Source organism: Triticum urartu, chromosome 2, assembly GCF_003073215.2.
Source record: "Triticum urartu cultivar G1812 chromosome 2, Tu2.1, whole genome shotgun sequence".
Taxonomy (NCBI): domain Eukaryota; kingdom Viridiplantae; phylum Streptophyta; class Magnoliopsida; order Poales; family Poaceae; genus Triticum; species Triticum urartu.
The window spans coordinates 529,562,708-529,634,796 of NC_053023.1; the positions used below are offsets into that span (position 1 = coordinate 529,562,708).

Genomic DNA, 72,089 nt, shown 5'->3' on the forward strand with positions numbered 1-72,089 from the left:
GCGGCGGGGCTCCAGGGACTTGGCGCGGCGGCCCTCGCGGGAGACGGGAAGGAGGCGAGATGGCGTGGCGGCGGCCTCACCGGAGTGGAGAAGGCGGCGGCACTGGCTCGCGCATGCTGGGATCGGGATCGGGATCCCGACCTCTGTTGCGAGCGTGTGAGGAGGAGGGAAACAAGGAGAGAAGTGGGATCGGGGGAGCTGGCTTCTGGCGGCGGTGATGGGAACGAGAGGGAGAAGCGATCGGGCTCAGCTGGCGGCTAGGGTTAGCTAGGCAGGGGCCGGCTGGGCCTTGGGCCATTGGTGCGGCTGCTGGACGTTGGGAGGCCCAAGTGGGCAGTGGTGCAGGCCACCACTCCCTCCAAATATCTCTCTCCCTTCCTTCTCTTATAATTTTCTTTATTAGAAAAACAAGAGAAGACAAAGAAATAAAGTGGGGGGGGGGGTTAGGACACGAAGTTGGACTCGTGGATAATTATCACGGACTCGTTAAAAAAATGTGCACGGTCCACGAAAATAGGAGAGGCAAGATTGCAAGGATTTAATTCAAAGTCATTTGAATTTAATTCAAATGGTTTGAATAAGGGCTAGGAAAAAGATGTGTCCAAAAATGTTCGGATTTTTGGTAGAGCTCCGAATATGATGAAAGAAATATATGGCCATGTTGGAGACCGAGAATTAAGATAACAAAGGCATTGGGATATTTTGCAAATGTGTTTGCGTTAACTCCAAGCGAATGGAATATTTTTATTTAGCTCCCTAATATTGGGAGGATATGTTATAAAGAGAATCACCATGTGAATTCCCTCGATTTAAATGGACCGAAGATCCATGCAATTTATTTAGTTGAGTTGCAAAAGATTTATGAGATGAAGGCATGATGACATGATAAGATGCAACACGCAAGCAAATGACATGGCAACGACGGCGAAAAACTGGAGGACACCTGGCACATCGGTCTCGGGGCGTCACAACACTCCACCACTACGAGAGGATCTCGTCCCGAGATCTAGAATGGCACCGGAGGGAAAGCGGAAGAGATAAGAGAAGAGGTAAAACAAATTGCTTCTTTGACAAACAAGTGAAAACAAAGAACCCTGAAAAGGTTGAACAAATTTGAATGAAAGAATACAATGAAGATGAACGAAGTTGAAAGCACTCCGGTAGAAAAGAGATGCAAGACTTGATAGGATGAAAAAGGACTTGAGCACAGGACACAACAGTACGGTTAAATGGATAAACCAAGAAAAGAACATGATCCTGACAAAACAAGAAGATGGGTTGAAGAGAGCAATATCACAATGCCTCCAGAACAAAAGTAAGAATGGAATGGAATGAACGAAGTGAAACAAGATCTTGAGAGAGCACGATAACAACAAATGCTAGAATGGAGTTGTTGGAAAAACCAACAACGAAAAGAATAATCTTGATATGGTCTTATGGGATACCTCAAATTATGAGGTGACAACCTGCCACTCACAAAAAACAAGATTGGATTGATATGAACAAGAAGACGAGAAACTTATCTCACCGGGAGAATAAATGAAGACTAGGGTCGTTTATAAACACCATAGATAGCAACGATCCTTAGGGAAGGCTTTAGGTGAAATATAACCCAAGGTAACTCCAATGAAGAGATTGATGGGTTACCAAGGAACTCATGAACGAATTGAAAATGATGGGTTTAAAATATGTCATTCCGGACAACTTGTGAACCATGAAACATGAACTCAAATTATCAAGAATGACATAATACCTCCTCCAAAGATACGGAAGAAAGATTGAACTCCGGATTGCAAGATGAGAATGCTTGAGCTCCTTAGAAAAGAATCTCGATGAACACTTCGAGAAGGAGTATAAAACCTTGATGAACCATCATGTAGAACCTTGATGAAGTACTCCGGTAACAAAAGAATGATCCGAAATAATTGAATGATGAAAAGAATAAGATTGAAGCCTCGCAATGATTTATATAGAGATCTCCGTGATAATATAAGTGAAAGAGGTTGGAACTCCGGGAAAAGAAAAGATGAAACAAATGAAACTGAGAATTTGAAGGGCCTCCGGAATAAAGAATTAATCACTTGGATGAACAAGAATAAGAATTATGTTATGCTTGTCCTTCATCAATTAAATTGATGACAAACAATGGATTTGGCACACTACTTATTCTCGTAGAAAGGATTAAGAGAGATATAGCGCAAACTTGAGAAAGTCTTCAACGAACCACCGGTAGGATCGAAACAACGAATGAATTGGTATGATAAAGAAGGAAGAGAAATCTTAAACAGACCACCGTAAGGATTGAAAAAGAATGAATAAAAGATAACGAATCACCGGGAAGAATTATCAAATGCACGAAGATGCTTGATAGGGTTAAGATATAAGAGAACGAAGAGATCAAGAAATGATTAGAGATCACTTGAATGATGCACCGGTAAGATTGGAGAAAACGAACTGAGAGTTGCAATGAATAATATTTGAAAAGATGGCCTCTGGAAAATCAAACTGAAAAGAGTCCTGAATTGCACCGGATGGGTAAAAGAATTCTCACGATCAAAACAATTATGAGAGGATGGCAACAAGCTAGAATCACGAGTCTCTGAGAGAACCGATAAGATATGGAGGAAAAAAACTCTTCTTCGGTCTTCAAATGCAGAGAATGACGATGAGAAACACTACCAAGAATTATTTAGACACTCTGGAAGAATCAAAGCGAATAGATTTAGCCAACGATGAAAATAATTGTGAAAGATCTAGGAGAAAACATTTGACTGATGATAAATCATTCTTACGTCAAACTTTGACAAGAACTTTAAGGATATCTCTGGGAAATAAAAAGAGTCAGGTAAGATCCTGGGAAAAGACCTGTGGGTTAGGGCCCACTGAAAAGAAACACCGTAGAACGATTTAAAAGAGAGAATGCACCGGTAAGATTAAATGACTAGAATGAGATAACAACCTCGAAAGATCTTGAACGAATGCAGAGTGGAAAACATGAATCTTCGAGATATCTTGAGCACTCCGGAATAATAGAATAGAGAGAGGTGAACGATTAAGAATTGCACCGGCATGAGAAAACATTGAAATACGGAAAAGAAGATGATCAACACCGAAAGCTTGAATTGGTTCCATCGCAGAAGAAAAGAATGACGAATGACGAACTTGAGGCTCCGTTAGAATCTTCGTGAGAATCACCGGATAAGAACATTGATTGAAAAGAAAGAAGAGAATTCACATGAATAAAAGGATACTTGATCAAGAAATCTGAGTCCTTGAAAAAAAACAAGGGAGGGAGGATGGGAAAAACAAAGACAATTTGGAATAGATGAAACGAACACCGTTGAGAAACTTAGAATTGATCTTGCGGATGTTGAAATGATCGGATCCACTTGAAGAGAAGCACACCGGTTAAAAAGGATTGACAAAACAATCTTGATGATCAAGAAGGATTAGTATTCACATCGGAGTATGAGAACACCATTTAGACAAGGGATGGAATCAACATTTGACTTTGAAGCAACTCGAATACCACAACTCAAAAACAAAAACAAAGGATTGGCTCGCAGAATAAGCCGGAACAAACATATGATAGAGATTTCGTCCGAAGTTTTCGTGGTGGGGCCTACACGGGCTCGATCATACAGCACCATCATGTACAAGGCAGTGCACATGACATACGAAGCGTCCCTGAGTTGGCATAGCCAAGGACTCTTTAAGACACAACGAGACCACTGTAAAACCAACCGTGAATAGGCGGACCACTAGACGTCGAACCCCAATTTCATATCATACATCTGTCGAAAAGAAATCCTAAGAGCTACTTGAATTCCCACTTATAAACTCCCGAACCTTTCCGGTTATGCAATCAGGTGTTGGGGATACAGGGGAAGCATAATATCTCACCCAAACTAACAAATCCTACATCCAGCTGTATCCATCCTTCAACACATAACCAAGAAACCTTCGGAAATCATCTACCTCAACCTTCGAAAAGCATCCGTTATACAAGTTATGGCAATACTCCCGAACTCCCGCCCCAGTACTGGGTGGCGTCGAGGTTATCTCACCAACGAACTGCATAAAAGAGATTTTCGATGTCGGCGTACTAAACTCAGGTATTCCAGAATTGCAACGATAAAATTATGATGACAACACCTCAGAGCTCAAATCCCCGGGACACTTCCACTAAACCCCTGACAGGAGGCACCAAGACAATGTTCTCGTCACAAAACCATCGGAACGATTCCAAGATACCCGCATGATCCTAAATTTTTTTTAGTGAAATTTGAGAAGAGAAGAGTCAAAACTCTACGTCAGGATGCCTTACCAGAGCGATGAGGAGGCTGGGAAGTAAAAAGAATTCCTCAACTCTCCGATATATAATTCCTAAATGACTCAAAACATTTTTCTAGACTCGACAGCGGCTGCTAAAAATGATCAAGCAATGGGGCTCCTAAGGTCGACGAAGGCTCTGATTACCAACTTGTAACGCCCTCGATGCGGCTATATCTCCCACGTGTCGAAGCACGACTTAGAGGCATAACCGCATTGAAAGCAATGTCGCAAGTGAGGTAATCTTCACACAACCCATGTAATACATAAGGGAAAGAGATACATAGTTAGCTTACAATCGCCACTTCACACAATACATGAATAAAGCATTACAACATCCAAATACAATCAAGGTCCGACTACGGAACCAAAATAAAAGAAGAACCCCAAGTGCGACAAAGGTCCCCGATCGACCCCAACTGGGCTCCACTACTGATCAACTAGAACGAAACAACACAAAGGACAAGATCTTCAACGAGCTCCTCCTTGAGCTTGGTTGCGTCACCTGCTCGGTAACATCGGCACCTGCAAACTGGTTTTGGAAGTATCTGTGAGTCACAAGGACTCAGCAATCTCGCACCCTCGCGATCAATACTATTTAAGCTTATGGGTAAGGTAAAAGGTATGAGGTGGAGCTGCAGCAAGCGACTAGCATATATGGTGGCTAACATACGCAAATGAGAGCAAGAAGAGAAGGCAAAGCACGGTCAATAAAAGTATGATCAAGAAGTGATCCTAAAACAACCTACGTCAAGCATAACTCCAACACCGTGTTCACTTCCCGGACTCCGCCGGAAAGAGACCATCACGGTTACACACGCGGTTGATTCATTTTAATTAAGGTCAACTTCAGGTTTTCTACAACCGGACGTTAACAAATTCCCATCTGCCCATAACCGCGGGCATGGCTTTCAAAAGTTCAAATCCCTGCAGGGGTGTCCCAACTTAGCCCATCACAAGCTCTCACGGTCAACGAAGGAATAGACCTCCTCCCGAGACATTCCGATCAGACTCGGTATCCCGGTACAACAAGACATTTCGACAGGGTAAAACTAAACCAGCAACACCGCCCGAATGTGCCGACAAATCCCGATAGGAGCTGCACATATCTCTTTCTCAGGGCACACTCAGATTGTCCAAACTTCCGGTAGGCCAGCCCAGAGTTGCCCCTGGTGGCCACCGGCGGCTGACAGTTTGGACCAACACTCAGAGGAGCACTGGCCCGGGGGGGTTAAAATAATGATGACCCTTGAGTCTGCAGAACCCAAGGGAATGAAAAGGCTAGGTGGCAAATGGTAAAACCAATGTTGGGCATTGCTGGAAGAGCTTTACTTAAGACGAACTGTCAAGGGGTTCCCATAATAGCCCAACCGCGTAAGGAACGCAAAATCTGGGAACATAACAACGATATGACGGAAACTAGGGCGGCAAGAGTGGAACAAAACACCAGGCATAAGGCCGAGCCTTCCACCCTTTACCAAGTATATAGATGCATTAATTAAATAAGATATATAGTGATATCCCAACAAGTAAACATGTTCCAATAAGGAACGATATCTCCATGTTCCAACAAGGAACAAACTTCAATGTTCACCTGCAACTAACAACGCTATAAGAGGGGCTGAGCAAAGCGGTAACATAGCCAAACAATGGTTTGCTAGGACAAGGTGGGTTAGAGGCTTGGTTCAACAATATGGGAGGCATGATAAGCAAATGGAAGGTATCGCAGCATGGGCATAGCAAAAGAGCGAGCAACTAGCAAGCAAAGATAGAAGTGATTTCGAGGGTGTGATCATCTTGCCTGAAATCCCGCAAGGAAGAAGAACGAGTCCATGAAGAAGACAAACGGACGTAGTCGAACGGATCCTCACAAACATGACGTTGTCGGAAACAACCCGAAGAAGCACACCGGAAAGAAACAAACAACATAGTAAACAACCACCACATAGACATGGCATGATGCACAAACAAGTATGATGCATGTCCGGTTTAATGAAGCATGGCATGGCAAAGTGCACAAGCAATCCTACAAATTAAGTGGAGCTCAATATGCAACGAGTTGCATATTGACGAAACACCACATCACTTATTTAGTTCACTCTCGGTTAGGTACCCCACAATATTAAATGTTGGTTAACATGGCAAGAGGTGAAGCATAACAAAACTATATCATCTAAACAATTTAAATGGGGCCGGATATAACAAATAACAAATACGGTAAGTCCCCATATGCATAAGCAAATTAAAGCAACAACAAATTTTAACCATCTTAAAGTTGTTAACATGATGCGGATGACATATTCAAGTTTATGCAATATTTATGAAAATGTTGACATGATAAGATATGAGGCATTTGTCATCGTGGCGAAAACTAAAGGGGTGCCACGGCAACAACAACGGAAATGGTGCCACGGCAACATTCCGGTTCCGGTAACTCGATTGAGATACCGATGCAAAGGAGAAGTGTGCGGATGCGTGCAAAAGATGGTGGGGCGCTCCCGGATTCCGGGCGTCCCACGAGTTGGCGACAAGGAAACGGGTGACAATTTGGACACGGTGCAAACCCGAGCATCTCAAACATCACAAGCATTCATTCACTGACGTCGCCTCGAGGTTATACCTTCACAGCGTGCAAGTGGGGCAGTTCTTGTTCGGTGCAAAGTAGAGGAAGTAGTCGTTCTCGCGACGGCGGTAGAGGTTCTCGCGATCTCGGTGACGGTAGTGGTACATGTTTATCGTTGCCCGAGTTTTCGTAGATGTTCATGTCACCGTAGTGGCACTTGGTGAATCCCGAAATGGTCTTGGCGCCTTCGCGCGTAGGGGTACTTGGCGTTTTACTCCACGGTCTTGGCGGATCCACGCGATGGTAGTGGTACTCGCGAAGAGGTACTTAACGAATCCAACGTCCTCGGGGCGACAGTAGTGGTACACACGACGTCGGGGTACTTGTCGGTCCGGTCTTGGCGGTGTAGATGTACACGTTGTCGGGGTACCTGTTGCATCACCGGGTGTAGTCGTACACGTTCGAAGCGGGACTTAGCGTATCCATGTACTTGGCAGTCCAGGACGTAGAGGTACACTTGTCCAAGTGGAACTTGACGATGACGGGGTCTTCAGGGTACTTGATGCTTGAGGTTCCAATCTAGTTTCGAATGCACGCAACACATCGCAGGAGCAAGAGGCAACAACTTGGTGGGGTTCTGCCCATACATGGTGAACTCGAAGTCGAGGCGAACAGCACTGCTTGAGAAGGCAAACGACGGCTATGACGGGGCAAGTGGAGCAACATGTGGCAGGGGCGTCCATGAAGGTGAGCAGGGAAGGCATGGCAAGGAGGCATGGGAGGATCCCGTGGCCGTGGAGGGCCAGCGGCGGCCTGGACAACGGCGGAGACGGGGCTGGAGATGGACGGCGAGGAGGAGAGCTTGGGGTCGAGCGTGGTGAGGGCTCCGGGTGGCTCGGCGCGGTGCAGCTCGCACACGAGGAGAAGAAGATGAGGCCCGACGAGGAAGGGGCTCGCCGACTGGGAGGCTCTGGTGGCTGGCGTCCACGCCAGAGTGGGGAAGGCGGCGGCACTGTGACGAAGGCGGCGGCGGGCGCGCAAGACGCAGCAGTGGGGCGACGAACGGGCGGCGGGGCTCCAGGGACTTGGCGCGGCGGCCCTCGCGGGAGACGGGAAGGAGGCGAGATGGCGTGGCGGCGGCCTCACCGGAGTGGAGAAGGCGGCGGCACTGGCTCGCGCATGCTGGGATCGGGATCGGGATCCCGACCTCTGTTGCGAGCGTGTGAGGAGGAGGGAAACAAGGAGAGAAGTGGGATCGGGGGAGCTGGCTTCTGGCGGCGGTGATGGGAACGAGAGGGAGAAGCGATCGGGCTCAGCTGGCGGCTAGGGTTAGCTAGGCAGGGGCCGGCTGGGCCTTGGGCCATTGGTGCGGCTGCTGGACGTTGGGAGGCCCAAGTGGGCAGTGGTGCAGGCCACCACTCCCTCCAAATATCTCTCTCCCTTCCTTCTCTTATAATTTTCTTTATTAGAAAAACAAGAGAAGACAAAGAAATAAAGTGGGGGGGGGGGTTAGGACACGAAGTTGGACTCGTGGATAATTATCACGGACTCGTTAAAAAAATGTGCACGGTCCACGAAAATAGGAGAGGCAAGATTGCAAGGATTTAATTCAAAGTCATTTGAATTTAATTCAAATGGTTTGAATAAGGGCTAGGAAAAAGATGTGTCCAAAAATGTTCGGATTTTTGGTAGAGCTCCGAAATATGATGAAAGAAATATATGGCCATGTTGGAGACCAAGAATTAAGATAACAAAGGCATTGGGATATTTTGCAAGTGTGTTTGCGTTAACTCCAAGCGAATGGAATATTTTTATTTAGCTCCCTAATATTGGGAGGATATGTTATAAAGAGAATCACCATGTGAATTCCCTCGATTTAAATGGACCGAAGATCCATGCAATTTATTAAGTTGAGTTGCAAAAGATTTATGAGATGAAGGCATGATGACATGATAAGATGCAACACGCAAGCAAATGACATGGCAACGACGGCGAAAAACTGGAGGACACCTGGCACATCGGTCTCGGGGCGATCACATGCGTGGATATATATAGGATGAAGAAGTACGTCGGTGGAGCTTCGAGGGGCCCACGAGGCAGGGGGCGTGCCCTAGGGGGTGAAGGAAATATGCCCACGAGGCAGGGGGCGCGCCCGTTGACTAAGCCTCTTCCACGAGCAAAACATGATCAGCACCAAGGCTCCATGGGTGTAGAATCATTACTGTGTAATCTAGATTATTGACTCTAGTGCAAGTGGGAGACTGAAGGAAATATGCCCTAGAGGCAATAATAAAGTTATTATTTATTTCCTTATATATCAGATTATGTCATGCTAGAATTGTACTTCCGGAAACAGATACTTTGCTGGATCGGAGTCCAACGATCGTCATCGGGCTGAACGTGTGCTAGAACTCGGAGGTGCCGTAGTTTCGGTGCTTGATCGGTCGGGCCGTGAAGACGTACGACTACATCAACCACGTTGTGCTAACGCTTCCGTTGTCGATCTACAAGGGTATGTAGATCACACTCTCCCCTGTCGTTGCTATGCATCACCATGATCTTGCGTGTGCGTAGGAATTTTTTTGAAATTACTACGTTCCCCAACAGTGGCATCCGAGCCTAGGTTTTATATGTTGAATGTTATATGCACAAGTAGAACACAAGTGAGTTGTGGGCGATATAAGTCATACTGCTTACCAGCATGTCATACTTTGGTTCGGCGGCATTGTTGGACGAAGCGGCTCGGACCGACATTACGCGTACGCTTACGCGAGACCGGTTCTCCGGACGTGCTTTGCACATAGGTGGCTTGCGGGTGACAGTTTCTCCAACTTTAGTTGAACCGAGTGTTAAAACGGCACCAACTTGACAAACTATCGTTGTGGTTTTGATGCGTAGGTAAGATTGGTTCTTGCTTAAGCCCGTAGCAGCCACGTAAAACTTGCAACAACAAAGTAGAGGACGTCTAACTTGTTTTTGCAGGGCATGTTGTGATGTGATATGGTCAAGACATGATGCTAAATTTTATTGTATGAGATGATCATGTTTTGTAACCGAGTTATCGGCAACTGGCAGGAGCCATATGGTTGTCGCTTTATTGTATGCAATGCAATCGCGCTGTAATGCTTTACTTTATCACTAAGCGGTAGCGATAGTCTTGGAAGCATAAGATTGGCGAGACGACAACGATGCTACGATGGAGATCAAGGTGTCGGGCCGGTGACGATGGTGATCATGACGGTGCTTCGGAGATGGAGATCACAGGAACAAGATGATGATGGCCATATCATATCAATTATATTGATTGCATGTGATGTTTATCTTTTATGCATCTTATCTTGCTTTGATTGATGGTAGCATTATAAGATGATCTCTCACTAAATTATCAAGAAGTGTTCTCCCTGAGTATGCACCGTAGCAAAAGTTCTTCGTGCTGAGACACCACGTGATGATCGGGTGTGATAGGCTCTACGTTCAAATACAACGGGTGCAAAACAGTTGCACACGCGGAATACTCTGGTTATACTTGACGAGCGAAGCATATACAGATATGGCCTCGGAACACAGAGACCGAAAGGTCGAGCGTGAATCATATAGTAGATATGATCAACATAGTGATGTTCACCAATGAGACTACTCCATCTCACGTGATGATCGGACATGGTTTAGTTGATTTGGATCACGTAATCACTTAGAGGATTAGAGGGATGTCTATCTAAGTGGGAGTTCTTAAGTAATATGATTAATTGAACCTAAATTTATCATGAACTTAGTACCTAATAGTATCTTGCTTATGTATGTTTGATTGTAGATAGATGGCCCGTGTTGTTGTTCCGTTGAATTTTAATGTGTTCCTTGAGAAAGCAAAGTTGAAAGATGATGGTAGCAATTACACAGACTGGGTCCGTAACTTGAGGATTATCCTCATTGCTGCATAGAAGAATTACGTCCTGGAAGCACCGCTGGGTGCCAGGCCTGCTGCTGGAGCAACACCAGATGTTATGAACGTCTGGCAGAGCAATGCTGATGACTACTCGATAGTTCAGTGTGCCATGCTTTACGGCTTAGAATCGGGACTTCAACGACGTTTTGAACGTCATGGAGCATATGAGATGTTCCAGGAGTTGAAGTTAATATTTCAAGCAAATGCCCGGATTGAGAGATATGAAGTCTCCAATAAGTTCTATAGCTGCAAGATGGAGGAGAACAGTTCTGTCAGTGAGCATATACTCAAAATGTCTGGGTATAATAATCACTTGATTTAAATGGGAGTTAATCTTCCAGATGATTGTGTCATTGACAGAATTCTCCAATCACTGCCACCAAGCTACAAGAGCTTTGTGATGAACTATAATATGCAAGGAATGAATAAGACTATTCCCGAGCTCTTCGCAATGTTGAAAGCTGCGGAAGTAGAAAGCAAGAAGGAGCATCAAGTGTTGATGGTCAACAAGATCGCTAGTTTCAAGAAAAAGGGCAAAGGGAAGAAGAAGGGGAACTTCAAGAATAACAGCAAGCAAGTTGCTGCTCAGGAGAAGAAACCCAAGTCTGGACCTAAGCCTGAAACTGAGTGCTTCTACTGCAAGCAGACTGGTCACTGGAAGCGGAACTGCCCCAAGTATTTGGCGGATAAGAAGGATGGCAAGGTGAACAAAGGTATATGTGATATACATGTTATTGATGTGTACCTTACTAGTGCTCGCAGTAGCACCTGGGTCTTTGATACTGGTTCTGTTGCTAATATTTGCAACTCGAAATAGGGACTACGGATTAAGCGAAGATTGGCTAAGGATGAGGTGATGATGCGCGTGGGAAATGGTTCCAAAGTCGATGTGATCGCAGTCGGCACGCTACCTCTACATCTACCTTCGGGATTAATATTAGACCTAAATAATTGTTATTTGGTGCCAGCGTTGAGCATGAACATTATATTTGAATCTTGTTTGATGCGAGACGGTTATTCATTTAAATCAGAGAATAATGGTTGTTCTATTTATATGAGTAATATCTTTTATGGTCATGCACCCTTGAAGAGTGGTCTATTCTTATTGAATCTCGATAGTAGTGACACACATATTCATAATGTTGAAGCCAAAAGACGCAGAGTTGATAATGATGGTGCAACTTATTTGTGGCACTGCCGTTTAGGTCATATCGGTGTAAAGCGCATGAAGAAACTCCATACTGATGGACTTTTGGAATCACTTGATTATGAATCACTTGGTACTTGCGAACCGTGCCTCATGGGCAAGATGACTAAAACGCCATTCTCCAGTACTATGGAGAGAGCAACAGATTTGTTGGAAATCATACATACAGATGTATGTGGTCTGATGAATATTGAGGCTCGTGGCGGATATCGTTATTTTCTCACCTTCACAGATGACTTAAGCAGATATGGGTATATCTACTTAATGAAACATAAGTCTGAAACATTTGAAAAGTTCAAAGAATTTCAGAGTGAAGTTGAAAATCATCGTAACAAGAAAATAAAGTTTCTACGATCTGATCGTGGAGGAGAATATTTGAGTTACGAGTTTGGTGTACATTTGAAACAATGCGGAATAGTTTCGCAACTCACACCACCCAGAACACCACAGTGTAATGGTGTGTCCGAATGTCGTAATCGTACTTTACTAGATATGGTGCGATCCATGATGTCTCTTACTGATTTACCGCTATTGTTTTCGGGTTATGCTTTAGAGACGGCCGCATTCACGTTAAATAGGGCACCATCAAAATCCGTTGAGACGACGCCTTATGAACTATGGTTTGGCAAGAAACCAAAGTTGTCGTTTCTTAAAGTTTGGGGCTGCGATGCTTATGTGAAAAAGCTTCAACCTGATAAGCTCGAACCCAAATCGGAGAAATGTGTCTTCATAGGATACCCAAAGGAGAATGTTGGGTACACCTTCTATCACAGATCCGAAGGCAAGATATTCTTTGCTAAGAATGGATCCTTTCTAGAGAAGGAGTTTCTCTCGAAAGAAGTGAGTGGGAGGAAAGTTGAACTTGATGAGGTAACTGTACCTGCTCCCTTATTGGAAAGTAGTACATCACAGAAACCTGTTTCTGCGACACCTACACCAATTAGTGAGGAAGCTAATGATAATGATCATGAAACTTCAGAACAAGATACTACTAAACCTCGTAGATCAACCAGAGTAAGATCCGCGCCAGAGTGGTACGGTAATCCTGTTCTGGAAATCATGCTACTAGATCATGATGAACCTACGAACTATGAAGAAGCGATGGTGAGCCCAGATTCCGCAAAATGGCTTGAAGCCATGAAATCTGAGATGGGATCCATGTATGAGAACAAAGTATGGACTTTGGTTGACTTGCCCGATGATCGGCAAGCAATTGAGAATAAATGGATCTTCAAGAAGAAGACTGACGCTGATGGTAATATTACTGTCTACAAAGCTCGACTTGTCGCAAAAGGTTTTCGACAGGTTCAAGGGGTTGACTACGATGAGACCTTCTCACCCGTAGCGATGCTTAAGTCTGTCTGAATCATGTTAGCAATTGCCGCATTTTATGATTATGAAATTTGGCAGATGGATGTCAAAACTGCATTCCTGAATGGATTTCTGGAAGAAGAGTTGTATATGATGCAACCGGAAGGTTTTGTCGATCCAAAGGGAGCTAACAAAGTGTGCAAGCTCCAGCGATCCATTTATGGACTAGTGCAAGCCTCTCGGAGTTGGAATAAACGCTTTGATAGTGTGATCAAAGCATTTGGTTTTATACAGACTTTCGGAGAAGCCTGTATTTACAAGAAAGTGAGTGGGAGCTCTGTAGCATTTCTGATATTATATGTGGATGACATATTACTGATTGGAATGATATAGAATTTCTAGATAGTATAAAGGGATACTTGAATAAGAGTTTTTCAATGAAAGACCTTGGTGAAGCTGCTTAGATATTAGGCATAAAGATCTATAGAGATAGATCAAGACGCTTAATTGGACTTTCACAAAGCACATACCTTGACAAGATTTTGAAGAAGTTCAAAATGGATCAAGCAAAGAAAGGGGTCTTGCCTGTGTTACAAGGTGTGAAGTTGAGTCAGACTCAATGCCTGACCACTGCAGAAGATAGAGAGAAAATGAAAGATGTTCCCTATGCTTCAGCCACAGGCTCTATCATGTATGCAATGTTGTGTACCAGACCTGATGTGTGCCTTGCTATAAGTTTAGCAGGGAGGTACCAAAGTAATCCAGGAGTGGATCACTGGACAGTGGTCAAGAACATCCTGAAATACCTGAAAAGGACTAAGGATATGTTTCTCGTATATGGAGGTGACAAAGAGCTCATCGTAAACGGTTACGTTGATGCAAGCTTTGACACTGATCCGGATGATTCTAAATCGCAAACCGGATATGTGTTTACATTAAACAGTGGAGCTGTCAGTTGGTGCAGTTCTAAACAAAGCATCGTGGCGGGATCTACATGTGAAGCGGAGTACATAGCTGCTTCGGAAGCAGCAAATGAAGGAGTCTGGATGAAGGATTTCATATCCGATCTAGGTGTCATACCTAGTGCATCGGGTCCAATGAAAATCTTTTGTGACAATACTGGTGCAATTGCCTTGGCAAAGGAATCCAGATTTCACAAGAGGACCAAACAGATCAAGAGACGCTTCAATTCCATCCGGGATCTAGTCCAGGTGGGAGACATAGAGATTTGCAAGATACATACGGAGCTGAATGTAGCAGACCCGTTGACTAAGCCTCTTCCACGAGCAAAACATGATCAGCACCAAAGCTGCATGGGTGTTAGAATCATTACTGTGTAATCTAGATTATTGACTCTAGTGCAAGTGGGAGACTGAAGGAAATATGCCCTAGAGGCAATAATAAATTTATTATTTATTTCCTTATATCATGATAAAAGTTTATTATTCATGCTAGAATTGTATTAACCGGAAACATAATACATGTGTGAATACATAGACAAACTAAGTGTCACTAGTATGCCTCTACTTGACTAGCACGTTAATCAAAGATGGTTATGTTTCCTAACCATGGACAAAGAGTTGTCATTTGATTAAACCGGATCACATCATTAGTTGAATGATCTGATTGACATGACCCATTCCATTAGCTTAGCACCCGATCATTTAGTATGTTGCTATTGCTTTTCTTCATGACTTATACATGTTCCTATGACTATGAGATTATGTAACTCCCGTGTGCCGGAGGAACACTTTGTGTGCTACCAAACGTCACAACGTAACTGGGTGATTATAAAGGTGCTCTACAGGTGTCTCCAAAGGTACATGTTGGGTTGACGTATTTCGAGATTAGGATTTGTCACTCCGATCGTCGGAGAGGTATCTCTGGGCCCTCTCGGTAATGCAGATCACTTAAGCCTTGCAAGAAATGTAACTAATGAGTTAGTTGCAAGATGATGTATTACGGAACGAGTAAAGAGACTTGCCGGTAACGAGATTGAACTAGGTATTGGATACCGACGATCGAATCTCGGGCAAGTAACATACCGATGACAAAGGGAACAACGTATGTTGTTATGCGGTCTGACCGATAAAAGATCTTCATAGAATATGTAGGACCAATATGGCATCCAGGTCGCTATTGATTATTGACCGGAGACATGTCTCGGTCATGTCTACATTGTTCTCGAACCCATAGGGTCCGCACGCTTAAGGTTTCGATGACAGTTATATTATGAGTTTATACGTTTTGATGTACCGAAGGTTGTTCGGAGTCGGATGTCATCACGGACATGACGAGGAGTCTCGAAATGGTCGAGACATAAAGATTGATATATTGGAAGCATATGTTTAATATCGGAAGTGTTCCGGGTGAAATCGGGATTTTACCGGAGTACCGGGAGGTTACCGGAACCCCCGGGAGATATATGGGCCTTAGTGGGCCTTAGTGGAAGAGAGGAGAGGTAGCCAGAGATGGGCCGCGCGCCCTCCCCCCCTTGGTCCGAATAGGACAAGGAGAGGGGGCCGGCCCTCCTTCCTCTTCTCTCTCCTCCGCGAATCCTATTCCAACTAGGAAAGGGGGGGAAGTCCTACTCCTGGAGGGAGTAGGACTCCTCCTGGCGCGCCTCTCCTGGCCGGACGCACCCCCCTTTGAGCCTTTATATACGGAGGTAGGGGCAACCCCTAGAGACACAAGTTGATCCACGTGATCATATTCTTAGCCGTGTGCGGTGCCCCCTTCCACCATAGTCCTCGATAATATTGTAGCAGTGCTTAGGCGAAGCCCTGCGACATTAGTACATCAAGATTGTCACCACGCCGTCGTGCTGACGGAACTCTTCCCCGACACTTTGCTGGACCGGAGTCCGGGGATCGTCATCAAGCTGAACGTGTGCTAGAACTCGGAGGTGACGTAGTTTCGGTGCTTGATCGGTCGGGCCGTGAAGACGTACGACTACATCAACCAAGTTACTGCTTCCGTTGTCGATCTACAAGGGTACGTAGATCACACTCTCCCCCTCGTTGCTATGCATCACCATGATCTTGCATGTGCGTAGGATTTTTTTTGAAATTACTACATTCCCCAACAGGGGGGCCCTACCCTCGTGACCACCTCGTGGCTTTCTTGACGGAGGGTCCAAGTCTCTTGGATCTTATCTGATGAGAAAATCACGTTTCCGAAGGTTTCATTCTGTTTGGACTCCGTTTGATATTCCTTTTCTTCGAAACCCTAAAACAGGCAAAAAACAGCAATTCTGGGATGGGCCTCCGGTTAATAGGTTAGTCCCAAAAATAATACAAAAGTGGAAAATAAAGCCCAATAATGTCTAAAAAAGTAGATAATATAGCATGGAGCAATCAAAAATTATAGATACGTTGGAGACGTATCATAGGGCTGCAGCTGTGTTGCTGCGAGCATGTGGAATTGAATCAGTGAGGTACCACAAGAGGAAAAAAAATACTTTGCCCTTCCTATTTCTTCTTAGGACCCCGTTAGCAGCAGAGCAGTTTGAATGATTGATTTTGTTGCCACTAGACAGTAAAAATTGTAGCGACCAGACCTCAAACGGTCCAATCTCTGTGCTCAGGTGTCATCCCTGGATCAGTAATGCTGACACCACACAGTACTTGAAGGATTTATAACAGAGTAGCAATCACACACTTATTACATCGAGTGTCTCAATAGAGATCTTATTACAATAAATATGGCTTAAGGCCATCTAATAATGATAACAGCGGAAGGCTTGGAAGATAAGTGAGTCCATCAACTCCAACGGCATCACTGAGTATAGAACCACGACCTAAAACTCCTTAATCATCGTCTGAAAAGTCTGCAACATTAACGTTGCAGCCCGAAAACAGGTCAGCACATGGAATATGCTAGCAATGTAACACATAGAGAGTAATGGAATGAAACAGCTATACTATATGCATATTTGGCTGGTGGAAAGCTCTATGGTTACAGTTTGCGTAAAGCCAATTTTTCCCTACTACAAAGGAATAAATTTATTTAACTATTATGGTGGTTGTTAAACATTGAGAATGGTTGATAGCATCCTCAATCCCAATTAAGTAACATCATTAAACAAACCCGTCAAATTAAATTTTATAGTAACATGTTGAGATTCACATGATAATCCAGGTACTAGATACTCAAAACGTCCATAACCGGGGACACGGCTAATCATGATTAGTTTATACACTCTGCAGAGGTTTGCGCACTTTTCCCCACAAGACTCGATCGCCTCCGTTTGGTTTCTCGCACTTCATGGTGTTTGCGAAACGGATGACCGAGACATAGTCTTTCAGAAGCGCTAGCACCTTACGATGGGTAGACCGTACCACCTACATCCCCTACATCTGCTAGTCTATCAGTGTAAGAGTTCGCACGACTTAGTCAACTATGCTAGAGCCCATAATAGCTTGTGGCTGCACACGGAAGTTTCTAGCATGAAAAATCTCATGATCTCTTGGAGCCTGGGTGGCGGTCCAAAAGAAAACAGGCAATCCTGGAATACCCAGGTACCTCAATCCACCCAGATGTGTATTTAAGTTGCTACCTTAGATAAACCATTGATTTAAAAATCTCACATCTGTCATGGATATCACTCACCCAATCCACGTCTACTAGCATAGCATAGCAATAATAAGCAAACGTAGAAGTAACTCCCAAAGGTTTGATAATAAACAGGTAATAGGTACTACCTCAATTACTTCCCAAACCCACAATTTAGTTAGATCCTAATCATGCAATGTGTAAGGATTGATCTAATGCAATAAAACTGGGTAGTAGAAGGTATGATCAAAGTGTTACTTGCCTTGCTGATGATCCGGGAAACCTAGTGATTCGAAGTAACAAGCGGCGCACTCCGAGTACTCTATCGCAAACAAACAAGCATACAATAAGTACTCAACTAATGCACAGGTAAAACTCAAATAATATATCTAACCATAAAGTTTATCTTAAGAACTCCGGTTGGCAAAAATAATCAAATCGAACGAAGCAACGAAAGACAAATGGCAAAAGAAACAGGCTTCGTTTACTACTCTGGATCTAAGGCAATTTTTACAGAAGCTAAAACTTGTTTAAGTTGGTTAAACGGGAAGATGGTTTCGAGACGAAACTCCAGGCACTTGAATCGCCTGATTCCGATAAACGAGCGAAAAGTTATACTAGAACGAAAATCGGATCAGAAATCGCGATCAGAAAATCACGGATTTAATCCGAGAAAAAGAAAAACGACGAACAGTTTATCGAACGAACGTTCGTTAACTGGATCTAAACGACGAACACGTTCGTTAAAACGAACGAACGAGCGAACGCTCGCTAAATAGAATAAACCGAAAAAAACGTTCTAATAAAAAAACGGATCTAAAAAAATAAACCACGACTTTAAAAAAAACGGGCGGTTTTCTAACCGCCGGCGACGGCGGCTACCTCGGGCGACGTGTCCGGTGAGTGGGCGGGGCGGCGGCGGCAAGGCGGCGGCGCGGCGCGGGCGGCGGCGGGGCAGCGGCGCGGGTGGCGGCGGCGCGGTTCGGCGCTAGGGTTTCGGCCTGGGTGGGCTGGCTCGGGCCCCGGGCGGCGGCTTATAAGGGCTGCCCCGGGCGGAGTCCCGCTCGGGTACGGCCCGGAGTCGGTTCGCGTTTTTTTTATAATAACGCGCAGAAAAACAAATAAAAGAAATACTAAACGGACTCCAAAAATTCCGAAATAAATTTTTCCCGGCTTTTAAAATCAAGCCGCACAGGGTGAACATTTATTTGGGGTCTAAATGCAATTTTGGAAAACGCGCATTTTTCCTTAATTCAAATAAAATAGCAAATAAAACCAAATAAAATCTTATTTGATTTTTTTATTAAATCCTCAATATTTCTTTATTTTGGGAAAGTCATTTTATTCCCTCTCTCACATTTTTGTAATAGAAATTATTGAGGATAAAATAAATAAAATCAAATGATCCTATTTTCAAAATTTGAGACAACTCAAATATGAAAATAACAAAATCCACAACTCTCTCCGAGGGTTCTTAAGTTGCGAAAAATTTCTAGGATCAACCAAAATGCAATAAATATGCTATGCAATGATGATCTAGTGTATAACATTCCAAATTGAAAATTTGGGATGTTACAAAAAAAATACTGTTTTGATTACATGAGTCGCTTTATGCTGTTGCCCTGAAGTCGGTATAAAACTGGCTAAAAGCTTGCTGGTCGCCATGAGTAAAATTGTAAAGCTTATTGTGTCCATAGGGAAGGGTGCACCGCCAGAAAATGTGTGTCGTGTTAATGGATGCGAGGGGTACTAATTCTGTGTGGGCACGCGGTAGTGCTGAGATTCATCTTTTAGATGTTAACTGGCATGTCTGACATATTTTGTAATTTGATTGCAGTGTTTGGATTGGAGGGAACATCCTTGCATATCTTGAGTCGTTCCAGCAAGTTGCTAGATGGGTGTAGAGTCGTATACTGTAGAACTGCCATGTGGTGTACGTGGGGGAGAACTTCACCAGCTAGTCCTTCGATGTGTGGCCTACTTCAAACGGTGGGTGCCCTTCGGTCTCAATTGCGGTTCTTGACAGTGTGTTTGTTTTAGTTGTGAATCTCCAGTGCCTAGTATGTCAAGAAACCTCAAAGTGAATCTGCTTTTATTCAACCCATGGCGTCATCTGCGTCCGCCTCATGCCATGCAGTAGCAGAGATAAGCCTCCATATGATGATCACGGGGCAAGAAATGTAATGGTGTGCAAGCAGCAGCTCTGGTGAGTGCGGTACAAGCAAGCGTATATCAAGTTCATTTTCCCCCCTGCAGGGTGAGGGTTGAGTAGTCGTAACAGCACATCATAAGCATGTAATCTGCGTATAGTTGTGTACCAAAAATGTAGCTGCCTGTGTGACAGCTGCATCAACCCTGGTGTTGCTTTGCATTTGGTGGATGAACTGTGCTATTATTGGATCCGACTTAGGACTTGTTTTTTGTATATTTGCATGCTATCCGAAAAAAATCCATGAAATGCAGAAGGGTGAGGTTAAGTGTTGCGTGTAAATCTCTGTATCAGGAGTACTCCCTCCGTAAACTAATATAAGAGCGTTTAGATCACTACTTTAATAATCTAAACACTCTTACATCAGTTTACAGAAGGAGTACATATTAAGTGATGTTCATTGCATGATAATAATAAACAATTGCGAAAAATGACAATAATGTTTTATTGAACCATGCAGAAAGTTAAAAACAGAGCCCCCTCGATGATTCAGGTGTGTAGAACCGCTCACCAGCGTTCTGTCCACGGCTTACTAGAAACTAGAAGTGGCCGTTCCAAAAATTCAATTTTGTGAAAATTGACATCACAAATTTAAATACATACTCTAGGCATGACTATATATTTACAAACTTTATACTACCATCTTTTTTAGGGTACTTTATACTACCATCTTTTGCACAACCTTTACTTGTAGTAAAAAGTTTTGCCGAAATATTGCGTGATAGGGCTGGCTAAATGAGTAGTCAGTTTTTTTTTAAAAGGAGTGGTCACGTGTGTGCCTCATCCACAGCTGCCGGCATGCACACGTCGGCGACCGGCTTGCGTGCAATGCGTTCCATTGGAACAGATTGGTCCAGGACATGCATGCCGCCTCTGGGAAACGGCCGTCCGCTATTCATGTGGGCCCCCGGCTGACTCCTATACGGCCCAAAATATTGGATTTTCAAACAAACTATACATGGACAATACCTGACGCAGCCCATATCCCGCTGAGAACAAGCGCCTAGCGATTCTGGGACCAGGCGAGCTCGTCCGCTCCTGCCAATTTCCGCTAGTTAACTTTGGTATTCATGGTAGCTAACTTTGAAAGAATTTTTTATGATAGACAGTCATCCTACACAGACAAACAGTAAGTTGCATCCCTATAACATTAAAGTTGTTTTCGTTTCACCCAAAGTTGCTCACAAAAAAGTTAGTCAAAATATACTCATATAGGATCTAGTTTTGTAGAGAGCGGGGAACATAACCGTGAAAATAAATCTTAATTTCGATAATCGGTCCAAAAGTTGTAGCTTTTTAAAATTTTGAAAATGTAAATTAAATGCAATTTACATGTGATCTTGCTGGAAAATCCCATGATGGGCGGACGCACTGAGACAAGATGGACCAGGTGCTTTTCATATGCGTTAATTTTTTTCTATGGGTTGTGTATTACGGGTCACATGCGGGAGAGAGAGGCGGAAGACAAGAGCATGTAATTTCTGTCGTGCGTGTGCACCAGCCACGACAAAATCGTGCAGCCGCATGATCTAGAATTTAGGAATTAATAATGCTTGTTTATTTCCGAACATGGTATTCATCCCACCAAAATACTATATTTAGCCCATCCTATCTTCAATCATTTTAACTAGTCCAACACTATTCAAAACCTACCCGTGTGACCGATTTTATGCATACAGCTCTATCCTACAATTATCTAGCAGGTGCTACGTTGGTGGCCGCATGGCTGGCTGCAGCTCTGCCCACGGGATTTGATCTGTGGCGAGGCCGGCCGGGGCCGTCTCGTCTACAACTTTTTTGTGAACTTTTGATCTGTGTTTATCATTTTTTTAAATGAACTTTTTTTAAAATGATGAACATTTTTTCAAAATTTGTGAACTTTTTTTAATAATGATGAACATTTTTTTCAAAATTTGTTCGGCGCTTTTGGTGGCACTTATTGCGACTGGCGCTTGCAACGCAGGCATAGCGGGCCGGTCCAGGAGAAAAAGGTGTTCCATTCATACTATGAGGAAAATACTCTATTTGACCCTTCTCTTAATACAACATTACCATGTGGGAGTAATATATACCAAATTTGGTATGAATATTATTTTATGATATAAATAAAAACAGAATTAAACAAATAAAAAAAGTGAACATGAAGAAAGTTCATAAATTTGAAAAGATTCGTACAAAGTGCAAAAAGTTCGTCAATTTGAGAGAAGTTCACGAATTAAAAAAAACACAAATTTTTTAAAAAAATGCTCATCATTTTTTTAAAGTTCATCAATTTTGAAAAAAATAAAATAAATGGAAAAAAGTTCATCAATTTCGGAAAAAATTCTTCGAATTTTGAAAAGAAGTCCATCGTTTTAGAAAAAATATCATCAATTTTGAAAAAAAGTTCACCACTTTTGAAAAAAAATTACAAATTTTGCAAAAAAGTTCATCGTTTCTGAAAAAAATTGGTTTTGAAAATAGCTCGTTCCATTTGAAGAAAAATGTTCATCTATCTTGAAAGTGGATTTCCAAAAATGTGCATAATTTTGGAAAAAAAAATCATCGAATTTCCAAAACAATCATCAAATTTTTAAAAATGTTCATCCAATTCAAGGAAAAGTTCACGTATTTGGAAACAATTCATCAAACCAGGAAGAGAAAAAACAGAAAACACAAAAACAAAAAAGTAAAAAGTAAAAAGTAAAAAGTAAAATAGAAAAAAGAGAAAGAAGGAATAAAGGAAGGAAGGACTTGATGGTTACCACATCGAGCTGTGTGGTGCGCTGGTTACACCTAGTACATGGATGAGAGGGGCCGTAGGTTTGACTCTCAACCAGGACAAGTTTTTTTGTCTATTAATATAGGAAAAGAAAACGCCATATGAGCCAGCCCAGCGCAGGGCACTGCAGGCGCCCGTTTGCAAAATACACATTAAAGGGTGCCTACGGGGCCTCCTAATTGACGCGTTTTGTGTCAAATACAGAAAAAGAAAACACCATATGGGCAAGCCCAGTGCAGGGCGCTGCAGGCGTCCATTTGCAGAACACACATTAACGGGTGCCTGCGGGGCCTCCTATTTGACGCGTTTTGCATCCAACAGTGACCCGACACACAAGGCGACCGTGACTGGGCCGGCCCAATAGAGGTTGTCAAACTGTAGGTCTAAAAAATACACATCAACGGATGCCTGCGGGACCTCCAATCTGACGCATTTTGCGTCAAACAGTGAGTGACGCATAGGACGACCGCGACTGGGCCGACCCAATAGAGGCTGCCTAACTGTAGGTCTAAAATACGCAAAAAGAATGCACTCACTGTTTGCAAAATACACATTAAAGGGTGCCTGCGGGGCCTCCTAATTGACGCGTTTTGTGTCAAATACAGAAAAAGAAAACACCATATGGGCAAGCCCAGTGCAGGGCGCTGCAGGCGTCCATTTGCAGAACACACATTAACGGGTGCCTGCGGGGCCTCCTATTTGACGCGTTTTGCATCCAACAGTGACCCGACACACAAGGCGACCGTGACTGGGCCGGCCCAATAGAGGTTGTCAAACTGTAGGTCTAAAAAATACACATCAACGGATGACTGCGGGACCTCCAATCTGACGCATTTTGCGTCAAACAGTGAGTGACGCATAGGACGACCGCGACTGGGCCGACCCAATAGAGGCTGCCTAACTGTAGGTCTAAAAAATACACATCAACGGATGACTGCGGGACCTCCAATCTGACGCATTTTGCGTCAAACAGTGAGTGACGCATAGGACGACCGCGACTGGGCCGACCCAATAGAGGCTGCCTAACTGTAGGTCTAAAAAATACACATCAACGGATGACTGCGGGACCTCCAATCTGACGCATTTTGCGTCAAACAGTGAGTGACGCATAGGACGACCGCGACTGGGCCGACCCAATAGAGGCTGCCTAACTGTAGGTCTAAAATACGCAAAAAGAATGCACTCACTGTGGTTCGATCTTTCGATCTCATGAACTTGTGTCAGCGTTGCTAGCCAACCAAGCTAATTACGGACCTTCACAATTTACTAGCGCGAGTTCTCTACAATTGAAGACAACGGCAAATCCGAAACTTCTTAAATTTCGGACATGGATATGTTTGAAAAAGGAAACTTTTTAGAAACGTGAACATTTTCAAATCTGTGAAGCATATTTAAAAAACTCAATTTTTTGGCAAAATGGGAATTTTATTGATTCTGTGAACAAGGTTTGAAATTTTGAATAGGTTTTGAAAAAAATAACGCTTTTTCAAACTCATAAACAAAATTTGAAGATGTGAACAATTTTTTGAATTTTCGAACAAATTTTGAAAATATGAACACCTTTTTGTATTGAAAAAAAAGATTGCAAACGAGAACATTTTTCAAAATTATGAACAATTTTGTAGAAAACACAAACCTTTTTTGAGAAACAGGAAAAAAATTGAAAAATAAGAACAATTCTCGAAATTATGAAACATTATTTCAAAACTTACATTTTTCTAAATCCCACGAATATTTTTCGAATTTGCAAACAAAATTTGAAAACATAATCATTTTTGAATTCATGAACAAATTTGGAAAGCTAGAACATTATTTGAAATTCCCAACATTTTTAAATTTGTGAACAAATAAAATTCCCATACCTTTTTTTGGATTTCGGTCAAATTTTCAAACACATGAATAGTTTCTAATTCATGAAAAAAATTGAAAATTGGAAACATTTTCTGAAGTTTCCAAACATTTTTTGGATTTGAGGAATATTTTCAAATGAATTCATCTCATTTTACATGAATTATTATTTATGTATAAATAAAACCAGATTTCTAGTTTTCTGAAACTATTCATGAGTTTAGGCCTTGTACAATGCAAGATGCTTGAAGAAATAAACCAGACTTTCATTTAGAACCGGTGCTTATGTGTATAAGACATACGCTTAATTAGGCATCTCTCCTATAGAAAGGATTGTACAAGGCCTTGATGTGCTGCTTGACCTTGGGGGTTATGGGTGAGTGATTTTCTTCGTGCGGGACGCGGACAGTCGTCCATGGTTTTCTTCCGACTTTTTAAGCGCCCGTGCGGGACGCGAGATGCTCGATGTACCACCACTTACGGTTTAATACTATATAGAGGCACTTGAAGAATGAATTACAGCAGAACATTTCTAAAAAAAACTGACTTCCAAACATCTACTATTAGCAAGCAGTGCTCCAAGTTCTTTTGTTATAAGGGCCACACGACCCACTTCATTCGTGTGCCACGGACGTGCTCCGCAAACCACATCCTAAGGATGTACAACGCCCATCCCGCTCCTGCTGTACGGACAACTGATGTGGTATGGTAGATCCATGAGTCGGGGCTCTCGGTAAAAGTAGTTGCTTACAGGAGCACTCTTGTGCTTGTGCGGCCACCGGAGAACCCAGAGAAGAGGGGGCAAACAAATTCGCCCAAGACTAAAAAAAAAACAGCCGACTCCCATAGAAAACCCTCAAATGCTGCTTCTATCTAACGCCCTAGGAGAAAACAGAGGGATGAACTCATGCATAGCTACATGGGCTAGTTCGGTCTTATCCATAAGCATGATCATCAAGCTGAACAAAAACAAGGTTCAGCAGGGCATGCATCTACAAATCGTGGTGAATTTCCACAGCCCTTGCCCGCAGAGCTGAAGTGTTGCCTGCAGAGCATGCATCTCGAGATGGTTTCAAGCCTGTGAAAATCAAACAGGCAAAATATTGTAAGTAGTCATAGTAGAGGCATTATATGGGAAAAGGAATGGTAGAAGTTAGTTAATTAAAGTTGCGACATCGACTGAAAACCAAAGTTGCATGGTGGGAGTTTCAGAACTGAAAAGACACATTTGGCAAAACAAACGAATGTACATTCGAGAGCCATAATCACCACATTTCCAAGACCCCCCCCAATCTGCTGGGCAGACTTTTGTGGATTGGTGGCAGCAGACAGTCCATGCCACCGCCAACCCCGCGAGAGGAGGAACCCAGTCACTGATTATGCTCATAGCTCAAGACATAATCATCAACAGAGCACAGCCCTGTAGCATTAGCCTACTCGACACGATCAGGGCTGAGGCGTTTAGGGTGCATTTATATATTACCTTCTGTCTCTTCCCAGTATAGCATTCCTTGTCACTCTTCATCCTCAGATTTGAACAGTTCAAGATCTGCAATATCTTCATCCTCGATTTCATCCCTGTACAATTATATATATTGTTCATGCTTGGAGCTTTAAAGTCACAATCATGAATACTTCCACAATAATTATTCTAAGGATTTCAATATCACATATCACAGTACATATCTGATTATATATATGTTAAATACAAATTAAAACCCAGAACTTTTGCACCAGATGCTTATTATCTATGTAGTACTCCCTCCGTCCGGAAATACTTGTCATTGAAATGGGTGTATCTAGATGTATTTTAGTTCTAGATACATCCATTTTCATCCATTTTGATGACAAGTATTTCCGGCCGGAGGGAGTATCATAGCAAGATGAACAAAATATATTAAATCATCTAATCACAGTTCTTGTTTTCCAGACTGTTACCTTGTCTCTTCAACATCAGTGTCACTTTCTTCATCCTCAGATTCAGATACTTGATCTTCTAAGAAATCCTCCTCGATTTTATCACTTCACATTTATATATTTTTCGTACATGATACAAGAAATAAAAATTAAAATGATCCCATCATTACATGTAGAGCAAAAAGCGTAATTAAAATATGCAATATAATATTTAGGAAACTCACTCTGAAGCTAAGAGCGCTTGCCATGCACGTAAAAATCTACAATGACATATAATACATTAACTAAGAAGAACAATATGCTATAAGATAAAACAAGAAACACAAATACTTACAGTCCATCCATGTTTGTTTGATTAACAATGTGTCGAATTAGTGATGCCAAATTACGATCAAGACGACAGGCTAGCATTAAATGTATTAAGATCATATCTTGGACGTCTTGGCCTTCAGTGTTCTTCACAAGAACAAAACAAAATTCAGAACATGCAGACAATATCACAAATCATTTCTATACACCAATTGAACAAAACTAGCTAAAACAGAATATATGTTAAGGCCTTGAGAAATACCTTTGTCAGACTTAGAATATGTGAAGGGAAATGTCTAACAAACTTTAGCATATACCAGTACATATTACTATACGCATTGACAATGACACCATTCTTCGAATAGAACAAGACGTCATTAAACAGAAATACTCCTATAGCCTTGGGTGTCCAATTTTCAACACCCTTCGGCTTAACGTTCAACGGTCCATATTGTTGATCGCTGTTTGGCCGCAGTCCATCACAAATGCTAAATAGCAGACAAAGAAACTGAAATATACTAACTGGTGGCATGAATGCAAAGTGTGCAGACATGTACTTCTGAAATCTGTCAAATGCCTTTGGGTCCTTGAACGGATCTGGCATCGCCATGGTGTCAGTTTGAAGAATTTCCCAATATGGTGGACTATTGGAGGATTGTTTTTCTTTTGACGAGGAGGAGGAGGATTGTTTTTTCTTTGACCCAGAGGAAGAGGATTGTTTTTTCTTTGACCCAGAGGAGGAGGATTGTTCAACTGTGACATAGAAAGGATTCAGAAGCTCAATGTACTTCTTATAATCCCAAGCCATACCCTCGACATCCGCAACATACAATGCTTCTGTGTCAATAACAAACAATCCATCTTCGATGCGCATGTCAGACAATTTCCATTCACCTCTCCAACAAAGTTTTTCCTTGTGCTTCTTAATGATGCAGTTCATTAGGCCACGAGCAGCTCTTCTTCCAGCATATGTCATCAAGTACAATCTTCCTTTCCATGTAAGTGAAAAAAGTCGACGAAACTTCTTCGGAAGTTTAAAAGGCCTTATCAACTTGTTTAGCCTAGCATATTTCTTAAAGGACATGTTACTGCATTTGAGAAAAGAAAGACGATTGTCAATTTTTGTTGGTTACTTGGTTGTAAGAAAATTTTAATATCAAACAAATAATGTTTTCTTATTTGGGGCATTATTAAAAACTGACCTGGTTGGTGAGGGCAGATCCACCATTATCACTTTTATACCCTCACGTATCTCTTCCTCAGGTTTTCCAATGTTATGTTCAACAAGGTATTGAGCAGCAGCACGTGATATATCAGCTTTAACCCTAAAATAAGATATAAATAAGGTTAGAACAGAGACAATCAGTAACTGATGAGGTGCTCGTCCAAAGATAGTAAAATGAGGTAATTTAAGGTAGGTGTGTATTAATCTACAAACAATTGACATTTACTAAGCAGTTTAGGCAGGTTTAGTGGAGAAAATAACTTATAATTGATGCAGAGACCAGGCCAAACAAACTTGAAACTACTAGATAAGGATGATAGTAGATTGTTCAGCAAGATATAACTAGTATGAGATACAAATGTTAAATATGACAAGACATGTATCAACAACAAGTACGCAAAACATATAACATTAGGATGGATCTATGTAACTTTCAAACATACCCGTCACTGTCATGATGATCAATAATATATGCAGCAAGTTCTACAGAATACTCTTTCATGTGCGGAAAATGAATGTGTATATCCAAATTGCCCATATACTTAATCGTTTCAATTTCGCCTCTGTAGAACTTTTTGGGGTCGTTGTTCCTAAAGCTGCGTAAACATATGAAACATAAACACTTGTTCGAACAGCAGACGAGTCAGAAGGAAAATGAATAAGCAGTACCTCCTAAGGAATTCAAGAATCAAATCATACAGATTGCCAATGCTGTCGTCTTCAGTATGTTTTAAGGATTGGCTACTTTGAACCCTAGAAGTTTCCGCTCCAAAGTTAGAAATTGACATCATAATAACTTAATAGCAATAACAGACTCAATGATATTAATCGATAATACCTGTCATCTTTTGTACCGTCTCCAGTGCCTTCTAAAGGTGGATCATCATGTTGGCCAGTAGAATTAGAACTATGACCTTTGGTGCCTTCTAAAGGTGGGCTATCATGTTGGTCAGTAGAATTAGAACTATGATCTTCGGTAGAATGAGCAGAAATACCCAGCTCTCCCTGACTGTTTTGGTCGTTGACCTTCTTTCCCCTACTGGATATTTTACTTCTAAGTTACATAATGATAATAAACAGTAATTTTTATCTCAGTAATGCATTAATGGTGTTAGTGATACCTTTTCTCCGCGGCAATAAGATCTTCCCCAACTTTATATGCTAGTGCAGCCTTGTATTGTAACCATTTGTTCATCTGTTATTATTTATATAATGTAAGCTTGTGTATGTCCAATGTTGAAACCATATTGTGAAAATACATCATCTCTTGCATAATATAGTACAAACTTACCAATGCCTTCTCAAGCAAGTAGCTGTAACACGCAAGCAATGACTTCATGTCAGTTATGATGTCACTCGGACTGACGTCCCATATTCCTCCCTCTTTGCAATTACGAATATCAGAGCGTAACAAAGTTTTCTCGCTGGCGCCATCGAGAACAGCAAACAGAACTTCTGACGTTATCTTTTCTCCTTCCATGGAACGACGCCTAATGTCCTATAAGAACACAAAAAAGGAATAAAAACTCTTTACTGATTTCATACTTACAGAACATGGTATAGAGGTTATGCAAAATAACATACGAACAACATCATAGCAACTCCGTCCTTTTGAGAAGATCGCTGTTCTAGTATTCGCACAATGAGTTTTCCCTCAAGATTCTGAAAATATATTTCAATTTCAGATAATTTTCTTACAAAATGGCGTGTAAGTAATGATCATGTTGAGTAAAATACCTTAAATTGCATATCCTCTAGAGACAATATCTCGGCAGACTCTTTAGATGAGAGCTGAACAGCATAAAAAAGGAATAAAAGAGTTATTATATCTAAAACTAATTTACAATGTGTGAGCAAACTATGAAAACAAGCATAAAAAATTTGTTCAGAATAACTTACACTATCCCAAAAATTACTATATTCACTTCTGTGTTGCAAAATGTCCTGCAGAACATTGGCAAAACGGGGGTTAATTGTGCGCAGTTTGACACACGAATAAATATATAAAAACAATAACTAGATGGGAAAGAAAAGGAAAAAAGACAGACCAATTCTGTGCTGCTAGAACTTGTATGATTAACATAATTATGCCGTTGAAGATTAAATGATGACGTAAATGCCAATAAACAATCTGAATTGATGCATATAAATTCGCCTGATTTTCCAGAGATCTGCAGGATTAATCAAGAAAATAGTGAAAATCTTTACGAGCACTCAAACAAACAAAGAGTTAATCCACTAAATTTCTAGATACAGGCCTGCTGGTTGGTAGCATTTGTGTTCTAACACAATATAATAGTGTGTAGCTGAGCCAACAAAAAATCCATTGACAAGTACTACTAGTAATAGAACATACTCAACTACTCACTACTATTACTACACCTAATCAATAGTAGTAGTTTGTTCTTACACAATATAGTGAAAACGTATTGTGTAGAAAGTCAATATGAGCACTCGAACCTACTAAGATTTGTATTAGCTTCTTCCAGATAATTATTATCAGTTAGCATTATATCTCATTTATGATGCACTTACAGGGTCAGGAAGACTGGCCAAAGTTGCTCCAGCACCATCCACCTAAAAAATGAACGAGTGAGAAGTATAATCAGATGCTCAAAGAAAAACAATCAAGTGACAAGTAGTTCACTAGTCACAAAAATTAGTACACCTAATCAATATGAACAGTGGTAGTGATATAAGAGATATGACGATGAAATTACAGTGTCTAAACTTCTCCATATTTTCTGTTCATCAAATGACCTCAAACTTGGATTCAAAACAAAGATGCGGTTATTGCACTGCACGAAAGAAGGATAGAGGACATAAAATATCAGGAAGGTTATTAAGTAAAATCTGAGACAATAACCTAACAAAGTATGAAACCTTGATAGCTGTATGAAACTGTTTGTTCCAGAATATAACACAGATATCTGTTTCCGACAATTCCTCTTGTAAATTTCGCAAACTGACAGGTTGAAAAAAAAGAACAAATTAAGTTTACTGTGGAGAGAAAAACATGTGTAAACATAGTGTAGATATGTTGTACCCATATGGTGTTAGTTCAGTATCATGATCTTTTAGGAACTTATCAAGTAACTTTCCTGCAAATGAACAATAAAATGAATTACCCTTGTCACAATCTAAGGAATCAACACATATACAAAGAATTTTGAATAATGAAGAAACAAGGTTCTCACCATGATCGTCAGCCTTCAAATGAGAAGTTGGGCTCTCAGTTGTACAATCATAATACCTTTCTCCAATTGCATTGCAAAGATTGAGATCCTAAACATTTAAACAAACATAAATAGTAAATCATAGGCTAAAAGTATTTGTTAGTAACAAATGTCTAAAGTGGTACTGAGTATACAAATCATTGATCTGGCTTCAGAAGTAGAGCATGTTGAAAGTTCTTTCTTCCTCATGTACACAATTATGTGGCTAGAAGGTTTAGTGTGCAAAGCTACAACAGCTTGTAATGTATAGAGATATATAGAAAGTGACGTGTCAAAAAAGGCGAAATTGGCCGAACTCCTAAGCAAGGTTTACTCACAGAGTGCTTAAACAAATACCCACCTAAGGACATGTGTCAAAAAAGGCGAAATGAGAAATATCATACAGCAACAACGATGTAAAATCATAGAAAGAAGGTTGAATCTAATTCCGAAGACTAGAAAAGGTCAAGGAACAGTAGCTAGAACAACGACTCATTCCATATGTATTAAGTGCATACCTCCGGGTCAGCGATGAAACCATGACATAAACGAAAGCCAAGGCCCTCAAAAATCTGAAGGTCTTTCGTGATTTTTATGTTGTAGATGCTGCAATATTACCACACAAGAGGTTATCAGAATATGAACCGCGTGAAGTAAGAAACTACAGATAAGCAAACTAACTTTTAGAAGTTGATTTTAACATCGACATGTTGATGAAGGCATCCTACTGCTACAAGCCATTGTTCTGGCGTCATGGTATAGGACACAGTCTGTAAATTAAAACAGCTCATTAACAAATTAACATCATATACTCAAGACAATGTACAGAAGTAGAAATGATTCGATTAAACCTTTTTGGCCCCGAAAACAACTTGATGAAGTTGGGCAAGATTTAGACTCAAGTTACAATCAAGTATTTTACTCAGGTCCACATCACCTCTTAGAAGGATGGCATTGCCTGCAGAACACAAGATTGACTAAAAGTAGCCCTTCAACAGGAGCTAAATTTGAATCACAATTGAGACACACTTACATAGTGCTACCAGTGCGGATGAGCCATTCATATTAGGATAAATAATGAATGTCCGGCAACCTCTAAAATACACAGATTTTGCAACATAGTCATTCCCTTGTGTCCATGAGCTGTCCAAAACCTTTGTGAAAAAGTGAATTCAGTAGTCAATTTAATTTGCCCATGCAAGCATCAAATGACATTGATGACTTAAAAATGAGGAAATATATGATTGTTAAACAGGTTTTCAGTAAGGGCATTCAAACAGTAAGAACTGTAACTTGGGAAAGAAAACAAAGTCGAAATAAATAGCATAACATACATCATTGATATGCTGCCATGCAATAGGATTTTCAACCTGATCTGAAGTATTTTGTAACAGAAGTAAAGTTCCATGTAGCTGCATAAGAAAGCAGGAAGTTATAAAACATACAAATTTATTAAAGTACATATCCAGAAAGTAACATAATAAAAAAGAAACCACCTGCAACATCACGTGAAAGTGATTCTTCCAGAACAAAGCACATACGGTTTCATTCTTATCTATCATCTGTTGTTTTATAGACTGAATACTGTCATCTCAAAACAACAGCCACATATTAATCAGTAACATGAATAGAGACATATTAACATAAACAAAGCATCAATCCATACCCATATGCTGTTAACTGAGTGTGGTTCTTGCTAAGGAAGTCATCAATCAATTCCCCTGCAATGCAATTGTTTAGAAACACTGCAGTGAACATCATTAGCTAAAACGATTTACAAATCCATAATACGAATAACCAGACTAAAAATGCTCACAATCGACTGCCTCCAAATGCGATGATGCACTCTCATCCACCTGTGAAGAACCGGGAGAATGACTCTGCACATCTGTCTTAGCTTTATGTGCAGCAAGACCAGCCAAAAGGGTGTCAAATGTATTTGTCCCTACGGCTCTAACCAGTTCTTCTTCCTAGACATCAACGTAAATTAAATAAATCACAAGGTTCTAGTAAAAACGTGAGCGAGAGAAGGTAATCACATAATCAGTACAATTAATCATCATGCTCCAATATCAGCAATCAACAAATTAAATGAAATAAAGCAATAAAATTTTGTTATGAAGCAAGCATAGAAGTAGCAACAAATACTCTTGGTCACATAGCAAAAACAAAATCAGTTCACACTTAATATTTACCTTGGGATCAACAACATTGGCATGATAAACTTTAATACCCAATTGCTCAAATAATTTGAGTTCTCCGCTGTTCTCCATATGCTCAACACTACAGCATCAACATGATATTAGAACACAAATGAACAAATCCACATAAAAGGAACAAATTAGCAACTGACCAACTGAATACCTTGTGAGCATCATTTTACATTGAATGGGTTGTGCCAAGCGTTTGACGGACTTATTTGTAGTTTTCCTAATTTTCGACACCTGTGAATTGCATTACACATTAACAGCCCAACCACGAAGCACAAAACTATTCGACTGCACGAGATTGAAAACAAACCTTGTGAGTGGCCTTAGTCATATAATAATCAGAGACACGCTCAATAAGTTTCTTCTCTGATATAGTACAGACACCTTGCCTTAAATTTAAGTTGAGCTCGCCCAATAGAATTAATGAATTACCTGTGAAGACAATCACATTCTTAATTCAAAGTAATATTAATCATTTAAATGTAGAAGAATGCCCAGGTGATAAACTAGTACTAACATAAAGCTAAAAGTGGGCATGGGGTATTGTCTGTCTGACAGACAATAGTGTGAAACAGTCCATGGAAAGCAATGACCCTGGTTGTATAATCCATGGCGGGCGGGCGGGGAACAGCTGTGTAGAAATAACAAACACGAATTTATCCTCAGTTAATTGGCTAATACACGGCACATACGCAACGTGAATCATGATAACAACTTGGGAAGGAGGGATTAGGACGAATCATTGGGTCTTACCAGTCAGAAAGTGCAGATAGGAGAGGGGTCAACGAGCTGAAACCGATCAGCGGGAGGCAGGTCGTAGAGGTCGAGGTCGAGGCAGATCGCGGAGGAAGCGCCGGGGTCGCCGGCGTGCCGACTGCGCCAGAAGCGAGGTAGATGGTAACGTAGGTCGTCAGCAGGGTGAACGGGAGTAGCAAGAGAGGTGAGGGAGAGAAACCTACAGGCGGCGGAGACGTGGAAGGCGAAGGTCGACTCGCGGATGCCGCACAGCGGGAGGCGGGTCGTCGAGGTAGAGGTCGAGGTCGAGGCAAATCGCGGAGGAAGCGCCCGGGTCGCCGGCGTGCGGACTGCTCGCGAGGTAGCAAATTGGGTCGTCGACAGGGTGAATGTGAGGAGCAACACAGGATTCACTCGATCTATCTTACAGACGAAGGAATTCGAGGCTCTCGTTCTCGATTACAGATGAACAGAGGAGTACACGAGTTGGGGAATGAGAGAGAGGAGGTAGCCGCCGCCGGGTCCTTCCGTGATCCACTGGATGCCCTATACTCTGGTGGAGCTGCTGGATCGGCTGAAGCCCATTCCGGCCCAGCTACGCGTGGGTTGGGCTTGCGCTGTCGCACGGGCCTTGGTGTTGACTCGAGGCCTTGCAGGTCACTGCCAGCTGGGGTTGCCATGTTAGTTCCGGCAAAGTTCTTAAGCAGGGCATCATAAAACGCATTGGTGATGGACTCACGACACACATATGGGATCAGAACTGGATCCCGAGACCAGCAAATATGCGACCTATTGCTAGTCTGACTGCTAATCCACCTCAATGGGTTAGTGATCTTATCCTGCCTAGCGCAGAATGGGACCGAGCTACAGTTTCGCAGATCTTCTTGCCCACCGATGCACAAGCAATTATGTCGATACCTTTGTGTATGAGGCATATAGAGGATTTTTGGTCATGGGTACATGAGAAGAACGGCGCATTCACAGTCCGTTCGGCTTACCGTATGCTTGTTGAAACAAAGATGAGGAGAGAAGCCTGGCTTGAGGGGAGAGGCCACTCGTCAGATACTGCCAGAGAAACCAAGTCCTGGGAGAGACTGTGGAAAGTGGATGTACCATCAAAAGTTAAAATCTTCCTATGGTGGCTAGCACAACAGTCGGTCCCCACAGCTGATGTCCTTCACCATCGGAACATGTCAACCACTACGAGATGTGGTTTGTGCGGCTCTGAAGACTCATGGCAACACTCTTTGCTCCATTGCACAGTTGCTCGATGTGTATGGGCGTTGCAAGATCATGACTTGGTTGAAGCTATAAACAGCACCCATGAGCCGGATGCAAGACGTTGGCTGTTCTCCCTTTTGGACACACTGTCTTCTATTGAATTCACCCAAGTAGCAGTTACCATGTGGGCTCTCTGGTATGCTCGTCGGCAGGCACTCCATGAAAACATCTTCCAAAGTCCTCTGAGCACGCATAACTTCATCATGAGATACATCAGAGCGTTGGAGGACTGCAAACCGAAGAAGAGTGCTCCGCATTCAGCTCCGAATGTTGTACAACCAAGGCAGAGGTGGATCTCTCCACCGCCGGGGTTCGCGAAGATAAGAGTTGATGGAGCGGTCTCGAGAGACAACCTGCATGGCTCGTTCAGCGCAATCTGCAGAGACTCCTATGGCCAGTTTTTGGGTGCATCAGCAATCAAAATACAGGGGGTCACGGAGCCCGCAACTCTCGAAGCACTGGCTTGCCGGGAGGCGCTAGCACTAGCTTCAGACTTGGCCCTGTCCGATTTCATTGTGGCTACTGACTGCCAGGGAGTAGCAGACGACATCAAGAATGCTACGGGAGGGACGTATGCTAGCATCGTCAAAGAGATTAGTGAAACATCAAGAGACTTTCATCAATGTACCTTCATCTTCGAAGGTAGATCCACCAATATTGAGGCGCATAGTCTCGCTAAGCACGCTTTCGGTCTGGATCTTGGGCGCCATTTGTGGCTTATAAACCCACCAGACATTCATTGTATCCCTATGAACTTATTCGAATAATAAAGTGTGTTTAGACTCAAAAAAAAAGTTAAAACTTTTCCTATGCCGCCTTGCCTTGCATTCGCTACCGACAAATCCCATTGTTACATCTTAGCCTAAAATGAAGCCTTCTCAGGGCGTTTGCGTTCTTGGTCGTCCAATTGCTTGTCCAAACGAATCGGGGTTGTCGGATCTTCAGACGAAACGATCCGGACCGTTGGATCGAGTCCGATGTGACAATCAATGAATAGTGCTTCTCATTTCTTACTTCCGAATTTATGCCATATATGGATGACACATGGGGTCTTTTGTCCGTGGGCTGCTATTTGTCATTGGCCTTGAGTGTGGGTGTGGCCGGTGCGGCTGTACACACGCGCAGGGGTCATGCCACCGCGCCGTAATTTTCGATGGCCGCCGAGGGTAGTTTCGAGATTTCACATGAGGGCGCTTGTGTGGCGTCCTATGGATGGCCGGGTCATGCGTAAGGGAAAGAGAGAGCCCGATTGGGTGAAACCCTAGCAGTTATCCCTGTCGCGCCCCTCCCCTTCGCTCTCGCGCCGCTAGCCCCGCGCTCGCCCCGTCTCCCTCGCGCCGCCAACCCCGCGCTCGCCCCGCCACCCCCACCTCCTCCCTTGGACTAGGCACTCAGCGGCTTCTTTGACGGAGGACGTACTTGCTGCACATTTCTTTTGGCCAAAGATGAGACGGGATGTTGAACGTTTTGTTGCCCGTTGCACTACATGTCAAAAACCTAAGTCACGACTCAATCCTCATGGTTTATATATGTCTTTGCCTGTACCTAGTGTTCCTTGGTAGGGTATATCTACGGAATTTGTTTTAGGTTTACCTCGAACAAAGAAGGGGAGGGATATTATATTTGTTGTTGTGGATAAATTTTCGAAAATGGCACAATTTATACCATGTCATAAAAACGATGATGTTGCTGATTTGTTCTTTCGTGAAATTATTCGCTTGCATGGTGTGCCAAATACAATTGTTTCAGATCATGATACTAGGTTTCTTAGACACTTTTGGAGATGTTTATGGGCTAAGTTGGGGACTAAACTGCTTTTTAATACTACATGTCACCCTCAAACTGATGGACAAACTAAAGTAGTCAATAGAACATTGTCTACTATGCTTAGGGTTGTTCTGAAGAATAATAAGAAAAATATGGGAAGAATGATTGCCTCATATCGAATTTGCTTATAATCGTTCGATGCATTCTACTACTAACACTGGTGCGCGTCGGTTCTAAACAAACGGTGTTTAAAGCCCCTTTCCGCGATGGCATTTGGAACGTCGCCAAATGAGTGTAGGCGATAGGGGGTCCTTCCCACACGACCCAGAAATCGTCGGGGATAAGGCCCCTACAGTACTCCTACTCGTTTCTGCTCGCATTGCCATCGCAGTCGGTATTCCATGGTGCTACATTTATGATGCGCGGCCCATCACAAACGGTTCACTATTATAGAACGTGTATGATGCACGGCCCATCACAAACGATTCACCGTTAAGAAGATTAGCTAATCATCGTACGAGTGTCGGACAGGATTACGAAACGTCGGACCGTCGTAACATCGTCATACACAACTACTATCGAACACGCTATTCTGTAATGCAACATTTATGATGCATACTTCATCATAAATAGTTAATGGTTGCGAATCATGTACGATAAGGCAACTAACACAAACATTTAGTTTGCCCACACCGTTTGTGATATTGTCTGATATCGACACGCTTTGCAAACGGCAATTGTGTGCATGCTTGCACACATTTCCTCTATGTGAACCGTCTCGGATTATGGTGCATATCGCAAACGTTTGTGTTTTACCAACCGTGTGTGTCGTAACAACCTGGAGAGCATAATTTCACCGTAATTTAATTGCTGCTTTTCCAAATTGTATCGATTTTGGATTTGAATTTGAATATATGCTACAGCATTATTCATATCCATCAGGTTCAAACAACCAATGCAGCGATTCATAGGTACATATGTTCAAGAATTACATAAGAACCAAATAAAGAATGATGAACCACAGTTGTATACTGCATACTTGTACTATTAAAGACGGTAAAGGAAGGGGCGAAATATATTCTGGTTGCTAAACAAGGTGAAGCGGAATGCCCATATTGTGCCCTCCTCCATGCAGAAGGCACGCACGACTCTAGTCCAACCCCTTGTGATGGTCGACCGCCCATCCTTCACGGTCTTCATGAAAACATCTAGATAATCATCGTGTTCTGGTAAAAATACTTTAACCTTTGCATGCCCACCAATCATGTAGTTTGAGAGGTAATCTTAAGTAAACTGCTTTGGCAACCACTGCAAAGGAATAAGATTTCAGACATTGTCATCTAACACAGCTCATTATGGGCAGTAAAAAGAAGGCTGCAGAGTTCTTACTTACCATTCTGCAGTTCGTTGTTGTTTTGGATAAAGTGTAAACAAATAGTTTAATTGCCATCTTTGGACCCATTTTACTAACAATCTTTATCAACTTCCTCACTTGATGCTGGTTCATTGATATCTCATTGCCCCATACGCAGAAAGGGTCGAAACGTGGATCTTTACCAATGACATATGTACCTAAAAGCACAAAGTTAATATTAGAAGCTAAACAGCAATGGCACAATGATGTAGTACAACACTATTTTATAATATGTCTACATACATCTGTATGTGGTAGTCCATTTGAAATCTTTAAAAAGACAAATATTTAGGAACGGAGGGATTATCTTATAACATCCAATATACTCACATATTAGATGGATTGACATCTTATATTATGGGCCGGAAGGAGTTTAGTTCGTTCTTAAAAATTATCTGCTGCTGTATCCACGGGTTACAGTTAATTTGAGCTAGTTCGGGCTCAAATAACCTTAAAGTATATCTAAACATGAGGGCTAGTTTGAGCTAGTTGCATATATAAGCCACCCAAAAAAACTAGTGTCCAACCCAAGAGGTGCTAATTGGAGCTAGTTCTCCTAGTGCATTTATTGTCAATCTAAACCTGCCATCCAAACAACTCTTTGGATGAAGTTAGTTCAGGGTTAGTAAATGAGCTAGAAAGTAACTCTAACCTCTAGCTAAGTTGAGTATCCAAACAGGGTTGTGTTGTTGCTGTTGTTGTTGCTGCTCTTCTACGTATATCTAGACATCATTAGAACATTAATGTAACACTCATCCTTGTTGCTATGTAGCCTAGGATTGCATATTTAGACATTAAGTACGGTGCATGTTGCTATGTAGCCTCAGATATATTACATACGGCCCTAGGTAACCTAAGGAAAATTTCTTGCAGATATATTCAGTTAAAAGTCTGATTCACCGATTAGTCCCTTATCAGCCGCCGGCCTATATGGTACCAGCTACGGATATCCTAAACAATGAGCAGATATAAGCCATGGGATCAAACTAACGTCAATGGTAAACAACAGTTTTTCCGAAAATGGTCCTATGTAGGTACATTAAGAAGCATGTTAAGCACAACAGGTGAAACATCAACCAAAATTACACATGGCAGACAAAATAATCTCCAAAAGATAGCTTCAGTGTGCAGGTTTAAGCACGCTATTAAAGCAAAACAAGTGGAAATGTGTGCTAACTGCAACAAGCCTAACATTTAACAACAAGCAAACATGGTCATTCAAACTGGTATTGTGCCGGTCTAAGTACACTGGTTATGGTTAAATAAAAATGGAAAGGCGTGTTAACTACAAGATGCAGCAACCAACTATAGTCATTCATAATGGTATTGTTGAAACTGGTACTGATGAAATTGAACTGCACAATTCATACTTGCACATATAGAACATCACGTTGTGAATAACTGGAATAAACAAGGCATACTACGAACAACCAAAGATGGCATTTCAAACTGAACATATGCTAACTACAAACAACCGAATAATCAAAAAACTTTAAAAGAGGCATATGCTAGCTATAACAGGTTTAACAGCAAGCAAATATATGCATTCCTATCGGTATGTTTAAAATTGGATTGATGAAATGTATTGCACAGTAAATAATTGCACATATAGAGCATCACATTGTGAACAACTGAAATAAACAAATCATGGGTTTCCTCACTTGTCACAGATGGGCTCGTTCCCGTGGGAAGAGCATGGACCCTGGATGTGCTCCATGTTGTCGCAGATGGGCTCCTTCCCCTTGGAAGAGCAGGGCTATAGGGTGCCCTCCCTGATGTCGCAGACGGGCGCTTTCCTCTTGGAAGAGCAGATGGGCTCTTTCCCCTTGAAAGAGTCGGAGAGGGTGCCGTCCTCGTGGTCGCCGTCGATGAGGTCTGACTTGGAAGCCGTAGATCCCAAGCCAGCATCGCAGAACGTGTCCTTCAGAAATGACAAAAGGGGCTTGATGGCGATGTAGAATGACACATTGTTGACAGTGAGCCAGAGGAGATCAGTGGCAGGGCCATGGATGAGATCGACGGTGGCTGAACCCGAGGGGTTGGGGTGGGCCACTTAACCTGTGACACAGCCTGCCTCAGGAGGTCGCTGTCGATGACCTCGATGTCGTAGCCGGCAGACGAGACATGCCCGCATCTAGCCTGCTGCTTGAGTGCATGCCGCCAGTAATGGTCGTCAGCTTCCTCGGTGACGTCAGGCGAAGAAACCACTATACACCTCTTTTGGGCCAGTCGCTCCTCGAGCTCCACGGGAAGCATAGCTGGGCTTAGGCTGTGATGCTCTGGAGTGGGGGATGGGGATGGGGATGGGGATCTATGGGAAAGGGGGCGTTTGGCAGGCGTCATCTAAGAAACTCAAGGCGGCCTGGGTATGGAGATCGGTGGGTAAGTTGCACGGGCAAACCGGCAGATGTTGACAATGGAGGCCTTGCGGCGTCGGTGGCGGCGGGGACTTTGCTAGGGTTTCGAGCGAGGGAGGGTGTGTGTATGTGTGTGCGCGCGCATGTCCGAGAAGGTTTCGGTGTGTGTATGTGTGTGTGGAGGGGGCGTGGGGTGTTTGAGAAACTGACGCGGGTACTGAAAATTTTACTACACGGGAGTCAAACGCGGGAGTGAAATGTCGGGCTATTGAAAATTTTGATGATAGTGCATCGCACACGGTCCGGAGATAACAACCGTGTGTTACAAAAAAGAAAAACCCTCAAGGTGGGCAGATATTTTCGATGCAGGTGGGATTGGGAACAAGAAACATTGCACACGGTCCGGAGATAACAACCGTGTGTTATGAAACAGAAAAACCCTCGAAGTGGGCAGATATTTTTGAGAGGGGGAGCCTCATTGAGCCCAATGTACTGTGCGGATGTGTGCATGACAGGTGCACCGGCGTGGCACACAGTTTGTTTGGGTGAACCGTGTTTGTTGTGTCATCCGACTTGTCTAATGTTCATAAATTTGACGAAAACTGACGCGGGAGAGGGTCAGAACACGAACACACTTGCATGTGCAACAAATTTATGTATCAAAAGGGTGGTTTGATTTTCAAATACCAAATGCAACTTCGATGTGGCACCTCTCTCGCAAAGCGCACGGTATTGCTTGCTCCCACCCTCTCGTGTCGGCACGAAGGGAATCCTAAGCTATGAATGCATGCCCCCTCTCCCTCGACCGAGGTTCACCTAGCAAAGTGCGAAGTAGCTAGCAGCCCCCCTCATCCCTCGTGTCGGCACGAAGGGAATCCTAAGCTATATATTATGAATGCATGCCCCCTCCCCCTCAACCGAGGTTCACCTAGCAAAATGCGAAGTAGCTAGCAGCCCCCCTCCTCCCTCGTGTCGGCACGAAGGGAATCCTAAGCTATATATGAATGCATGCCCCCCAACCGAGGTTCACCGTAGCAAAGTGCGAAGTAGCTAGCAGCCTCCTCCCTCGTGTCGGCACGAAGGGAATTCTAAGCTATATATTATGAATGCATGCCCCCTCCCCCTCAACCGAGGTTCACCTAGCAAAATGCGAAGTAGCTAGCAGCCCCCCTCCTCCCTCGTGTCAGCACGAAGGGAATCCTAAGCTATATATGAATGCATGCCCCCTCTCCCTCGACCGAGGTTCACATAGCAAAGTGCGAAGTAGCTAGCCACCCCCTCATCCCTCGTGTCGGCATGAAGGGAATCCTAAGCTATATATTATGAATGCATGCCCCCCCCCCCTCAACCGAGGTTCACCTAGCAAAATGCGAAGTAGCTAGCAGCCCCCCTCCTCCCTCGTGTCAGCACGAAGGGAATCCTAAGCTATATATGAATGCATGCCCCCCCCACCAACCGAGGTTCACCGTAGCAAAGTGCGAAGTAGCTAGCAACCTCCTCCCTTGTGTCGGCACGAAGGGAATTCTAAGCTATGAATGCACCAGAAGCGAGGTAGATGGTAACGTAGGTCATCAACAGGGTGAACGGGAGTTCAGCAAGAGAGGGGAGGGAGAAACCTACAGGCGGCGGATATGTGGAAGCTAACAGTCGACTCGCGGATGCCGCGCAACGGGAGGCAGGTCGTCGAGGTCGAGGTCGAGGCAGATCGCGGAGGAAGCGCCAGGGTCGCCGGCGTGCCGACTGCGCCAGAAGCGAAGTACATGGTAACGTAGGTCGTCAGCAGGGTGAACGGGAGTTCATCAAGAGAGGGGAGGGAGAGACCTACAGGCGGCGGAGACGTGGAAGCCGACGGTCGACCCGCGGATGCCGCGCAGCGGGAGGCAGGTCGTCGAGGTCGAGGTTGAGGTAGATCGGGAGGAAGCGTCGGGGTCGCCGGCGTGCTGACTGCGCCAGAAGTGAGGTAGATGGTAACGTAGATCGTCAGCAGGGTGAACGGGAGTAGCAAGAGAGGTGAGGGAGAGAAACCTACAGGCGGCGGAGATGTGGGAGGCGAAGGTCGACTCGCGGATGCCACGCAGCGGGAGGCGGGTCATCGAGGTAGAGGTCGAGGTCGAGGCAAATCACGGAGGAAGCGCCTGGGTCGCCGGCGTGCGGACTGCTCCAGAAGCGAGGTAGCAAATTGGGTCGTCAATAGGGTGAATGTGAGGAGCAACACAGGATTCACTCGATCTATCTTACAGATGAAGGAATTCGAGGCTCTCGTTCTCGATTACAGATGAAAAGAGGAGTACACGAGTTGGGGAATGAGATAGAGGAGGTAGCCGTCGTCGGGTCCTTCCGTGATCCACTGGATGCCCTACACTCTGGTGGAGCTGTTGGATCGGCTCAAGCCCATTCCGACCCAGCTACGCGTGCGTTGGGCTTGCGCTGTCGCATGGGCCTTGGTGTTGACTCGGGGCCTCGCAGGTCACTGCCAGCTGGGGTCGCCATGTTAGTTCCAGCAAAGTTAAAACTTTTCCTATGCCGCCTTGCCTTGCATTCGCTACCGACAAATGCCATTGTTACATCTTAGCCTAAAATGAAGCCTTCTCAAGGCGTTTGCATTCTTGGCCGTCCAATTGCCTGTCCAAACGAAACCGGGTCGTCAGATCTTCACGCGAAACGATCCGGACCATTGGATCGAGTCCGATGTGACAATCAATGAATAGTGCTTCTCATTTCTTACTTCTGAATTTATGCCATATATGGATGACACATGGGGTCTTTTGTCAGTGGGCTGCTATTTGTCATTGGCCTTGAGTGTGGGTGTGGCCGGTGCGGCCGTACACAGGCGCAGGGGTCATGCCACAACGCCGTAATTTTCGGTGGCCGCCAAGGGCAGTTTTGAGATTTCACATGAGGGCGCTTGTGTGGCGTCCTGTGGATGGCTGGGTCGCGCGTAAGGGAAAGAGAGAGCCCGATTGGCTGAAACCCTAGTCGTTATCCCCGTCGCGCCCCTCCCCTTCTCTCTCGCGCTGCTAGCCCCACGCTCGCCCCGTCTCCCTCGCGCCGCCAACCCCACGCTCGCCCCCCTCTCCCTCGCCCCGCCACCCCCGCCTCCTCCCTTGGACTAGGCACTCAGCGGCTTCTTTGAGAAGGATTAATGGGACACTTTGGCGTGAAGAAGACGGAGGACGTACTTGCTGCATATTTCTTTTGGCCAAAGATGAGACGGGATGTTGAACATTTTGTTACTCATTGCACTACATGTCAAAAACCTAAGTCACAACTCAATCCTCATGGTTTATATATGCCTTTGCCTGTACCTAGTATTCCTTGGTAGGGTATATCTATGGAATTTGTTTTAGGTTTACCTCGAACAAAGAAGGGGAGGAATATTATATTTGTTGTTGTGGATAAATTTTCGTAAATGGCACAATTTATACCATGTCATAAAAACGATGATGCTGCTAATGTTGCTGATTTGTTCTTTCGTGAAATTAATCGCTTGCATGGTGTGCCAAATACAATTGTTTCAGATCATGATACTAGGTTTCTTAGACACTTTTGGAGATGTTTATGGGCTAAGTTGGGGGCTAAACTATTTTTTAGTACTACATGTCACCCTCAAACTGATGGACAAACTGAAGTAGTCAATAGAACATTGTCTACTATGCTTAGGGTTGTTTTGAAGAATAATAAGAAAATATGGGAAGAATGATTGCCTCATATCGAATATGCTTATAATCGTTCGATGCATTCTACTACTAACACTGGTGCGCGTCGGTCCTAAACAAACGGTTTAAAACCCCTTTCCGCGACGCCATTTGGAACGTCGCCAAATGAGTGTGGGCGATAGGAGGTCCTTCCCACATGACCCAGAAAACGTCGGGGATAGGGCCCCTACATTACTCCTACCTGTTTCTGCTCACATTGCCATTGCAGTTGGTATTCTGTGGTGCTACGTTTATGATGCGCGCCCATCACAAACGGTTCACTATTATAGAACGTGTATGATGCGCGGCCCATCACAAACGGTTCATCGTTAAGAAGATTAGCTAATCATCGTACGAGTGTCGGACAGGATTACGAAATGCCGGACCGTCATAACATCGTCGTACACAACAACTATCGCACACGCTATTCTGTGATGCAACGTTTACGATGCATACTTCATCATAAACAGTTAATGATTGCGAATCGTGTACGATAAGGCAACTAACACGAATGTTTAGTTTGCCCGCACCGTTTGTGATATTGTCTGACATCGACACGCTTTGCAAACGACAATTGTGTGCATGCTTGCACATGTTTCCTCTCCGTGAACCATCTCGGATTATGGTGCATATCGCGAACGTTTGTGTTTTACCAACCGAGTGGGCCGTAACAACCTGGAGAGCGTAATTTTACCGTAATTTAATTACTGCTTTTCCAAATTGCACCAAATTTGGATTTAAATTTGAATGTATGCTACAGCTTTATTCATATCCATCAGGTTCAAACAACCAATGCAGCGATTCATAGGTACATATGTTCAAGAATTACATAAGAACCAAATAAAGAATGATGAACCACAGTTGTATACTATATACTTGTACTATTAAAGACGGTAAAGAAAGGGGCGAAATATATTCTGGTTGCTGAACAAGGTGAAGCGGAATGCCCATATTGTGCCCTCCTCCATGCAGAAGGCACGCACGACTCTAGTCCAACCCCTTGTGATGGCCGACCGCCCATCCTTCACGGTCTTCATGAAAACATCTAGATAATCATCGTGTTCTGGTAGAAATATTTTAACCTTTGCATGCCCACCAAACATGTAGTTTCAGAGGTAATCTTGAGTAAACTGTTTTGGCAACCACTGCAAAGGAATAAGATTTCAGACATTGTCATCTAACACAGCTCATTATGGGCAGTAAAAAGAAGGCTACAGAGTTCTTACTTACCATTCTGCAGTTCGTTGTTGTCTTGGATAAAGTGTAAACAAATAGTTTAATTGCCATCTTTGGACCCATTTTACTAACAATCTTTATCTGCTTCCTCACTTGATGCTGGTTCATTGATATCTCATTACCCCATACGCAGAAAAGGTCGAAACACGGCTTTACCAATGACATATGTACCTAAAAGCACAAAGTTAATATTAGAAGCTAAACAGCAATGGCACACTGATGTAGTACAACACTATTTTATAATATGTCTACATACATCAGTATGTGGTAGTCCATTTGAAATCTTTAAAAAGACAAATATTTAGGAACGGAGGGAGTATCTTATTGAAGGAAATATGCCCTAGAGGCAATAATAAAGTTATTTTTTATTTCCTTATATCATGATAAATGTTTATTATTCATGCTAGAATTGTATTAACCGGAAACATAATACATGTGTGAATACATAGACAAATAGAGTGTCACTAGTATGCCTCTACTTGACTAGCTCGTTGATCAAAGATGGTTATGTTTCCTAACCATAGACATGAGTTGTCATTTCATTAACGGGATCAGATCATTAGGAGAATGATGTGATTGACTTGACCCATTCCTTTAGCTTAGCACTTGATCGTTTAGTTTGTTGCTATTGCTTTCTTCATAACTTATACATGTTCCTGTGACTATGAGATTATGCAACTCCCGTTTACCGGAGGAACACTTTGTGTGCTACCAAACGTCACAACGTAACTGGGTGATTATAAAGGTGCTCTACAGGTGTCTCCGAAGGTACTTGTTGGGTTGGCGTATTTCGAGATTAGGACTTGTCACTCCGATTGTCGGAGAGGTATCTCTGGGCCCTCTCAGTAATACACATGACTCAAGCCTTGCAAGCATTGCAACTAATAAGTTAGTTGCAGGATGATGTATTACGGAACGAGTAAAGAGACTTGCCGGTAATGAGATTGAACCAGGTATTGAGATACCGACGATCGAATCTCGGGCAAGTAACATACCGATGACAAAGGGAACAACATATGTTGTTATGCGGTCTGACCGATAAAGATCTTCGTATAATATGTAGGAACCAATATGAGCATCCAGGTTCCGCTATTGGTTATTGACCGGAGACGTGTCTCGGTCATGTCTACATAGTTCTCGAACCCGTAGGGTCCGCACGCTTAAAGTTCGGTGACGATCGTAATTAGGATTTGTTGTGTTTTGATGTACCGAAGGTTGTTTGGAGTACTAGATGTGATCACGGACATGACGAGGAGTCTCGAAATGGTCGAGACATAAAGATTGATATATTGGAAGCCTATATTTGGATATCGGAATCGTTCCGGGTGAAATCGGGATTTTACCGGAGTACCGAGGGTTACCGGAACCCCCCCCCCTTGGGGGGGGGGGTTAATGGGCCTACATGGGCCCTAAGTGAGAAGAGGAGGGCCGGCCAGGGCAGGCCGTGCCCCCCTCCCCCTAGTCCGAATAGGACAAGGAAGGGGGGCGGCGCCCCCCTTTCCTCTTTCCCCCTTCCCCTTTCCTTCTCCAACAAGGCAAGAGGGACTCAGACTCCTCCAGGCGCACCCCTAGGGGCCGGCCGCACCTCCCCCCTCCCTCCTTTATATACCGGGGCAGGGGGCACCCCATGACACACAAGTTGATCTTCGTGATCGTTCCTTAGCCGTGTGCGGTGCCCCCTTCCACCATATTCCACCTCGGTCATATCGTAGCGGTGCTTAGGCAAAGCCCTGCATCGGTAGAACATCATCACTGTAATCACGCCGTTGTGCTGACGAAACTCTCCCTCAACACTCGGCTGGATCGGAGCTCGAGGGACGTCACCGAGTTGAACGTGTGCAGAACTCGGAGGTGCCGTAAGTTCGGTACTTGGATCGGTCGGATCGGGAAGACGTACGACTACTTCCTCTACGTTGTATTAACGCTTCCGTTGCCGGTCTACGAGGGTACGTAGACAACACTCTCCCCTCTCGTTGCTATGCATCACCATGATCTTGCGTGTGCGTAGGAATTTTTTTGAAATTACTACGTTCCCCAACAGTGGCATCTGAGCCAGGTTTTATGCGTTGATGTTATATGCACAAGTAGAACACAAGTGAGTTGTGGGCGATATAAGTCATACTGCTTACCAGCATGTCATACTTTGGTTCGGCGGTATTGTTGGATGAAGCGGCCCGGACCGACATTACGCGTACGCTTACGCAAGACTGGTTCTACCGACGTGCTTTGCACACTGGTGGCTGGCGGGTGTTAGTTTCTCCAGCTTTAGTTGAATCGAGTGTGGCTACGCCCGGTCCTTGCGAAGGTTAAAACAGCACCAACTTGACAAACTATCATTGTGGTTTTGATGCGTAGGTAAGAACGGTTCTTGCTAAGCCCGTAGCAGCCACGTAAAACTTGCAACAACAAAGTAGAGGACGTCTAACTTGTTTTTGCAGGGCATGTTGTGATGTGATATAGTCAAGACATGATGCTAAATTTTATTGTATGAGATGATCATGTTTTGTAACCGAGTTATCGGCAACTGGCGGGAGCCATATGGTTGTCGCTTTATTTGTATGCAATGCAATCGCGCTGTAATGCTCTACTTTATCACTAAGCGGTAGCGATAGTCGTGGAAGCATAAGATTGGCGAGACGACAACGATGCTACGATGGAGATCAAGGTGTCGTGCCGGTGACGATGGTGGTCATGACGGTACTTCGGAGATGGAGATCACAAGTACAAGCTGATGATGGCCATATCATATCACTTATATTGATTGCATGTGATGTTTATCTTTTATGCATCTTATCTTGCTTTGATTGACGGTATCATTATAAGATGATCTCTCACTAAATTTCAAGATAAAAGTGTTCTCCCTGAGTATGCACCGTTGCCAAAGTTCGTCGTGCCCAGACACCACGTGATGATCGGGTGTGATAAGCTCTACGTCCATCTACAACGGGTGCAAGCCAGTTTTGCACACGCAGAATACTCAGGTTAAACTTGACGAGCCTAGCATATGTAGATATTGCCTCGGAACACTGAGACCGAAAGGTCGAGCGTGAATCATATAGTAGATATGATCAACATATTGATGTTCACCATTGAAAGCTACTCCATTTCACGTGATGATCGGTTATGGTTTAGTTGATTTGGATCACGTGATCACTTAGAAGATTAGAGGGATGTCTTTCTAAGTGGGAGTTCTTAAGTAATATGATTAATTGAACTTAAATTTATCATAAACTTAGTACCTGATAGTGTCTTGCTTGTCTATGTTTGATTGTAGATAGATGGCCCGTGCTGTTGTTCCGTTGAATTTTAATGCGTTCCTTGAGAAAGCAAAGTTGAAAGATGATGGTAGCAATTACACGGACTGGGTCCGTAACTTGAGGATTATCCTCATTGCTGCACAGAAGAATTACGTCCTGGAAGCACCGCTGGGTGCCAGGCCTGCTGCTGGAGCAACACCAGATGTTATGAACGTCTGGCAGAGCAATGCTGATGACTACTCAATAGTTCAGTGTGCCATGCTTTACGGCTTAGAATCGGGACTTCAACGACGTTTTGAACGTCATGGAGCATATGAGATGTTCCAGGAGTTGAAGTTAATATTTCAAGCAAATGCCCCGATTGAGAGATATGAAGTCTCCAATAAGTTCTATAGCTGCAAGATGGAGGAGAATAGTTCTGTCAGTGAACATATACTCAAAATGTCTGGGTATCATAATCACTTGACTCAACTGGGAGTAAATCTTCCTGTTGATCATGTCATTGACAGAGTTCTTTAATCACTGCCACCAAGCTACAAGAGCTTCGTGATGGACTATAACATGCAAGGGATGGATAAGACGATTCCCGAGCTCTTCGCAATGCTAAAGGCTACGGAGGTAGAAATCAAGAAGGAGCATCAAGTGTTGGTGGTCAACAAGACCGCCAGTTTCAAGAAAAAGGGCAAAGGGAAGAAGAAGGGGAACTTCAAGAATAACAGCAAGCAAGTTGCTGCTCAGGAGAAGAAACCCAAATCTGGACCTAAGCCTGAAACTGAGTGCTTCTACTATAAGCAGACTCGACACTGGAAGCGGAACTACCCCAAGTATTTTGCGGATAAGAAGGATGGCAAGGTGAACAAAGGTATATGTGATATACATGTTATTGATGTGTACCTTACTAGAGCTCGCAGTAGCACCTGGGTCTTTGATACTGGTTCTGTTGCTAATATTTGCAACTCGAAATAGGGACTACAGATTAAGCGAACACTGGCGAAGGATGAGGTGACGATGCGCGTGGGAAATGGTTCCAAAGTCGATGTGATCGCAGTCAGCACGCTACCTCTACATCTACCTTCAGGATTAGTATTAGACCTAAATAATTGTTATTTGGTGCCAGCGTTGAGCATGAACATTATATTTGAATCTTGTTTGATGCGAGACGGTTATTCATTTAAATCAGAGAATAATGGTTGTTCTATTTATATGAGTAATATCTTTTATGGTCATGCACCCTTGAAGAGTGGTCTATTTTTGATGAATCTCAATAGTAGTGATACACATATTCATAATGTTGAAGCCAAAAGACGCAGAGTTGATAATGATAGTGCAACTTATTTGTGGCACTGCCGTTTAGGTCATATCGGTGTAAAGCGCATGAAGAAACTCCATACTGATGGACTTTTGGAATCACTTGATTATGAATCACTTGGTACTTGCGAACCGTGCCTCATGGGCAAGATGACTAAAACGCCGTTCTCCGGTACTATGGAGAGAGCAACAGATTTGTTGGAAATCATACATACAGATGTATGTGGTCCGATGAATGTTGAGGCTCGTGGCGGATATCGTTATTTTCTCACCTTCACAGATGATTTAAGCAGATATGGGTATATCTACTTAATGAAACATAAGTCTGAAACATTTGAAAAGTTCAAAGAATTTCAGAGTGAAGTTGAAAATCATCGTAACAAGAAAATAAAGTTTCTACGATCTGATCGTGGAGGAGAATATTTGAGTTACGAGTTTGGTCTATATTTGAAACAATGCGGAATAGTTTCGCAACTCACGCCATCCGGAACACCACAGCGTAATGGTGTGTCCGAATGTCGTAGTCGTACTTTATTAGATATGGTGCGATCTATGATGTCTCTTACTGATTTACCGCTATCATTTTGGGGTTATGCTTTAGAGACAGCTGCATTCACGTTAAATAGGGCACCAACGAAATCCATTGAGACGACACCTTATGAACTGTGGTTTGGCAAGAAACCAAAGTTGTCGTTTCTGAAAGTTTGGGGCTGCGATGCTTATGTGAAAAAGCTTCAACCTGATAAGCTCGAACCCAAATCGGAGAAATGTGTCTTCATAGGATACCCAAAGGAGACTATTGGGTACACCTTCTATCACAGATCCGAAGGCAACACATTCATTGCTAAGAATGGATCCTTTCTAGAGAAGGAGTTTCTCTCGAAAGAAGTGAGTGGGAGGAAAGTAGAACTTGATGAGGTAACTATACCTGCTCCCTTATTGGAAAGTAGTACATCACAGAAACCGGTTTCTGTGACACCTATACCAATTAGTGAGGAAGCTAATGATAATGATCATGAAACTTCAGATCAAGTTACTACCGAACCTCGTAGATCAACCAGAGTAAGATCCGCACCAGAGTGGTAAGGTAATCCTGTTCTGGAAGTCATGCTACTAGATCATGATAAACCTACGAACTATGAAGAAACGATGGTGAGCCCAGATTCCGCAAAATCTGAGATGGGATCCATGTATGAGAACAAAGTGTGGACTTTGGTTGACTTGCCCGTTGATCAGCAAGCAATTGAGAATAAATGGATCTTCAAGAAGAAGACTGACGCTGATGGTAATGTTGCTGTCTACAAAGCTCGACTTGTTGCGAGAGGTTTTCGACAAGTTCAAGGGATTGACTACGATGAGACCTTCTCACCTGTAGCAATGCTTAAGTCTGTCCGAATCATGTTAGCAATTGCCGCATTTTATGATTATGAAATTTGGCACATGGATGTCAAAACTGCATTCCTGAATGGATTACTAGAAGAAGAGTTGTATATGATGCAACCGAAAGGTTTTGTCGATCCAAAGGGAGCTAACAAAGTGTGCAAGCTCCAGCGATCCATTTATGGACTGGTGCAAGCCTCTCGGAGTTGGAATAAACGCTTTGATAGTGTGATCAAAGCATTTGGTTTTGTACAGACTTTTGGAGAAGCCTGTATTTATAAGAAAGTGAGTGGGAGCTCTGTAGCATTTCTGATATTATATGTGGATGACATATTATTGATTGGAAATGATATAGAATTTCTGGATAGCATAAAGGGATACTTGAATAAGAGTTTTTCAATGAAAGACCTCGATGAAGCTGCTTACATATTGGGCATTAAGATCTATAGAGATAGATCAAGACGCTTAATTGGACTTTCACAGAGCACATACCTTGACAAAGTTTTGAAGAAGTTCAAAATGGATCAAGCAAAGAAAGGGTTCTTGCCTGTGTTACAAGGTGTGAAGTTGAGTAAGACTCAATGTCCGACCACCGCATAAGATAGAGAGAAAATGAAAGATGCTACCTATGCTTCAGCCATAGGCTCTATCATGTATGCAATGCTGTGTACCAGACCTGATGTGTGCCTTGCTATAAGTCTAGCAGGGAGGTACCAAAGTAATCCAGGAGTGGATCACTGGACAGTGGTCAAGAACATCCTGAAGTACCTGAAAAGGACTAAGGATATGTTTCTCGTATATGGAGGTGACAAAGAGCTCATCGTAAATGGTTACGTAGATACAAGCTTTGACACTGATCCGGACGATTATAAATCGCAAACCGGATACGTGTTTACATTGAACGGTGGAGTTGTCAGTTGGTGCAGTTCTAAACAAAGCGTCGTGACGGGATCTACATGTGAAGCAGAGTACATAGCTGCTTTGGAAGCAGCAAATGAAGGAGTCTGGATGAAGGAGTTCATATCCGATCTAGGTGTCATACCTAGTGCATCGGGTCCAGTGAAAATCTTTTGTGACAATACTGGTGCAATTGCCTTGGCGAAGGAATCCAGATTTCACAAGAGAACCAAGCACATCAAGAGACACTTCAATTCCATTCGGGATTTAGTCCAAGTGGGAGACATAGAAATTTGCAAGATACATACGGATCTGAATGTTGCAGACCCGCTGACTAAGCCTCTTCCATGAGCAAAACATGATCAGCACCAAGGCTCCATGGGTGTTAGAATCATTACTGTGTAATCTAGATTATTGACTCTAGTGCAAGTGGGCGACTGAAGGAAATATGCCCTAGAGGCAATAATAAAGTTATTATTTATTTCCTTATATCATGATAAATGTTTATTATTCATGCTAGAATTGCATTAACCGGAAACATAATACATGTGTGAATACATAGACAAACAGAGTGTCAGTAGTATGCCTCTACTTGACTAGCTCGTTGATCAAATATGGTCATGTTTCCTAACCATATACATGAGTTTTCATTTGATTAACGGGATCACATCATTAGGAGAATGATGTGATTGACTTGACCCATTCCGTTAGCTTAGCACTTGATCATTTAGTTTGTTGCTATTGCTTTCTTCATAACTTATACATGTTCCTATGACTATGAGATTATGCAACTCCCGTTTACCGGAGGAACACTTTGTGTGCTACCAAACGTCACAACATAACTGGGTGATTATAAAGGTGCTCTACAGGTGTCTCCGAAGGTACTTGTTGGGTTGGCGTATTTCGAGATTAGGATTTGTCACTCCGATTGTCGGAGAGGTATCTCTGGGCCCTCTCGGTAATACACATCACTCAAGCCTTGCAAGCATTGCAACTAATAAGTTAGTTGCGGTATGATGTATTACAGAACGAGTAAAGAGACTTGCCGGTAACGAGATTGGACTAGGTATTGAGATACCGATGATCGAATCTCGGGCAAGTAACATACAGATGACAAAGGGAACAACGTATGTTGTTATGCGGTCTGACCGATAAAGATCGTAGAATATGTAGGAACCAATATGAGCATCCAGGTTCCGCTATTGGTTATTGACCGGAGACGTGTCTCGGTCATGTCTACATAGTTCTCGAACCCATAGGGTCCGCACGCTTAAAGTTCGGTGACGATCGTAATTAGGGTTTTTTGTGTTTTGATGTACCGAAGGTTGTTCGGAGTCCCGGATGTGATCACGGACATGACGAGGAGTCTCGAAATGGCCGAGACATAAAGATTGATATATTGGAAGCCTATATTTGGATATCAGAATTGTTCTAGGTGAAATCGGGATTTTACCGGAGTACCGGGGGTTACCGGAACCCCCCCGGGGGTTAATGGGCCTACATGGGCCCTAAGGGAGAAGAGGAGGGCCGGCTAGGGCAGGCCGCGCGCCCCCTCCCCCCTAGTCTAAATAGGACAAGGAAGGGGGGGCGCCCCCTTTCCTCTTTCCCCCTTCCCCTTTCCTTCTCCAACAAGGCAAGAGGGGGGAGTCGTACTCCCGGTGGGAGTAGGACTCCTCCAGGTGCACCCCTAGGGGCCGGCCGCACCTCCCCCTCCCTCCTTTATATACGGGGGCAGGGGGCACCCCATGACACACAAGTTGATCTTCGTGATCGTTCCTTAGCCGTGTGCGGTGCCCCCTTCCACCATATTCCACCTCGGTCATATCGTAGCGGTGCTTAGGCGAAGCCCTGCATCGGTAGAACATCATCACCGTCATCATGCCGTCGTGCTGACGAAACTCTCCCTCAACACTCGGCTGGATCGGAGCTCGAGGGACGTCACCGATTTGAACGTGTGCAGAACTTGGAGGTGCCGTACATTCGGTACATGGATCGGACGGATCGGGAAGACGTACGACTACTTCCTCTATGTTGTATTAACGCTTCCATTGCCGGTCTACGAGGGTACGTAGACAACACTCTCCCCTCTCGTTGCTATGCATCACCATGATCTTGCGTGTGCGTAGGAATTTTTTTGAAATTACTACGTTCCCCAACACTTATAACATCCAATATACTCACATATTAGATGGATTGACATCTTATATTATGGGCCGGAAGAAGTTTAGTTCGTTCTTAAGAATTATCTGCTGTTGTATCCACGGGTTATATTTAGTTTGAGCTAGTTCGGGCTCAAATAGCCCTAAAGTATATCTAAACATGAGGGCTAGTTTGAGCTAGTTGCATCTATAACCCACCCAAAAAAACTAGTATCCAACCCAAGAGGTGCTAATTGGAGCTAGTTCTCCTAGTGCATTTATTGTCAATCTAACCCTGCCATCCAAACAACTCTTTGGATGAAGTTAGTGCAGGGTTGGTAAAGGAGCTAGAAACTAACTCTAACCTCTAGCTAAGTTGAGTATCCAAACAGAGTTGTGTTGTTGCTGTTGCTGCTGCTGCTCTTCTATGTATATCTAGACATCATTAGAACATTAATGTAACACTCATCCTTGTTACTATGTAGCCTAGGATTGCATATTTAGACATTAAGTACAGTGCATGTTGCTATGTAGCTTCAGATATATTACATACGGCCCTAGTTAACCTAAGGAAAAATGGGTTGCAGATATATTCAGTTAAAAGTCCGATTCACCGAATTAGTCCCTTATCAGCCGCCGGCCTATATGGTACCAGCTACGGATATCCTGAACAGTGAGCAAATATAAGCCATGGGATGAAACAAACATCAATGGTAAACAATAGTCGTTCCCAAAATTGTCCTATGTAGGTACATCAAGAAGCATGTTAAGCACAACAGGCTAAACATCAACCAAAATTACACATGGCAAACAAAATAATCTCCAAAAGATAGCTTCAGTGTGCAGGTTTAAGCATGCTATTAAAGCAAAAACAAGTGGAAAGGTGTGCTAACTGCAACAGGCCTAACATTTAACAACAAGAAAACATGGTTATTCAAACTGGTATTTGTGCCTGTCTAAGTACACTGGTTATGGTTAAATAAAAATGGAAAGGCGTGTTAACTACAAGATGCAGCAACTAAATGTAGTCATTCATAGTGGTATTGTTGAAACTGGTACTGATGAAATTGAACTGCACAGTTCATACTTGCACATATAGAACATCACGTTGTGAATAACTGGAATAAACAAGGCATACTATGAACAACCAAAGATAGCATTTGAAACTAAAGATATGCTAACTACAACAACCAAATAATCAAAAAAACTTTAAAAGAGGTATATGCTAGCTATAACAGGCTTAACAGCAAGCAAATATATGCATTCCTATCAGTATGTTTAAAATTGGATTGATGAAATGTATTGCACAGTAAATAATTGCACATATAGAGCATCACATTGTGAACAACTGAAATAAACAAATCATGGGTTTCCTCACTTGTCACAGATGGGCTCGTTCCCGTGGGAAGAGCATGGACCCTGGATGTGCTCCATGTTGTCGCAGATGGGCTCCTTCCCCTTGGAAGAGCAGGGCTGTAGGGTGCCCTCCCTGATGTCACAGACGGGCGGTTTCCTCTTGGAAGAGCAGATGGGCTCTTTCCCCTTGAAAGAGCCGGAGAGGGTGCCATCCTCATGGTCGTCGTCGATGAGGTCTGACTTGGAAGCCATAGATCCCAAGCCAGCGTCGCAGAACGTGTCCTTCAGAAATGAAAAAAGGGGCTTGATGGCGATGTAGAATGACAAATTGTTGACAGCGAGCCAGAGGAGATCAGCGGCGGGGCCATGGATGAGATCGACGGCGGTTGATCCTGAGGGGTTGGGGTGGGCCACTTAACCTGTGACATAACCCGCCTCAGGGCGTCGCTGTCGATGACCTTGATGTCAGAGCCGGCAGACAAGACATGCCCGCATACTCTAGCCCGCTGCTTGAGTGCATGCCGCCAGTAAGGGTCGTCAGCTTTCTCGGTGACGTCGGGCGAAGAAACCGCTATACACCTCTTTTGGGCCAGTCACTCCTTGAGCTCCAAGGGAAGCGTAGCCGGGCTTAGGCTGTGACGCTCCGGAGTGGGGGATGGGGATCTATGGGCAAGGGGCGTTTGGCAGGCGTCATCTAAGAAACTCAGGGCGGCCTGGGTATGGAGATCGATGGGTAAGCCGCACGGGCAAACCGGTAGATGTTGACAATGGAGGCCTTGCGGCGGCGGCGGGGACTTTGCTAGGGTTTCGAGTGAGGGAGGGTGTGTGTGTGTGCGCGCGCACGTCCGAGGAGGTTTTGGTGTGTGTATGTGTGTGTGGAGGGGGTGCGGGGTGTTTGAGGAAATGACGTGGGTACTGAAAATTTTACTACGCGGTAGTCAAACGCGGGAGTGAAATGACGGGCTATTGAAAATTTTGATGATGGTGCATCGCACACGGTCCAGAGATAACAACCGTGTGTTACGAAAAAGAAAAAACCTCAAGGCGGGCAGATATTTTCGATGCAGGCGGGATTGGGAACAAGAAACATCGCACACAGTCCAGAGATAACAACCGTGTGTTATGAAATAGAAAAACCCTCGAAGTGGGCAGATATTTTTGAGAGGGGGAGCCTCGTGGAGCCCAATGTACTATGCGGATGTGTGCGTGACAGGTGCACCGGCGTGGCACACGGTTTGTTTGAGTGAACCATGTTTGTTGCGTCATCCGACTTGTCTAATGTTCATAAATTTGACGAAAACTGACGCGGGAGAGGGTCAGAACACGAACACACTTGCATGTGCAACAAATTTATGTATCAAAAGGGTGGTTTGATTTTCAAATACCAAATGCAACTTCGATGTGGCACCTCTCTCGCAAAGCGCACGGTATTGCTTGCTCCCACCCTCTCGTGTCGGCACGAAGGGAATCCTAAGCTATGAATGCATGCCCCCTCCCCCTCAACCGAGGTTCACCTAGCAAAATGCGAAGTAGCTAGCAGCCCCCCTCCTCCCTCGTGTCGGCACGAAGGGAATCCTAAGCTATATATGAATGCATGCCCCCCAACCGAGGTTCACCGTAGCAAAGTGCGAAGTAGCTAGCAGCCTCCTCCCTCGTGTCGGCACGAAGGGAATTCTAAGCTATGAATGCATGCCCCCAACCGAGGTTCACCTAGCAAAGTGTGAAGTAGATCTAGCAACCCCCTACCTCGTGTAGGCACGAAGGGATTCCTAAGCTCTGAATGCCCCCCCCCCAACTGAGGTTCACCTAGAAAAGTGCAAAGTAGCTAGCAGCCCCCTCCCTCGTGTCGGCACGATGGGAATCCTAGCTAAGTTGTGAATGCATGCCCTCCCCCCCAACCAAGGTTCACCCTAGCACAGTGCGAAGTAGCTAGCAGACACCCCTCCCTCGTGTTGGCACGAAGGGGATTGAAAGGATAGAGAAGAGGTGTCTAGAGGGGGGGGTGAATAGACCCTAATCAAGAAAAGTTACAGTTTTTAATTTCCTTTGGTTGATGTGGAGTTTGAGGACAAGTTTAAACAAACACAATACATATCAAACAAACATGTAAGTATACAAAGAGTATATGAGCAGCAGAAAGTAAAGCATGCAAGTTGCAAGAATGTAAAGAGGTGAGATTGGAGTGTGCAAACGCAATTTGGAGACACGGAGATTTTTGGCGTGGTTCCGATAGGTGGTGCTATCGTACATCCACGTTGATGGAGACTTCAACCCACGAAGGGTAACGGTCGCGCGAGTCCATGGAGGGCTCCACCCACGAAGGGTCCACGAAGAAGCAACCTTGTCTATCCCACCATGGCCGTCACCCACGAAGTACTTGCCTCACTAGGGTAGATCTTCACGAAGTAGGCGATCTCCTTGCCCTTACAAACTCCTTGGTTCAACTCCACAATCTTGTCGGAGGCTCCCAAGTGACACCTAGACAATCTAGGAGACACCACTCTCCAAGAAGTAACAAATGGTGTGTTGATGATGAACTCCTTGCTCTTGTGCTTCAAATGATAGTCTCCCCAACACTGAACTCTCTCTCATAGGATTGGATTTGGTAGAAGGAAGATTTGAGCGGAAAGCAACTTGGGGAAGGCTAGAGATCAAGATTTATGTGGTTGGAATGGAATATCTTGACCTCAACACAAGTGTAGGTGGTTCTCTCTCAGAAAATGTGTATTGGAAGTGTAGGCATATTCTGATGCCTCTCTCCACGAATGAAGAGTGGGTGGAGGGGTGTATATAGCCTCCACGCAAAATCTAACCGTTACACACAAATCACCAAACTCGGTAGGACCGAATCATTAAACTCGGTGGGACTGATTTAGTTCAAAATGTGAACGTTAGGATTCTCGGTGGGACCGACATGTCAACTCGGTGGGACCGATATCATTAGGGTTAGGGCATACCGTAATCTCGGTGAGACCGACTACACAAACTCGGTGAGACCGATTTTGGTAATAGCCAAACAGAGAGTTGGTCTGGCAAACTCGGTGGGACCGATTCGCTCTTTCGGTTGGACCGAAACATTACGAAAAGGAAACAGAGAGTTTGCATTGCAATCTCGGTGGGACCGATCGCTCATCTCGGTTAGACCGAAACGTTATGAAGGGAAACAGAGAGTTTGCAACCCCATCTCGGTGAGACCGAGATCCCTATCGGTGAGACCAAATTGATTAGGGTTTTTGGCAGTGGCTATGTGAGCTAAACTCGGTGGCTCCGGATAGAAAAAATCAGTGGGGCCGAGTTGGAATTTTTGGTTTAGGATTTATGTGGAAGTGAGAAAGTGGTTGAGGGCTTTGGAGCATATCATTAAGCACTTTGAGCAAGATTCTCATTAAGCAACACCTCATCCCTTCTTAATAGTATTGGCTTTCCTATGGACTCAATGTGATCTTGGATCACTAAAATAGAAAATGTAGAGTCCTGAGCTTTGAGCTCGAGCCAATCCTTTGTCCTCAGCATATTGAAGGGGTTCCACATCCTCTAGTCCATGCCACTCCATTGTTGAACTTGTCTGAAACATACTAGGTAGAAACATTAGTCCAACAAGAGATATGTTGACATTAATTACCAAAATCACCCAGGGAGCACTTGTGCTTTCAATCTCCCCCTTTTTGGTAATCGATAACAACATACATCAAAGCTTTAGATAAAGATATAGAGAACAACAAGTAAAGCTTTGGAAAGACATGTAACATGCAAAGGCTCCCCCTGTATGTATGCAATCATATAAATATGAAACATAGGAGCATGTGAATGCATAAGCATGATAGAGTAAGCCATGTGTTACATTTATCTTGGCTATATGCATCAGAGTGAAAGATGTAAGTATAGGAAATGTGCCTTCATGCTCATGAGTCCTTCTTGCAAACAATATGTACATCAGCAAGAAATCCTCATGCACATGACTGTGATGCATATACTTATCTTGTGGTCTTGAGTTGGCTTAGAAGGGAATGGACCCGAGTAAACAAGGTTAGATAACACAGATACATCTACTAGCCAGAGCAAACAAAAGAACCACAAAGGTACCAAGACTGGGATGACATGTAGAGTGTGAGTACTGAGTTCTCTATTGGATATAAACATGTCCCCAAAGGTAAAGATGTGCAATAGAATCAGAGATTTCATCCCCTTTAGATGTCTTGCTCCGCCTGAATCTTGAATGGGATATTGGGAGAAGATCGAGAACAGAAAATCAGAGAAAAAGAAAAAAACAGAGCTAATGCAAGCAATCAAATATGATGAACAAGTCTTTCCCCTATTAAAGACATGTAACTTCTCTCCTCTTGAACACCAAGAATCCGGGGTTTTATTACTTTCTTCCCCTTGAGTGTTCTCTCCCCCTATAGAAATGATTAAGCATAGAGCTTTGATGTGATCTCTCTCTCCCCCTTTGACATCAATTTCCAAGAAGGGCTCTTCTGGATTTTTGTTTTATTGCAGAAGGGTTTGGTCCTTGAGTCACAAAGCAAGTCGAATGTGATGCTGGTAGAGGACAAGAATCATTGAGTGGAGCTGGAGCAAAAATGTATGCATGAATAAGTGGCAAGTTGTCTTTCCTGTAATGAAATTGGTAGCACCGAGTTGTGTGCTTCGGTGGCACCGAGTGAACTCGGTTGGGCCGAAGGAAACAAAACGGTGTGACCGAGTTCACCGCAGTAAAAACAATTGTCACCTCAGCTCACTAGGCACTTTAAGATCTCACAAGGATTTTCAGGGAATTTGCTGAAAGATTTGCAATGAATTGGATGCAGAAAATGCAGAATAACAAGAAAGAAAACAAATAAAGAGATCTAGATGAAGTTTTTTTGAAAGGGGAAAACACATATGCAAGAGACAAATGCAAGAGGAAACACAAGAGAATTTCATCTAGAATTGGGCGGTGACAAAGTCACCTATGTTAGAGTATATTGACTTAGGAGTCAAGTGAGGTCACTTGATCTTTGGTCATACTCATCGTTTAAGCTCAAAATGGGGTTACCATTTTTCGGTTAAGCATCTTGATGTATTCACATCTTGTTGAGTCGCTTTGACCCATGTCTTGGAGTAAAGCTTCTCTAAGATGGAACAACATACCTTGGGTGGTGGTGTTGATCTTGATCATGTAGTTGAACTTGTGTGGGTTGCTCAAGGTTGATGTAGCTCATCAAGAGTTGGGAGCATCACCTTGGATTTTGAGTTTATCTTCCTACATGAGTTAGCTTTGCAAGGAAGAGCACTTGTGTATCCAAAATGACAATCATAAATCTTAATGTAGAATGTGTCAAAGGATATGTTTGAAGAGTTTTATGCTTCCTTGTCTGCAACCACCATTATGTAGAGACTTGATGATGTAGAGATTGCTCAAGATGTGAGTGAGTTGCAATCTCATGGATTTAGATTCATCCAAGTATCTACAAGGGTTAGATAGCATGCAAGGGTGCAAAAATATCCAAGACATATAGACAACATCATGAAAGAGCTATCAAGGATTAGTCAAAGGCTCATGCCTTGCATGTATCCAAATGGAGTTCCTACTCCAAGTTTGAAGCATCAATGATGTTCAATTCACCTCTCAAACGGCAAAAGACTTTCTCATCAAGCGGTTTGGTAAATATATCCGCTAATTGCTTATAGGTGCGAACATGCTTAAGATCAGTGTCCCCTTTGGCAACATGATCTTGAATGAAATGATGACGAACTTCAATATGCTTAGTTCGAGAATGTTGCACGGGATTGTGAGCAATCTTAATAGCACTTTCATTGTCATAGAGCAATGGAACATGTTTCACATATATCCCATAATCTTTAAGAGTTTGGGTCATCCAAAGTAATTGAGCACAACATGATCCAGCATCAATGTATTCCGCTTCGGCGGTGGATAAGGATACCGAGTTTTATTTCTTGGAGGACCAAGACACAAGAAATATACCAAGAAATTGACAAGTACCCGAAGTGGAGTTTCTATCAACCTTGTCTCCGGCATAGTCCGAATCGTAGTAACCAACAAGATCGAAAGAAGTCCTCTTAGGATACCAAATGCCAAAATTTGGTGTGTATATTAAGTATCTCACTATCCTTTTCACAGACTTAAGATGACACTCTTTAGGGGCCGCTTGATATCGTGCACACATGCACACACTTAACATAATGTCAGGACAGGAGGCACATAGATATAATAATGAACCAGAGCGGCAAACCTTTTGATCAACCGGTTCACCATCTTTGGTCAAATCAAGATGTCCACTAGTAGGCATGGGTGTAGACATACCTTTGCATTCTTGCATATTGAACTTCTTGAATAAGTCTTTGGTGTACTTTGTTTGAGAAATAAAGGTACCTTCTTTAGTTTGCTTGATTTGCAAACCGAAAAAGAATTTGAGTTCACTCATCATAGACATCTCAAACTTCTCCGACATTAGCTTTCCAAACTTCTCACTAAAAAGAGGGTTAGTTGAACCAAATATAATATCATCAACATAAATTTGGCACACAAATAGTTCTCCATTGACCCTTTTAGTAAAAAGAGTAGAATCAATTTTACCAATTTCAAAGCCTTTTTAATAAGGAACTTGGTCAAGCATTTATACCACGCTCTAGGGGCTTGTTTAAGACCATAGAGGGCTTTGTGAAGTTTGTAAACGTGATTAGGTTTCTTAGGATTGACAAAGCCGGGAGGTTGCTTAACATAAACTTCCTCCTCAATTTCACCATTTAGAAAAGCACTTTTAATATCCATTTGGTACAAGGTGATATCATGGTGATTAGCATAAGCAAGTAAGATGCGAATGGACTCAAGTCTAGCAACAGGAGCATATGTCTCACCATAGTCCATACCTTCGACTTGAGTGTAGCCTTGGGCGACTAGACGTGCTTTGTTGCAGAAGACTTGACCATCTTCATCTTGCTTGTTGCGAAACACCCATTTGGTACCAATGATGTTGTGGTTGTTGTCGGGCTTCTCGACCAATGTCCATACTTCGTTTCTCTCAAAGTTGTGTAGTTCTTCATGCATAGCGTTTATCCAGTCCGGGTCTTCCAATGCTTCTTCAACCTTCATAGGTTCAATGCTAGAGATGAATGAGTAATGTTCACAAAAATTTGCCAATCGAGTTCTTGAGCGGGTGATTCTCCCGGTTTGGATATCATTGTAGATTTGCTCGATGGGATGATCTTTGGCGATTCTTGCTCAAACTCATGGGAGCTTTGGCTTGGCTCGGGGTGGAACATCTTCTTCATCTTGTTCTTCTTCTTGGCCTTCTTCATTGTTGACGTTGTCATTCTCTTGTCGTGGTGGAGAAGGAGGTTTTTGATGTTCATCTTGGTGTGCTTCCTCATTTTCTTTGTCTTGGTGTGTCCCACTTGTGGATGCTTCCATATCAATTCTTGGTTCACCTTGTCGTGAGGTAGAAGCTTCCACTTAGACGGACGAGGTACTCTCCTTCACCTCCGTTGGACGAATCTTGCCAGTAGACAAGTCTTGGATAGCTTCCAAAGGGTCCTTGTCTCCTACATCAATTGGCAATTGCTCTACTTGCGAGCCGTTAGATTCATCAAACTTCACATCTGCCGTCTCTTCAACCTTTCCGGTGAAATTGTTGTAGACACGATAAGTGTGAGAGTTTGAGCCATAACCAAGTAGGAAACCTTCATGAGATTTAGGAGCAAATTTAGAATGACGATGTTTATCAAGAATGTAGCACTTTGAGCCAAATACTCGAAAGTATCCAACTTGGGGTTTGTTACCGGTGAGGAGCTCGTATGTCGTCTTGCCGAGTAGCTTGTGAAGATATAAGCGATTTGTTGCATGACAAGCTATCTCAACCGCTTCTGCCCAAAAGTGTTTTGGAGTCTTGTACTCATCAAGCATCGTTCTTGCCATCTCAATAAGAGTACGGTTCTTCCTCTCAATAACTCCATTTTGTTGGGGTGTATACGTAGCCGAGAACACATGTGAAATCCCTTCTTCGTCAATAAAGGTATCCGCATTTATGTTCTTGAACTCCGTTCCATTGTCACTCCGAACCTTCTTGATCTTCACGTCAAATTGATTTTGGGCCTTCCTAGCGAAGTTTTTGAAGATCTTTTGCACCTATGATTTGTCATCAAGAAAGAACACCCACGTAAATCTTGAAAAATCATCAACTATGACTAGTCCAAACGAGTTATCACCGAGACTCTTGTAGGCATTTGGACCAAAGAGATCCATGTGAAGTAGCTCGAGTGGTCTTCTCATGGTCATGATGTTCTTTGTGCGATGACTCCCTCCAACTTGTTTCCCTGCTTGACAAGCACTACAAAGTCTATCCTTTTCAAATATGACATCTTTTACACCAAGGATGTGATCACTTCTAATAAGCTTATCAAGATTTCACATGCCCACATGACCTAGCCTTCTATGCCACAACCAGCCTTTAGAAGATTTAGCAATTAAGCAAGTTCTAGGTTGAGCCTTTTTTGTGAAATCAACAATGTAAAGATCACATCTACGTATACTGGTAAAGACCATTTTACGATTGTCTCTACGAAACACTTGGCAATCTACCTCAGTAAATAGGACATTGAAACCGAAATCAGCAAGCCTAGATACTGAAAGTAAATTGTACCCAAGAGATTCAACGAGCATGACATTTTGTATGGAGCTATCATGTGAGATGGCCACCTTACCTAGGCCAACCACCTTACCCTTTGAGTTATCACCAAAGGTGACATACTTTCGAGGGCCGTCATTTTCAGCAAGCTCACGGAACATATCTTTATCTCCGGTCATATGATCAATACATCCACTATCAAGAACCCATTCCTTTCCTCCAGCCATGTAGCTGCGAAGATTTGCCATAAGACCAAAGTGTCTCATTGCATCATTAAGATCATAGTCACTGTCATCATCATCCTCATCATAGTATCCATGTTCAACATCATCTTATGATTGATCAATTCCTAGAGAGGGTAATTCATTAGATAAATTATCATTTCTATAGTTATCTTTATGAATTCTAATAGCTTTGGAAATGATATTGCTAATGATTCCAACATCTCCTTTGGCACTCGTAAGATTAGTAAGCTTAAATAAGCAGTCACCAAATTTGGGATCATTGGAACTCATCTTAATCAAGGCAATGGACTTATGAAGAATCTCATCTAAGTTCTTCAAGGAATAGTTTGGAAAACATTTCTCAAGGAATCTCCATATAGTGTAGGCACAATCAAGAGTAGGCAAACATTCAATCAAGTTTCTAGGCAAGCCGCTAGTGATAAGATTAACAGTTCTAAGGTTGCGGATCATGTCAATAGACTCATCAAGGGTAGGATGCAAAGGATCAACATGAGGTGCACAAGCGCCCTCCACCCTCGTCGAGCCCTCGTGTCCTTCCCGGACTGCTTCTTATTTTTCTATTTTTCTAAATATTCCAAAATGGAGAAATATTGTCTTAAAAACTATTTTGGAGTCGGTTTACTTACCGTACCACATACCTATTCCTTTTCGTAGTCTAAAACGTTCCGGAAAGTGTCCCTTATGTATTCCTCTGTGGTTACGGTTTCAATAACATTGGTTTCAACATTTATGGGATTACCTGAGATATAATGTTTAATTCTTTGACCGTTCACCACCTTCGGATTTGTGCTTTCGAAGTTGTTGATTTTTATGGCACCGGAACGATAGACCTCCTCGATAACGTAAGGACCTTCCCATTTAGAGAGAAGTTTTCCTGCAAAAAATCTTAAATGAGAGTTGTATAGCAATGCATAATCACCTACATTAAACTCACGCTTTTGTATCCTTTTGTCATGCCATCTTTTAACTTTTTCTTTAAACAACTTGGCATTTTCGTAGGCTTGGGTTCTCCATTCATCAAGTGAGCTAATATCAAATAACCTCTTCTCACCAGCAAGATTAAAATCATAATTGAGTTCTTTAATAGCCCAATAAGCCTTGTGTTCTAGTTCGAGAGGTAAGTGACATGCTTTTCCATAGACCATTTTATACGGAGACGTACCCATAGGGTTTTTATATGCAGTTCTATAGGCCCATAATGCATCATCAAGTTTCTTGGACCAATTCTTTCTAGACCTATTGACAGTCTTTTGCAAAATTAATTTGAGTTCTCTATTACTCAATTCTACTTGACCACTAGACTGAGGGTGATAAGGGGATGCAATTCTATGATTAACGTCATATTTAGCAAGCATTTTACGGAAAGCACCATGAATAAAATGTGAACCACCATCAGTCATTAAATATCTAGGGACTCCAAACCTTGGAAAAATAATTTCTTTAAGCATTTTAATAGAAGTGTTATGATCAGCACTACTACTTGGAATAGTTTCTACCCACTTAGTAACGTAATCAACAACGACTAGAATATGTGTATAACCATTAGAGGAAGGAAAGGGTCCCATATGGTCAAAGCCCCAAACATCAAATGGTTCAATAACAAGTGAATAATTCATAGGCATTTCTTGACGTCTACTAATATTACCAATTCTTAGACATTCATCACAAGATAAAACAAACTTACAGGCATCCTTGAAGAGAGTAGGCCAATAAAAACCAGATTGCAATACCTTATGTGCAGTCCTATCTCCAGAATGGTGTCCTCCATAAGCTTCGGAGTGACACTTGCGTAGGATCTGTTCCTGTTCATGCTCAGGTACACAACGTGTAATAACACCATCTACTCCTTCTGTATAAAGATGTGGGTCATCCCAAAAGTAATGCCTCAAATCATAGAAGAACTTTTTCTTTTGCTGGTATGTGAAACTAGGTGGTATAAACTTAGCAACAATGTAATTAGCATAATCAGCATACCATGGAGAAGTATGAGAAGCATTTATAACATTTAATTGCTCATCAGGAAAGCTATCATCAATAGGAAGTGGGTCATCAAGCATATTTTCTAACCTAGACAAGTTGTGTGCAACGGGGTTCTCAGCTCCCTTTCTATCAACAATATGTAAGTCGAATTCTTGTAGCAAGAGAATGTTGGGGAACACAGTAATTTCAAAAAAAATTCCTACGCACACGCAAGATCATGGTGATGCATAGCAACGAGAGGGGAGAGTGTTATCTACGTACCCTCGTAGATCGCAACGGAAGCGTTGATACAACGTAGAGGCAGTAGTCGTACGTCTTCTTCCCGATCCGACCGATCCAAGCACCGTTACTCCGGCACCTCCGAGTTCTTAGCACACGTTCAGCTCGATGACGCTCCCCGGGCTCCGATCCAGCAAAGCTTCGGGGAGGAGTTCCGTCAGCACGACGGCGTGGTGACGATCTTGATGTTCAACCGTCGCAAGGCTTCGCCTAAGCAATGCAACAATATGATCGAGGTGGAATATGGTGGCAGGGGGCACCGCACACGGCTAAGGAACGATCACGTGGATCAACTTGTGTGTCTAGAGGTGCCCCCTGCCTCCGTATATAAAGGATCCAAGGGGGGGGGGGTGCGGCCGGCCATAGGAGGCGCGTAGGAGGAGTCCTACTCCTACCGGGAGTAGGACTCCCCCCCCAATCCTTGTCCTACTAGGAGAGGTGGAGGGAGAATAGGAAAGGGGGGGGGGCGCCGCCCCTCCCTCCTTCTCCAATTCGGACTAGGGGGAGAGGGGGCACGCGGCCTGCCCTGGCAGCCCCTTCCTCTTCTCCACATTAGGCCCATGAGGCCCATTAACCCCCCGGGGGGTTCCGGTAACCCCCCGGTGCTCCGGTTTTATCCGATACTCTTCCGGAACCCTTCCGGTGTCTGAATATAGTCATCCAATATATCAATCTTTATGTCTCGACCATTTCGAGACTCCTCGTCATGTCCGTGATCACATCCGGGACTCCGAACTAACTTCGGTACATCAAAATGCATAAACTCATAATAACTGTCATCGTAACGTTAAGCGTGCGGACCCTACGGTTCGAGAACAATGTAGACATGACCGAGACACGTCTCTGGTCAATAACCAACAGCAGGACCTGGATGCCCATATTGGCTCCTACATATTCTACGAAGATCTTTATCGGTCAGACCGCATAACAACATACGTTGTTCCCTTTGTCATCGGTATGTTACTTGCCCGAGATTCGATCGTCGGTATCCAATACCTAGTTCAATCTCGTTACCGGCAAGTCTCTTTACTCGTTTCGTAATACATAATCTCGCAACTAACTCATTAGTTGCAATGCTTGCAAGGCTTATGTGATGTGCATTACCGAGAGGGCCCAGAGATACCTCTCCGACAATCGGAGTGACAAATCCTATTCTCGAAATACGCCAACCCAACATCTACCATTAGAGACACCTGTAGAGCTCCTTTATAATCACCCAGTTACGTTGTGACGTTTGGTAGCACACAAAGTGTTCCTCCGGTAAACGGGAGTTGCATAATCTCATAGTCATAGGAACATGTATAAGTCATGAAGAAAGCAATAGCAACATACTAAACGATCGGGTGCTAAGCTAATGGAATGGGTCATGTCAATCAGATCATTCAACTAATGATGTGACCTCGTTAATCAAATAACAACTCTTTGTCCATGGTTAGGAAACATAACCATCTTTGATTGACGAGCTAGTCAAGTAGAGGCATACTAGTGACACTCTGTTTGTCTATGTATTCACACATGTATTATGTTTCCGGTTAATACAATTCTAGCATGAATAATAAACATTTATCATGATATAAGGAAATAAATAATAACTTTATTATTGCATCTAGGGTATATTTCCTTCAGTCTCCCACTTGCACTAGAGTCAATAATCTAGTTCACATCGCCATGTGATTTAATAGCAATAGTTCACATCACCATGTGATTAACACCCATAGTTCACATCGATATGTGATCAACACCCAAAGGGTTTACTAGATTCAGTAATCTAGTTCACATCGCTATGTGATTAACACCCAAAGAGTACTAAGGTGTGATCATGTTTTGCTTGTGAGATAATTTTTAGTCAACGGGTCTGTCACATACAGATCCGTAAGTATTTTGTGAATTCTATGTCTACAATGCTCTGCACGGAGCTACTCTAGCTAATTGCTCCCACTTTCAATATGTATCTAGATCGAGACTTAGAGTCATCCAGATCTGTGTCAAAACTTGCATCGACGTAACATTTTACGATGAACCTTTTGTCACCTCCATAATCGAGAAATATTTCCTTATTCCACTAAGGATAATTTTGACCAATGTCCAGTGATCTACTCTTAGATCACTATTGTACTCCCTTGCTTAACACAGTGTAGGGTATACAATAGATCTGGTACACATCATGGCATACTTTATAGAACCTATGGCTGAGGCATAGGGAATGACTTTCATTCTCTTTCTATCTCCTGTCGTGGTCGGGCTTTGAGTCTTACTCAACTTCACACCTTGTAATACAGGCAAGAACTCTTTCTTTGACTGCTCTATTTTGAACTACTTCAAAATCTTGTCAAGGTATGTACTCATTGAAAAAACTTATCAAGCGTCTTGATCTATCTCTATAGATCTTGAAGCTCAATATGTAAGCAGCTTCACCGAGGTCTTTCATTGAAAAACTCTTATTCAAGTATCCCTTTATGCTATCCAGAAATTCTATATCATTTCCAATTAGTAATATGCCATCCACATATAATATCAGAAATGCTACAGAGCTCCCACTCACTCTCTTGTAAATACAGGCTTCACCGCAAGTCTGTATAAAACTATATGCTTTGATCAACTCATCAAAGCGTATATTCCAACTCCGAGATGCTTGCACCAGTCCACAGATGGATCGCTGGAGCTTGCACATTTTGTTAGCATCTTTCGGATTGACAAAACCTTCTGGTTGCATCATATACAACTCTTCTTTAATAAATCCATTAAGGAATGCAATTTTGTTTATCCATTTGCCAGATTTCATAAAATGCGGCAATTACTAACATGATTCGGACAGACTCAAGCATAGATACGAGTGAGAAGCTCTCATCGTAGTCAACACCTTGAACTTGTTGAAAAACCTTTTTGCGACAATTCTAGCTTTGTAGATAGTAACACTACTATCAGCGTCCGTCTTCCTCTTGAAGATCCATTTATTCTCAATTGCTTGCCGATCATCGGGCAAGTCAACCAAAGTCCAAACTTTGTTCTCATACATGGATCATATCTCAGATTTTATGGCCTCAAACCATTTCGCGGAATCTGGGCTCATCATCGCTTCCTCATAGTTCGTAGGTTTGTCATGGTCAAGTAACATGACCTCCAGAACAGGATTACCGTACCACTCTGGTGCGGATCTTACTCTGGTTTACCTACGAGATTCGGTAGTAACTTGATCTGAAGTTACATGATCATCATCATTAGCTTCCTCACTAATTGGTGTAGTAGTCACAAGAACAGATTTTGTGATGAACTACTTTCCAATAAGGGAGAAGGTACAATTACCTTATCAAGTTTTCTACTTTCCTCCCACTCACTTCTTTCGAGAGAAACTCCTTCTCTGGAAAGGATCTATTCTCGGCAACAAATTTGCCTTCGGATCTGTGATAGAAGGTGTACCCAACAGTTTCCTTTGGCGTGAGTTGCGAAACTATTTCGCATTGTTTCAAATGTACACCAAACTCGTAACTCAAATATTCTCCTCCACGATCAGATCGTAGAAACTTTATTTTCTTGTTACGATGATTTTCAACTTCACTCTGAAATTCTTTGAACTTTTCAAATGTTTCAGACTTATGTTTCATTAAGTAGATATACCCATATCTGCTTAAGTCATCTGTGAAGGTGAGAAAATAACGATATCCGCCACGAGCCTCAATATTCATCGGACCACATACATCTGTATGTATGATTTCCAACAAATCTGTTGCTCTCTCCATAGTCCGGAGAACGGTGTTTTAGTCATCTTGCCCATGAGGCACGGTTCGCAAGTACCAAGTGATTCATAATCAAGTGGTTCCAAAAGCCCATCAGTATGGAGTTTCTTCATGCGCTTTACACCAATATGACCTAAACGGCAGTGCCACAAATAAGCTGCACTATCATTATCAACTCTGCATCTTTTGGTTTCGACACTATGAATATGTGTATTACTACTATCGAGATTCAATAAGAATAGACCACTCCTCAAGGGTGCATGACCATAAAAGATATTACTCATATAAATAGAACAACCATTATTCTCTGATTTAAATGAATAACCGTCTCGCATTAAACAAGATCCAGATATAATGTTCATGCTCAACGCTGGCACCAAATAACAATTATTTAGGTCTAATATTAATCCCGAAGGTAGATATAGAGGTAGCGTGCCGACCGCGATCACATCGACTTTGGAACCGTTTCCCACGCGCATCGTCACCTCGTCCTTTGCCTAGTGTCGCTTATCGTAGTCCCTGTTTCGAGTTGCAAATATTAGCAACAGAACCAGTATCAAATACCCAGGTGCTACTGCGAGCTCTAGTAAGGTACACATCAATAACATGTATATCACATATACCTTTGTTCACCTTGCCATCCTTCTTATCCGCCAAATACTTGGGGCAGTTCCGCTTCCAGTGACCAGTCTGCTTGCAGTAGAAGCACTCAGTTTCAGGCTTAGGTCCAGACTTGGGTTTCTTCTCTTGAGCAGCAACTTGCTTGCTGTTCTTCTTGAAGTTCCCCTTCTTCTTCCCTTTG

General features: G+C 43.1%; 1 protein-coding gene across 1 annotated transcript; it reads right to left on the minus strand.

Moving 5' to 3' along the window:
• Nucleotides 1-25,225: 25,225 nt before the first annotated feature.
• LOC125537217 lies at nt 25,226-41,057 on the minus strand. Its single transcript, XM_048700524.1, has 37 exons — nt 40,860-41,057; nt 35,900-36,008; nt 35,742-35,816; nt 34,401-34,689; nt 34,165-34,235; nt 33,915-34,036; nt 33,759-33,838; nt 33,590-33,677; nt 33,211-33,364; nt 33,061-33,115; nt 32,936-32,978; nt 32,729-32,806; nt 32,488-32,548; nt 32,246-32,352; nt 32,160-32,164; nt 31,913-32,000; nt 31,377-31,464; nt 31,226-31,280; nt 31,063-31,144; nt 30,900-30,977; nt 30,715-30,756; nt 30,228-30,350; nt 30,079-30,123; nt 29,917-29,970; nt 29,764-29,841; nt 29,471-29,677; nt 29,301-29,374; nt 29,018-29,215; nt 28,849-28,932; nt 28,623-28,775; nt 28,157-28,279; nt 27,217-28,042; nt 26,980-27,101; nt 26,870-26,905; nt 26,667-26,750; nt 26,212-26,306; nt 25,226-25,806 (listed from the first exon to the last, which is right to left on the minus strand). Exons 1-36 carry the CDS (start codon nt 41,055-41,057, stop codon nt 26,243-26,245), a joined length of 4,239 nt encoding a protein of 1,412 aa, XP_048556481.1. The 3' UTR covers nt 25,226-25,806; nt 26,212-26,242.
• Between the last annotated feature and the right edge of the window lie 31,032 nt (nt 41,058-72,089).

Bases quoted from the DNA above. Each gene is read 5' to 3' on its own strand.
- LOC125537217 (XM_048700524.1), bottom strand. From the start codon at position 41,057: ATGCTTCCCGTGGAGCTCGAGGAGCGACTGGCCCAAAAGAGGTGTATA. The intron at 34,690-35,741 runs GTAACTGCTACT...CCTCGCGAGCAG, and splicing joins CATACCAGAGAGCCCACATG to TCCGCACGCCGGCGACCCGG. The intron at 32,549-32,728 runs GTATGTTATGCT...TTTTTCACAAAG, and splicing joins CATGGCAGCATATCAATGAT to GTTTTGGACAGCTCATGGAC.